The 72,089-nt window shown below is 35.7% G+C and overlaps 1 pseudogene; it reads right to left on the bottom strand.

The window, feature by feature from the left end:
- Nucleotides 1-22,117: 22,117 nt before the first annotated feature.
- LOC141504012 (estrogen receptor beta-like) lies at nt 22,118-50,398 on the bottom strand (annotated as a pseudogene).
- Between the last annotated feature and the right edge of the window lie 21,691 nt (nt 50,399-72,089).

Genomic DNA, 72,089 nt, shown 5'->3' with positions numbered 1-72,089 from the left:
ACTGACAAATTGCTTTCTGTGGGGGATGGGGGGAGGGAAGTAAGATGGGGAAAAATTGTTAAACTCAAAATAAAATCTTTAAAAAATAGATATATACCTATACATGTGTATTTATATGTAATATATTATTATATACTATTACACTTATATTAAATTTTGCAAAGAAAAAAATTTAGCTTTCCATAAGTTTTAATTTTCTATATTTCCCCTTCATTTGTTATGATTTTCCCCTTCTCCATTTTAGTTTTGTTCATTTCATTTCAAAGCTTCCCTCACTATTTTGATAAAAATTGAATGATGTTTTGTCAGTTCTTATTTTTAAAAGTTTTTTTATATTTGTGGGTGAACTATCAGGCAAAGAACTTAGAGCTAAATTGCATGTACAAGTCAAGATTAGCAATTCTAAAACCCGACTCTTGATCCTATTTACTGTACTTGTGACAAGCCTGGAGTTGTGTCTCTTACCAGGTTTCTGTCTAGAATCTAGGAGTACAAACTTTCTTCTTATAATTCACAATTCATTTAATTCATTTCTGCCTCCACCCCACTCCCACCCCCATCTCATTTCCCCTCTTTGGAGTGATCAAAATGAATTATTCATTCAAGTAGAGATTAAAGGACATTTTTCAGAAGAGAGATTGAAAATAAAATTGACAGTGTTAAAAATTATAGTGGGGGGCAACTAGGTGGCACAATGGATAAAGCATGGTCCCTGGAGTCAGGGGGATCTCAATTCAAATCCAGCATCAGACACTTAATCCCTCTGCCTTGCAAAAAAAAAAAAATTACAGTGAGACCACTGCTTTCAAGCTCTGAAATCTCTGCTCCTCCAACACTTTTTTTACATTTTGACTTTCCTGGAGGCTATTAAATAGAAGTTTTTAACCTGGTGTCATTAATTTGGTTTTTTTTTAATATTTTGATAACTTTATTTAAATATAATTGTTTTCCTTTACAATATTGTGTATTTTATTTTATGCATTTAAAAATATTGTTCTACTCTATGTCCCAAAGACAGAACTGATGGGGTCTGACTACAGATTGAAAGATCCTTTCTTTTAACTTCATTTTTCTTGAAGTTTCTATTTTTTGAGGGAAAGGGGGCTATGCTTCCTTTTACAACATGGCTATTGAGATAATTTTTTCATTACTACACGATTGTAACCTATATCAGATAACTTGCTTTCTCAATGATGGCTTGGGTGGAAGGGAGGAAGAGAAGTCAGAACTCAAGATTTGAAAAGTGAATGTTGAAACTAGTTTTTCCATGTGACTGAGGAAAAAGTAAAGAAAAGAATATACAACGAAAAAAGAATATTATTTTGAGAGGTTTCTCCTAGCTTCATCAGACTGGGTCCATGACAAAATAAAAGATAAGATCCTCCTTTCTCAGAGATAAGTTGATCCCAAAGTCATAATTTCAGAGGAGTACAAGCATTTTCAGTCTCAAAGAAAAGGAGATGGCGTGAACTTTCTTAGTTTCCACAATTAGCTGCTTAAAGACAGACTGTTTCTTGGACATGTAAACACCCTCCACAGAAAGTCCCTGCTTGAGTCCTTCTTAATTATCTTCTTTGCCCTCTATATCTCCTGGGATTGCTATTCTATTCCTTGCACTTTGGAGAGAGAGACAGAGAGACTGAGACAGAGACAGACAGAGAGACAGAGTTAGACAGAGAGACAGAAAGAGACAAAGAAAAACAAAAACAGAGACAGGGAGAGAGAGAGAGAGAGAGAGAGAGAGAGAGATAGAGAGATAGAGAGAGAGAGAGAGAGAGAGAGAGAGAGAGAGAGAGAGACCAAGAGATACAGAAAGAAACAGAGACAGAGACAGAGAGAAACAGAGACATAGAGAGAAAAAAGAGAGACAGAGAGACACAGAAAGAGAGACAGAGAAACAGGGAAAGAGACAGAAAGAGATTGAGTCACACAGAGAGAGAGAGAGAAGGGAGGGAGGGAGAAAGAAGAAGGGAGAGAGTGAGAAAGACAAGAAGAGATTATTTTAAAAAGTACTTCCAAGTTCTGGGACACTGTAACTTCTTTTACATTAATCCTGAGCCATTCTACTCCCACTTCTCCCAATTCTTTGGCATCTCAAAGTTTAGGAAATGCAGAGAAAAAACAATTAGCAACTGCAATGTGAGAGGATGATTCAGCAAGTGCTGTTAAGTGTCTATCAGTTTTTGTTTTCAATTGTGTTCCTGTCACCTTTAATTTTCAAATTTTTCTGTTTTTGTGTTTGCTTGGGAAAATGCTTTTGATTTGTTAAACCCCAAATTCTTTCACTTTTAAAAATATAAACACTCAAAGATAAAAAGCTGTCTCTGAGAATACCTCTAGTGGCAACCCATTGATTTTGATATGTCAAACTGCTATTGTCATTATGATTTGTTTTTAAATCATTATTTAATTAATCTTTATTTCAATTTCACTTAAGTATACCATACTTTTCCACAGATGTTCCTTTCAATTCTTTCCATATATCAAACCAATTTTCACCCCAATATTCTCTTCTTGCTCTTAAACTTAATTTGTATATCTGTTGGATTTGTTCAGTTCTGAGAAAAGAAAGTCATTTTTTTATAACTGTAAGGTGGGGAAGATGTGGAAAGATAGCAATTTAATAGTCTTAATGATTCATATGATACCAAAGCCAATAATGCTAATGAATTGTTAGGCAGAATTTAGAGATATATAATATACAGGACTAAGTACCTGTTAGTGTTGATGCATTCTACCCTGATTGGATCACAGGTGAAGGACGGTGTTACCCTTTAGGAAGAATGTTATAAACTAGAGTATATCCAATTGAAGGCAAAGGAAATCATGGCTTGTAAAGACTAGTTAAAAGAACAGTGGATATTTGAACTAGATAAAAGAAGACTTGGGACAATCTATGAAAATAGTTTGGAGACACCCCATTTTCCAGAGCTAAAGTCCAACAAGCAGGCTGTGCCCTAAGTTTGGCCTAACAATAATCCTTTGCACTCTGGATGATATCACCCTCTGGCAAAGGGTATAGCTTAAAGCAGCACCAGGTGTTCACTGAGGGATTAAGTGTCCCCTGTTTCCTAGCATCATCCATCACATCTTCTGGCACCTGTACCAAATGAACTTAACTACAACTTACGACAATGTTCCCACAAGACCTATGAATGCAAATGATGAGAACTGTCTTTCATGTATATAAGTGGTCTTAAACTATAGGTTAAGCATTAGGCCCTCCTTCACAGTATGGGGGAGCTTCCACCTGTGAGCATAATTTTCTTCATCCTGAAATTAATTAAACTTCTGACTCTTCTGTCTCTAGCCTGCTTTGTGTCACTTCCATTGCCCATAGGTTAGAAGCTGGTTTCATCCAGTTGACAAAACCAAGGAAATTGTCTCAAAAAAGTCACATAGATATTATTTGATCTGCGGATATTTAGTCAATAGAAGAGAATATTTGGTATGCTGTGTGCATGTGTATGCATGAGTATAGATATTTTCCGTGAAAAGCAAGAAGCAAAAATTTAATGTTTTTTTGTAAAAAAAGGCAAATGTAGATTTAATGAATATAAAATTTTTTTTAATAATTAGAGTTATCTAAATATATTGTCATGGGCTGCCTTGAAAATACATCTTTGGGGGCAGCTAGGTGGTGCAGTGGATAAGCACCAGCCCTGGAGTCAGGAGTACCTGGGTTCAAATCCGGCCTCAGACACTTAATAATTACCTAGCTGTGTGGCCTTGGGCAAGCCACTTAACCCCATCTGCCTTACCAAAAAAAAAAAAAAAAAAAAAGAAAATACATCTTCGATTTGAAGTTATTAAGCAAAGATTGAATGAGTAAGTCAACAAACATACAATAAGTGTTTACTGTGTGTGAGACATTGTGCTAAGAGTTGGAATGAGCACTTCTAGGATATATTATAGAAGAAATTCTTCTTCATATGGACCGATTATCTCTTAAGTCCTTACCTAATCTGAAATTCCATGATTCTTTTTAAGTCTTAGCTCATGTCATTTAGATTATATAGATATAGATTTTAAAATTAATAGTTATAATGAATAAAGAACTTGTTTGTAATCAGAAAGACTGTGTTCAAATCTCGCCTTAGAATTTTAACTAGCTGAGCAACTCTGAAGGTCACCTAATCTGTCAGTCTCAGTTTCTTCTCAGTTCCTTTGTGTGTAAAATGAAGTGAATAAATCCTAGCTTGTTATGTTATTGTGATGTTTAAATGAAATGATATATATATAAAACCACTTTACAAACCCTTATAATTATAAATTTAATATGTATTATATAAATATAATATATATTCTTATTTATTATTGTTATTTTGGTTGTCCTTAAAAATGAAATCATTTTCTAGTTTTACTCTGTTAATATTCTACATTTTGGCCTCTACAATTTATTCCACTCTCCTTTTCAATCCATATATATATATATATATATATTCTTTTGCTTTAGGTTTGCTTCTTTTATGCAACTTCTTATTGAATTATTTTTTAAAAATCCCTTCTTAAACTCTTCTATTTGCATGACAAGTACAATTGTTGCTGATTTTTTAAGATATTAGAAATTGAAGACAAAAGATTTCAGGCCACTGAAAAAGGCGAAGGAATTTGCAGCTATCTGGGATGTTGAAACTGTTCAGGATTCGATTATGGCAAAATACTGCTACAAAGTACAATGGCCAAAATTAGTAAGAAAAGCTGGAAGCACCCTGGTCTCTTTGTGTGTGTGTGTGTGTGTGTGTGTGTGTATATATATATATATATATATATATATATATATATATATATATATATATATAGAGAGAGAGAGAGAGAGAGAGAGAGAGAGAGAGAGAGGGAGAGCGACAAAGACCGAGACTGAGACCGAGACCGAGACCGAGACCAGAGACAGAGACAGAGACAGAGAGGAGATGAACAGACAGAGAGAGAGAGAAGGTCAGGCAGCCATGGGGCTTGGTTTTAGCAGGCCACATGGTGAGGTCCACTGTGCTTCCTAATAAATATGCTTTTGTTAGGTTGGACAGAGAGTGGGGTTCGGGGAGTGGTCTTACACCTAGGGCCAGGTATCTTCCAGTGGCAAACCATGTCCTGGTTCCCAAGGTGTGTGACCTCTAAGTTCAACATGTCATTTCCTGCCATACCAGTATCTAGGCCAAGGTTAAAGTGAAGGGGAAAATGGGGGACAAGACATAAACAACAGCATCAAAGGGAGACAGGATACAATCAACAATCAAGGTCACTTTACATCTCAGGAACAAACAGCCCTCCATAATCAACAAGATTTTCACAGCATTAAAAGTATATTCATATTTCTCTATATCATTTCTCTGCATCACAATCATTTATATATATTTTAAAGATTATCATTGTTAAATTTGTTTTCCTCACTGTTTTCAACCATACATTCCTAGAATATAATGACCATCCAAATTGATTAGATACCAGATTCATCTGAGTTTTAACTTTTACTGAGTACATAACGTTGCCTTTACACACAAACAGATTCTTCCACCTCCTCCTTTCATGTCTGAAACATGGTTTTTGATTTTACTGAAATGAGATTTCCTAAGTTTCCCTTTCCCTCTCTACCTTCAAATAATTGTACAATTTGAGGAACTTCTCAAACTCCTCCCTCACCAATAGTTTGAATTTTATCTGCAGTACTTATAATCAAGATACAGCATCCCTTTTCATTATTTTCTGATTTTCAACCAACTCCAGGGTCATCTGTTGTTTTTCTAATCTGTAAAGTACTGCAAATTCATTTCTCATTAATCAACCCGTAAGCCTTGATTAAGTGCCTGCTAGATGCTAGGAACAGAAATACAAAAAAATTTAACAGCACTCTCAAACAGTTAAGATTCGAATGAGGGACACATTCAAATGAGGCAAACAACAGAGAGAACAAATAAAAAGCAATAAATAAAAATAGTTAAATATAAGATAGTTGGGAAGACAAGGTACTAGCATTGATTTCTGTTTGAATTGATAATAATTTATAAGCCATAGTTTAAGAAAGAGTGAATACACTGAAATGGTTATAGTCAAATCAAACAGAGAAGTTTTGAATAATGTGATAAGTTCACTTAACTTAGCTGTATACTTTCCAGGAATATACACTTCAATAATGAAGTTGACATATACATTGCTCAGTGTTTGGGAGGTAGGAAGAAAAGTATGAGAGAGGAAGTATTCGACTGACTACCAAACTGGAGTTCTTTGAAACCAGTAAGCTGGTCTTATTGTTCTATGCCTGCAAAACCTGGACAGTGTACCAGCACCATGTTAGGAAACTGAATTACTTCCATTTGAATTTCCTTAGAAATATTCTGAAGATCATTTGTCATTGATAAGGTACCAGACACTGAGCTCCTTTCTCAAACTAAACTGTTAAACTTTCAAACTCTCCTGCAGAGAAGGACAATTGGCCACATTGTTCAAATCTCAAATGTATGCTTGCCCAAAAGACTATCTTATGGAGAACTCACACAGAGAAAGTGCTCTCATGGTGGTCAGAAGAAGTGATACAAGGACAGTCTCAAGTCTCTCTGAAGAACTTTTGAATTGATTGCATGACATGGGAGATACAGACACAGGAACATAAAGGACCACTCAACACGGCATGCCCTCTTCAGAGAAGTAATTGAAGTAGCTCAAAAGAAAATGGAGATGTGCAAATTTAGGAAACGTACCATAAGGGGACCCATAGAGTATTTTTGCATGACTGTGATAGACCATTTGAAGCTATATGGGTCCGATCAGTCAAAACTGGCCACACTGATGTCATTTTGGTTCTCTTGGAAATGAACCAACCAACGAACCAACAACCAAAGGCACAAAGATGGGAAATGGGATGTTAAATGTAAGGATCATCTAGGGGGCCATTTTGACTTCATTGCAGAGTATGATAAGGGGAGAAATATATAAATTATAGGTTGAGGCAAGGTTGTGAAAGTCTATAAAAGCTAGATAGAGAAGTTTGTGTTAGATTCTTTGGGTAATAAAGAGCCATTCCAGTTGAGGAAAGTGCTTTGACCTGGGTCTGCATTACTATTGTGGCTTGATTTGAACTCAGGGTCAGTGCTCTATCCAATGTAACACCCAACTGCCCCTTAATACCTTATTAGCAATAACTTAGAGATTCATTTCAATGATCTTATATATGAAAACACATAAAAGACAGAGTGAGGCAGAAAGATAAATTTTTTCGGAGATAAGCATTATTGAATACCATATTTGGGAATGTATTTTTTAAAATAACTTCCACAGGAAAAAAATCTATAATAGAACTCAAAATTAAAGGGTTCATAAACTTCCCACTATTTTATATGGATGGAGATCATCGAATTCTGCTTCCATTTGGAAACTTTTAAACATACTTTCCAACACCCTAGGTTTACAGATGAGGAAACATGGCTGACTGGTGCCTTGTCCAAAGATACTTGTGAACCCTAAAAACTGTGAACTTTAAAAATATAGGATTAAAATTACAGGAAAAAGATAGTTAGACATGAAATTTTAATCCCTGAGATTTACCATTAACTTAAAGATGGAGGCCATCTGTCTAAGATTATCATGCCGGATTGATGATGACCCAGGATTGAGAAAAACACAGGCATATTGATCCAAAAACAAAGCAAAAAGGAAATCATTAACTTCCCCCAACCCAGACAAAGAAAGTTGGACATTCTTATTCCCCAATAGCTCCTCAAATCCTTATACTGTATTATCTGATTGTTATTTCTTCCTGGGTTTCAAGCATCCTGAGGTTATAATTAACATAGGGGGAGACAATCAATGATTTCCTACCTACTGGCAAAGGTGACTGCAAAGTGAAGGCTGACAGTAGAGAAGTAGTGACAAAGAAATCAGCCTTTTTTTCCCTAAACATTATTTCCCTAAACATTATTACACTTTGACCATACACAGGTGGGAAGCAGAAGATGGACATTCCAATTCAGACCCTCTATCTCCAAATCTACCACTATTGCGAGTTGCTAGGAAGAGCTCCATTTGGAGTCCAGAAGATCTGGGGATGAATCCCGTTGCACACACTGATTAGGAGGGTTGTCCCTGAGCTGGATGAGTATTTCCTCCCTCGGTTTCCTTATTTTTCAAAGTTAAAAACGCCTTCGATGTAAATTATCTTTAGATAATCACAAGTTCCTTCCCTAAGTGGAATTCCTGAAGTGTGAGTGTGTTTTTTCTATGTCCCTGGTTGAACTTAATTGTTTTTTTTTGACAGGAAAAACCCAGCGAGGAGCCTTTATCATTGCCGCGTGGGAAGCTGAAGAGGCCTGGTGTATGCAACAAGCTCCCGCAGAGGCGAACACGTTTTCTCCGAACCAGAGGCCAAGTCCACGGGCTTTTCCTTAGAGGCTGCTCTGAAAGCCAGATCGGAGGGAGGAGGCGGAGGAGGCCAAGGTGAATGCCCCGGAGGCGCTGCCAGGCGCTCCGCAGCGGGCACGCTTAGCCCTGGTTTAGCGCTGCCTTGTGCCTCCCTGCCCCACGGGGTCCCGAGGACGCCTCGTGGGCATCTTTAGTCGGCGCTGCCCTGCAGACCTCCCCGGGCCTGGGGAGTTACCAAACCTGCCTGGTGCCGAAAGCCCCGAGTGGTGGAGCCCGAAACCCCCGGGTCTGGCCGGGAAGGGGGTGCTTTAATGCCCTGCTGCAGGTGAGAGTAGTTCGGGGAAGGAAGAGCCTCTGGGACCCTCCACCTTTTCTGCCACTTAAGAACTGATGTAATGTAAGCAGCAGAGCTATTCTTGGAGCCCTGAAGAGGTCATTGAAAGCCTAGTTCTCCCCAAACTGTCCTTTTGGGGTTTAGTGATACAGAGACAAATGGAAACCCGACAGTGTCCGCGGTAGCCAGTGAGGTGAAGAAATTCCAGTTCATTGGAGTGAACACTTGGTGGGGGAAGCAGGGCTCAGATCCTTGAGAGATACTCCAAGTAGAGGAGAGCGCAGATTCATTTTCTCCTTCCTTTTTTATACATAGTGGGCACCTAATAAAAGCTTGTTGGATTAAATTCAAGTATTTGAAAGGTTGTTAGGTTTAATGGAATAGGCTAATTCTGTTTGGCCCTAAAAAGAAGTAGCAGGAGCAATGGACAGAAGCAGGAAGCTTAAGGCAGCGCATAAATTAAAGAGTTTTCTAATGAAGGGACACTTGATTTCATGACAGAAAATTGTTAATATCAACTATAATGTGAAGTGCCGCTTCCTTTTTGATTCTACTAATGTCAAAATTTTAGTAAGTTCTTTCCATTCCTCTTATCCTATTAAGATATCTACTCATGATTAGGTTGAGATACCACTTAGACCAGAGATTTTATCTTATAAAGGAACCTAGCTTCAGATTGATTGCAACATCTGAGGTCCTTGCCCCCTTCCAGTAAAATTCATGACAAGAAGGGCAAAACAACCTTGCCCCAGATTGCTCAGTGCCACTGGAGTCTCATGATACCTTCTCCACCTTTTTTGCTAAAAGTGTAGAGAACTTGTCAAGGTTCTTTAGATGGGACATCCATCGTGCTCCGCATTTATGGAACATCCCGCAAGGTAGCAATTTCGCTACCCTGTTATCCCAATTTAAAGATGATTTATTCCTTAACTCATGGTTATGATTTACTAAGAGTTGAATTATCCATAAATAAAATGGTAAAGGGAACAAGTATTTAGTGAGCATGTGATACAAGCCTGGTACTACATTACAAATATTCTTTTAATTTTATCCTCACAATTCCTTGGAGTAGGTACTATTATTGTCTCCAATTTACAGGTGAGGAAACTGAGGCAAGCCAAATTTGGGTGTATTCTGGAGGTTTTTAAACAAAGGTTAGTTTCTTGTCTGCAGCTCTGGGTTTTGTCAGTTCCCCAACCCCCTAAGCAACATTGTCACAGTGTTTTAGGCACATTCATGGAATAACTGTTACACCTGTTTTAGTCATTCTAAGAAGAAAGAATTCTGGCTAGAAACAAAGTTAGAACTGCAAGAATACCATTTTTTAAAGTTTTTTTGTGTCAGTGCAAAGATGAGGATGACTGGTAATTTACCCTGTTGCCAAAAAGTGAAGTTTACTAACAGTTTTGAAAGCAGTATATGAGACTAACTCCTAAACTTGAGCATCCTTCTGCTTCCCAAAGAATTCTCTTTAGCTAGCTCTTATAAGACAAAAGACCTGGTCTTCCTCAAATAATATTAAGTGTTGAATTTGCTCTGGATGCAAAATATAGAATCCTTATCTTCTGCCTCCCACCTGAAAGGAAAACATCCTTTAGAAATATTCAGTCATTCTTCCTCACACTTCCATTGTTTTGGTTGAGCCTTCCATAGAATAATGCATAGAATTTCTGAGGACTTGAAAGAACACTAGTCTTAGGGTCAGAACGCCTGGATTTGTGTTCTGACTCAGCTACACACAAAAATTTCAGAATTGGAAAACACTTCTGGGGCCAAGTAAGCCAACTCCTAACTAATGAACCTTCTGACCTCTGCTTGAAGACTTCCAATGAAAAGGAAATGACAGCCTCAGTTACTTAAATTTGCCTCTTTCTCTTTCATATAACAAGTCTACAAATATTCCCTTCCATTTATTGTGGGAACTTTATGATTAGCATAAATAGAGAAAAAAAAGAGCTTGACTTTCTTGGAACTCAATCTCTAATGGAGGAAAAGTGCAAAACCTCTAAGAACAAAGAAGATTATATGAAGTGGAGTTAATCACCAGAGGCCACATGCTAGGAGGACTTGGGATAAACTTCTTGAAAAAGGATTTTATCTTGAACAAAAGTTTTAAAGAAAGCCAGAAGATTGAATTGAGAAAGAAGAGTATTCTAGGCATGGCGGACATCAATTCACCTTCCAAAATTTGTTCTAAGACTGCAAAATATGATTTATAATACTTGAACTACCTACCCCTGAGGGACCTTTGCTTTGTAAACTTTATGGGGGAGTATGAATCTTGAGGAGAAGTCTCCTGTGGGGACTAAAGAACTTTCTTTGAAATCAGGAAACCTGGGTTAAGTCCCCCCCTCCAAATCAAATACATACTTCATTGTGACTACTGAGACCTTACACTGACATCTGGCATCACCTTTTTCATAGTAGACAGGAATTATATCCCTCTTCCACTGGGTACCCACTGCTACCTGAAAACTATTGCCCTCTAAAAGTTATTCTCTTCCTATTTTCCTCCTGCCTTTTCATTAAATCAGTTATTCCAATCAATCAAGAAACTGCTTTAAAGAAGCAGCTAGGTGGCACAGTGAATGGAGCCTGGAGTCAGGAGGACCTGAGTTCAAATTTAACCTCAGACACTTAATACTTGGCTATGTAACCTAGCACAAGTGATTTAATCCAAGTTCCTTGCAAAAAGAAAAAAAAAGAAGAAAGATTTCAAGAAACTGCTTTATATATCAGCCTTTCTGCTAGGAATTCAAAGTCAAAAATTTAACAACTCCCTGCTTGTCCCTCTGTTATCTACTGAATATCTGTTATCTTTTTATCATTTAGTTCCTTAAATAATTCCCCTGCCTCCATCCTCAATTTTTATTTTGCTCTAAACACCATCCTCTCTAATGTTTCTCATTAGGCTTTTTGAAACTAATGCCAACAATGGGAATGAAAAAAGGAATGAGAAACATCATTAAATTCTTGTTAATAGAGATCAGAGACTGTTTCACTCCAGCTATCTTTCCAGTTTCATATCTTGTTAACATCTCTTCAGGATTTGTTTCCCTCATCTCAGCATGTCATTCATTTCCCCTTTCCCTTGGTTTTCATAACTGCTCCCCCTCCCCCATATACTCCTTTTTTATGCCCTAAAGGGGTCTTTGTTTTCCCTAAGGCTTAGCTTTAGCTACCTTTTCTTTAAAGCTTTCCTTTATTCTTTGCTTTCTCCTTCCTGAAATTATCATGTATTTATTTACATACAGATGAGTACATGTATAATTTTTGTCTGTGCCTTGCACTGTGCTATGAACATTGAAGGCACTTAGTAATTCTAGACTAAATAGGTGGATACTTAGTGGCTTTTAAAGCTCTAAAAAACTAGTTTGCCTTACTCATTACCACTGCATTAGATGTCTGAAGGAAGCTTTGGAACTACCTCTGTGAGCTCAGGTCTGAACCAAGGGTTTTTCAACAGAAGATGTTTGTGAATGATTTCCTATAGAAACGCCCAAGGACTTAGTCTTTTTATTCTTGTATTAAATTATTTTTAAGGAGGTAAATCCTGGAATTTTCATAAATTCAGACTGTCTCAATAAGTCTTTCAGTTATAGCTTTTTAAACATTTACACGGGTCATAAAAGCAATATTTTTTTGTTTACCTTTTATCTGCTCTTGTTTTTTTGTTTGTTTGTTTACTCATTTCATTAGTGGACAGCCTGATCTATAGTGACAATGCATTTTTAAAGAGAGCATAATATTCCTGGATGAAAAAGTTAGTCTTTGTATGGCCGCCATAATTTGTATCATTTATCTGAAATTCCATGTTAACAAAGGTAACATCTCTGTTCCATCAGTATGACTTACCTAGGAACCAACTTGGAGATGTTATATACTTATGTGCAGTTTGTTATTACTATGGTGAAAGGTGATTGTTGAGATTGAAGTACAAATACCTTTCTTTTCTGGGGAATTTTTACTGCATTAGAAATGCTTTAAGAGGTATGAGATGAGTTATTAATTGTAATGCATTTTCCTTTAGAAGCAGTATTAAAAATAATGCTTTGCCTCGCAAGCTGCTTCTGAAATTTGCTATCCAAAAAGGTAACACATTATATATCCACCAGGGAATGTAACCAACATTGATTGTGTTATTTCTTTGATAAAATGCTGTGTGTGGTGTGTGTACAGAATTGCTATTTCTTCTCCAGAATAAAGATAGTTGTTAATGACAGCTACAGTCATATAAACCTGAAAAGGATGGCTTAGTCTAATGTCTTAATTTTATTGTCAAGACAATTCAAAACCATGGAGGTAAGCTGAATTACTCAAGGTCACACAACTAATAAGTAATCAAATGGGAACTGGAATCCAAGTCTCACGTCTTCCAGTTTAGAACTTATCGTACCACAATGATGTTTGGAAACTCTTTTCATGGATTTATTTCAAAACTCTGGTGTATTTTATTATATTGGGCACCTTATCACCTCATGCTCTAACAAAGCATTGAGAACATGTGTAATGCAAGGCTGATTATTTCCTTTTCAGCAGATAGACACTCAAGTGTTTCATTTTAAAGGGTTAGAAGGTTAGAATATTTTTACTCATTTCAAGTCTTTCAAAACCAACACATTTCTGGCAAATAAATGAAAAATATTGGGGTGATAATGTACAATATCTCTAAAACGATCTTATGATGGTTTTTAACGTAAGGTTAAACACACAAAATAATTGGGAAAAGGACCTTTGCAAGACATTCCTACAGGTACTCAGAACCTGCCATTAATCAACTTATCCCTCTCCCCATTTTGGAATTATTTTCTCTTTAAACTTTGAGAATGCATATAAGGATCTTTTCCTTTTTTTCTAATTCCTCAGATAGAGTCCCAGAAGTAGTATTCTGAGTGAAAGGATATGCAGAATTTGGGGTAATATTGCTTTCTAGAACAGTAGCACAAATTCACAGCTGCACAGATAAATATGCCTGTTTTCCTGCTGCCCGTTCAACTATGGTCATTTTCTTTTTTTTTCTTATCATCAACAAAATATAAACAGAATAAAGTGAGCAGAACTAGGAGAGCAATTCATATTATAATATTAATAGGGTAAAAAACGAACAATTCCAAAAGATTCAGAGCTCTGATTAGCATGAAGATGCTAATGAAACACAAAACATTTTTGGATATAACCAATATGGGAATATGCTTTACTTGAGTACATTTGAATATTAAAAAGATTTTGTATTTCTCTTTCCCCCCACAGTGGAGGATATTGGGGGGAGGGATAAAATGCTCCACAAATAATTTTTAAAAAAGATTATATCAAGGTTCTGACACCACCAAAGAATGTAATGAGACCAATGAAATAACTGACAAGAATGCTCCCTGAGTATCTTAGAGGGGAAAATATCATAAAACTATTGATGCAAATGCACACAGCATTTAATAGGTAGTCTCACTGTAAATGTTCTCTTTTTTGTTAAGGATTGTTGTTGTTGTTGTTGTTGTTGTTGTTTTGCAAGGCAAATGGGGTTAAGTGGCTTGCCCAGTGCCACACAGGTAATTAAGTGTCTGAGGCCAGATTTGATCTCAGTTACTCCCGACTCCAAGGCCGGTGCTCTATCCACTGCACCATCCAGCCGCCCCATAAATGTTTTCTTAACTAAATAGACGTGCAAGAAGGAGGGAAGAGAGTAAGCATTTATATAATGTTCTAGATACTGTACTATGCATTTTTACATCTATCTCATCAATCCTCATAATAACCCCGAGAGACTGGTGCTACTGCTATTCCCATTTATAGTTGAAGAAACTGAGGCAGATAGTGATTAAGTGACTCACCCAGGGTCACAGGGTCTGAGGCTGGATTTGAACACAGGTCTTCCTGACTCCAGGCTCAAATACTCTATCCACTGCAGCCATAACTGCCCAGATACTACACTAGTTATTCTTTTGGAAAATACTAGTTGAAAGGAATGAAGATAATACAAAAACATATTTTTAATTCTTTATATCAAATGACCTGGTCTCAAATTTTGTTTCTGTTATTTACTACTTAGGCTCAGTATCTTGGCTAACTAGAACCCTACTTTCCTTTGATTATAAAATAAGAGTGTTGAATTGGATGACATTTAGTTCTCTTACAATTCTAAATGTTATATTCATGATTATACAATAAAAAATTTGTATAACTGGGATTCAAAAAGCCAGCATATAACAAAAAGTTTTCTGACTATAATTAAGTAGATGACAAGCACCTGAACTTTCAATGTAGATTTTCATAAAAAACATGACTCTGGACAAACTGCCTTTCCAGAAAAGAACTAAGAAGACTGGCCTATCTGACCACCCCTCAGCAGATTCAATTTTTCTTTCTTCTTTCCCCCTCAACAAACATAAGAGGAGGGCATTATAAGTCCTTATACCTCAAGAAGCTAGCCATTACCTAGAGGAGAGCACTCCTCTGCTAAGCAAAGCTGATTTAAAAATTAAGATTTAATTTAAGGATATCTATTCATTTTGCCAAGCAAATTATACTTTTCTTCTATGAAAAGTAAACTCCCTTCCTTAAAAAAAGAATTTTAGATGCATTGATTTAGATATACATTTCAAGAATGAATTTTCTGCATAATATAGGGTGGAATGGCATTACTAAATATGGAAGTAGACTTAAAGGTCAAATTACAAAAGATAATAATGCAACTGATTGAACTGCATCAAAAAGCACATGCCAGAAATTATACTAGGATATTGTCTGAATGCATACACAATTTTTAGTAATCATGGAAGGTAGCAGCATTCTCCCTCCATACTCACATAATCACAAATTTAGCATTGAAAGGGACTTTAGAGATAATATAATTCAATTCTCTCCTCTTATTCCCATTTTTTATTTAGAATTTTTGAAGGCAAATGGGGTTAAGTGGCTTGCCCAAGGCCACACAGCTAGATCATTATTAAGTGTCTGAGGCCAGATTTGAGCACAATTACTCCTGACTCCAGGGCTGGTGCTCTATCCACTGCACCACCTAGCCACCCCTTATTCCCATTTTGCAAGGGAGGAATCTGAGACTTGGCCAAAGTCCTAAGTCCCAAGTGCCTGGGGTGGTATTTGAACCAAACCAGTTTAGCATCCTTTTCCTTAAAACCCAATGCTTCTAATCTGAAGGGTATTTGAATAATCTATATTGAATATCTTGCAAAAGTAATTTGGATTTTGCCAGGCATTGTAGTACATTCTTATAATCCCGCTCCTGGAGTGGCTGAGGTTGATGGATCTCGAGCTTTGAAATTCTGAGCTTTGGTGAATCAAGTTGACCAGGTGCCCAGACTAAGTTTGACAATGATAAGGGTGGGATGCCAAATGCACCTAGGTGGGAAATTCTAGACTGGTTGAAACAGGAGGATCATTTGAAAAAAAATGTATTATGGATTTAAAATCAAGAAACATGGAAAGGGGAAGGGTCCTTAGCCATCATTTGGTTCTGCTCTTCCATTATACACATAGTTGGTACAACTGTGTGACCCTGGGTAAGTCACTTAACCTGTTTACCTCAGTTTCATTATCTGTAAAATGAGCTGGAGAAGGAAATGGCAAATCACTCCTAAATCTCTATCAAGAAAACCCCATTGATGGAAGCCCATTATGTAGATGTAAAAATGAGTTCCAGAGAGGTGAATCAAATTTAATCAAGCATCACACAACTAAATCAGGGGTAGACAGAACTAAAAGTTGAGTCTTCTGAATCCAACTAAAATGTTTTGTTCCATTACACCACACTTGTAAATAAAAATGACTTTCTGAGGTTGTTATTTCCTAGTCTGTCATGATTACAACATGTTGTGGTGGCCCTTGTGACAGGGAAAACACATTCTTAACCTGATTTATCCCGCTGAAGGAAAACAGGCAACAGGGACAAGATGACTAATTCTGCTGCACCTTTTTCTAAGGCCAGACTTTCTCCTAACCTGGACTGTAACAAAACTAGTATCTACTAGTATTTCCCTACAGCACTGAGCCAGGTTCACCCTCCTCCTTGCTTCCTGAGAGAAAGATCTCTAAGAGTAACATAGCCTCAGGATATCTGTTTCCTTGATCTAACTTTCTGGTTACTTATGATCATATAAAGTCCCAGCCACATGTGCTCAATCATCTTGATAGTAAATTTCTGAAGCTTTTGTGTCTTCCATCTTATCTATCCTGACAACCAGATGTATATTCATAAAGTGGGGGGGGGGGGCAGAGAAGTATCAGTATCCAACAAAGCTAAGTGCCACTGTCTCTTTGCTGTGCATCCTTGCTATAATTAGGGCCAAGTAAACCTCCTTTTGGTTAACTGTTCAATGACTTGTGATTTGTTGTTGTTGAGTATCTAACTCTCTGAGACACAATTTGGAGTTATCTTGGCAGAGATACTTGGAGTAGTTTGCCATTTCCTTCTCTAGTTCATTCCACAAATGGGAAAAATAACTTGCTCAGGGTCACACAGCTGGATATGAACTAGTGACCATCAACTTCTGATTCCAAATCCAGCACAGCACCTAGCTGCCCTCCACTGGTAGGTACCGGACATCAATATTTTCATTGTAGAGGTGCAATGCTGGACTGGAATAAAATATTCATAAATCATTTCATTCCAATGTAGAACCTTCACCAAGAGAAGGTGGTAATGGAGCTACCTTCAACATAGAAAAGGATCAAAGTTCAATAGGATGTATCTCATTATACTATGTCACAGGTGATGTATTAATAGGAAAAAAAGTATTGAAAAGAATGAGAGACAATTTCTAGTTAGGACCTGGGACCCCACAAATGTACCAAACCTCCAATAGAGCAATGTGATTATAGCATGGTGGGGAAGGGAAGAAAAGATTTGTCTGAGTGGGAGGCTTGGGGTAGTAGTGGGGCAGGGGGAGCATGGTATATGAGCCTTGGCTGTCCCGGGGGAGAAAAATACTAGAGAACATATTAGAGGGACAAGGGCAAGCAAGACAACCTACTTCCTTTGTAGAGTTTGCACAGATCTCTAATGGTGGTGCTTAAAAGTGTCAACAGTCACTGACATTCCTTCCACATGTTACCTAGAATATATTCTTTATACAAATTGACAGAAAGTCTATCTTAGGCAAAGAGGAGAGAAATGATAAAAGAGATGAGGAGGCAGAAGGGCAGCTACAGCCATGTACCAGTGATTTGATTTTTGCCCAATCTCTCAACTTCAAACTCTTCTGCAAAATAGGGATAAGAACATTCACTCAAGCAATGTCAGAGAATTGTTACAATTCAATGAGTTGACTCCTATGAACATGTTTTAAAATTAAAAAAGCCCATAAAACTATAAGTTACCATTATTAATGGCCAAAATACACAACTAGACAAAAGGTTTGATCTCACACCAATGAAATATGTTATATGTTTTAATCTCCATCACTCTCATTTTCCACCAACTTTAAGAGTAAAAAAGGGAAAAAAGTATTTTTTTTAAATTAAGGTTTCCTCTGTAACTTCATTTCTACAGGAATATATCAGACCTCAGCAATAACAGTCTGACAAAAGGAGAACAAAGAAAAAACCTATTCCAACAGTGTGGAGTCAAGAAAAATCATGCAAGAATGATTCAAAAATGAATATGTAGTTTCAAATGGTCAAAAAATAACAATTTAAAGAAAATATTCCCAGAGGGAGCCTGTGGAAATCTTGGAATTTTTTTTCTTTTTATCATTGACAAGTTCTATTTTTACTAAGCAGGAGGAAGAAAACAGAAAGAAATCATTTCTTTTCATGTCTAGTTAAAGTAGCCAGATGAGTTCTTACATGTTCCCTTCTCCTATTGTAGGAGACATTTTGTTGGTCCTTGTACCACTGTTAAAGATTCATCTACTTCTCTGCAAGGGGAACTGTTTTATGAATCTATTCTGCTTTTAAATCTTCCCCTTCCATTCCCAAACTTAATATTTTACTTATAATTTTTTTCTGAATTTGCATTTAGAAACTGATCATTCTGGTCTAGAATTTTCTTTTCATTTAACAAGAATAGAGAAATTTTAAAGTTTAACTATACTCCAATGAATATGTATCTTTGTTAAAGTAAGTGTCCACATTGGCACAGATCACAATCCATCCAGGCTTGCTTTGGGGACTGGCACTATTAATCCTCCATGTTCCTCCCAACATGCTAAAAGGCTTACTTCCTAAAGAATCTGGGATCTAGGGCTTTTTAACTTCCTCATTTCTGTTACCACACAATCAATTTTGAAATCAGGCTTTCCTATTCCCACTCCCACTATTGTCTTTTAGTCAACAACCATTATAATTTTTCTGAAAATCACATGATTCACCAGGAAGAAAGCTGGTTTTAAAGAGTTGTTTTTTTATAAAAGCAAACAACTTGAAATCATTAGAATTATTGTGATATTTCCTAAATATGATCAAACACAACCTTTTCTTCCTGTTCATTCATGTGTATTACGTGACTAAGATGGACCAAACTACTAAATAAGTGTAATTTACTATCTAGGATTTCTTTTTAATTGCCTGTAGCAAACCCACAAAGAATACACTTTGAATCAAGGTCTCTTTTATATGAATTTCTTTTAATCTTTTTAAAGGCTTGAATTATTTACTCGATGGTCAGGAAATATTCATCTGCCTTTTTAGGTGAAGAAAAGTTTGGGTTAAAAAAAATCAGCCATACAAAAAATAGAAAAGATTTAACAAACAAAAAAAATATCAGAGGAGTTTCAGTGACTCAGTATGAATCAGTAGCATGATATGGAAGGTGATAAAAATAGTCATGATCAAACACCATGACAGATAAAAAATGGCAAAGAGAGGTTCCATAAGAAAATGTTAGGACTTGGTCATTGTTCATTCTTTACCATGTATGAAATTGCTATCTTCATTAAAAATAAGAGACTGGAACCAGAAAATTTAACTCAATTGGAAAAGACATTGCCATGACCAAAGCCCATTGACCAGTATAGATCTCTAAAGTTTGCAAAGTGCTTTGCCTTTATGATTTCCTATGAGGTCCCAAACAGCTCTGAAATAGATACCATTAGCATTATTTCCCCCTTACAAATGGGAAAAACTCACAAGACTTGACTTCAGAAGTTAGCAAATAGGTATCTCAACCAAAAATTGAACCCACCATTTCTTGACTTTTGCTCTTTGATAGGAAATAGTCAATTTAGAAGATAACATAAGAATTTTAATTTAACACAACACTATAAATTACCAAACATTCTCATTAAGCATTAACATCAGGCAATAACAAAGTTTTTGAATACCTTAGAGGAACACTCCTCTGGAAATGATTCAGAAGAAAACAAAATTTGGGTCCATAGACCTGAGTTTCAATCCCTTTGCTTACCTCTGTGTCCTTGGGGAATTCAAGATCTCAGTTTCCTCATTTGTTACATGAAAGCATTAGACTGAACAACCTCTGATTTTAGTTTTGACTTTAAAACTATGATTCCTGTCATACACACACACACACACACACACACACACACACACACACACACACACACAAAACACAACAATAACAACAGCAACAATCAGATTCTCAGACTCTTCTGTAAAATTAATAAAGTAGCAATTACTAAACATTTTTAGATGATGGTTTATCCAGCATAGCACAAAGAATCATTTTCTTACAAATATTCTACTAAGAAAAGATTAGTCTTTCAAATTAGGTTCCTATTTATAGAAATATGTCATTCAACAACAGTGACAATAGATCATCTTTTAAGGTCTCTTGTGTGATTTTTAATACATGCATGAAAGACATTTCTTATAAGAAAACCAATATAGAAGTATATTTGTTCCATCAAATCAGATGTCTAATTATAGTCAATAGATAGTAATTACAGTTTGATCTAATATTCTCAGCACCTTTCAGTCAATTGTGTGACTAAATATGTGATCCTATTTTTAAAAGCTTGTCTATTCCCTCCATATACCTTTATCAAGGATGTCCCTGATAAATATGCAAAATTTTCACATATTTTATAGAAATGGAAAAGGAGATATATGGGATAAATAGCTCATATTTTCTTGATTGTATTTTTTCCACAGCACTAAATTTCTGTCTATAATTGTTCCATACTGTTATCATACCAGCCCTCATATTCTGTAGTGTCACTTTCTACTTCCTTATGAGTCACAGTAGGGCATTGTAGTGTTGATGTGCAAATTACAAATGTACAAATGTAGACATTTGATGGAGAAAAAGTGTGTTTACAGTTATTAGTTCCTCATATTCCACAGATGTGAAAAATTAAATTTGAGCAGTTTGAAAGCTATGATTTCCCCATCATTAAAAAAGACAAACATTGAAGGACTACTTCCTTTTTATTGCTATTGGCTATTACCAACCAACAGCCTCAGAAGAATGTCACTGAAAGACAGCCCCTCCAAGTTTTAAGACAGTCTTAATTATATAGAAATAGGGGAAAGAATTGTTTAATTTTGAATGACTTTTTGGAAAGGATGATGTAGCTGAACAAGCAGTCTTAAATCCTATAATTACATAATAACATAGTCAGGGGGTTGAAGTGTGGCATGAGGGAAGTCACCAGTGAAAGGATGCAAAACAAGGTATGTCCATGGAATCGTAGTTCTACCAGTTGTGCTGAAGAACCTGTGTTTTGTTTTTTGACATGTAAGAGGCCAAGTGGAATCCCACCCCATGGACTTGGTTGTGATTCTTTGGAACATGCCATTTGGAGAGGCACTTGAAAATTCAATCCTCAATTCTCCCCAGGCACCTGAAACATTTTTGGAATTGGGGAATAGGACTGATGTGCCAATTGCACCTCCACTTCATTTGCTGAAGACAGTCAGGAGTGTTCTATCAATTCAAAACATTTCTACTCTCACTCTCAAGCTGTGAACCTCTTAGAGGGATAGCAGTCGAGTGAGACAGAGTAAGTTGCAGGTAGAGACATGGATCATTGTAGCCATGGGTAGAAAGCAGCAAGAACCAACTAGGAAACTAAAAGGATAAAAGAACTATCCATATTCAGTCACATAGGTAGCTAGTAAGGCAGAGATCTGGAATTCAAGCCCGGTCTCCTTTTCCTAAGTCCCACTGACCTGATTCTCCCAGTGATTCATTTATACTATGAGAATTCTACATGGAAACTAATACAACGTTTTCTATTTTAAAAAGGAAGAAACAGGTTCAAAGTTAGTAAAAGGTTTGTTCATGGGTCACATACTAATTCCAGAACTGGAATCTAATCCTCCTAATGGACTCCAAGTCTGGTACTAGCACACTTCATCTCAAGAAGCCAAATATGTAAACCCACACCACTAAAGGGAATCTTCTCCCTCTCTGCAAGTTCTTTCCCTTCTCAGGACAAACATGCTCAGGTCTCTCTTATGCTAAAGAAGAAAAGCAAACCAAAACCCCTTCCTTTTACCCTGATATTTCTAGGCTATAGTTAGCTTTATCTGTTCCTATTATCCTGAATATGCATTAAAATAAATAACAGCCATTAGAATCTCTGATCTAGTCAAACAGTACATATGCTTTGTTATTATTTTTAAGTTGATCTGTTTAAAAAAATATTCAGATGAATCTGTTCTCTCAAAGAAACATTGCACAATGTAGTAATACTTTTGTTGTTATTTTTTTATTTTAACATTTAAAGATTATGTAAAAACCAGTGAAGGCAATATTTTGTATTGACTTTGATGGAGGAAATTCCCTTTATGCTCTTTCATTGAAATTCCCTTTATCCACAACAGGCCCCTGAGCTGCAATTTTTGATCTCTGAGAGCTGCATGGAGCATTGTTAGATTAAGTGACTTGCCTATGGTCACATAGCCTATGTGCTCAGAGCTGGTTTTTGAATCCATGTCTCTTGACTTTGAATGTGGCTCTCTGTTCAATGTCTGTGCCTTCCTCCTGGAGGATAAATGAGATTCAACCACCTAAGACAGAGCAATAAACAGGTCTGTGACATTTTAAGACTCCTCCTATCATGCCATACTGACCAATTTTATTACCTACTTCTGAATAACAGTGAATGAATTCATATTTGATTCAGGAAGACAAATGACTATAGAAATTGTGCTAGAATGCTGAACAAACCTCAAAATCAATGCCAAAGTAAACCCCCCCCAAAGTCCTACCGGGAATTTTCTTGGCCCATCCAATCATGTGAACCAATTAATTATCAGCAAGTTTGGTCAATGACATCATCATGTAGGCTTCGGTAAATGGTTTGTTGGGCAGACTCACAAATACATTAGGTGGCTCTGCTTCCAGGAGAGATAGCACAAACTGCTCAGAACTCAGAACATTCATCAGCAGCTCTTTCACTTGGGTTACATTTTCACTATTTGTCTTTGCTTTGCTAAGACAATTCATTTGCTCATCTGCATTCCGCTGCCTTTGGATAACTTGATACCCACAGCGTTCTCTCCGGGAACCTATAGATGGGTGGGAAAGGGAAATATTAATAAAATGCTTTGCCTCTATTTTCTCCTGCCAACACTAAGCATATCCCATTCCCCTAGGTTGGTGAACCAGTGGTTAATTATCTGCAGAATTGAATATCCATTCTTCGTGTGTGTGTGTGTGTGTGTGTGTGCGCGCGCGCGTGTGTGTGTATTATATATTATTAATACATTATATGTAAAATAAAACATATATGATGTATGCAACATCTGATATATTTTCACACATCATATATTAACATAAATATGTAATATTAATGTATAATTTAATAATATGATATTTCACTTGAAATTATATATTACATATAACTAGTGTGCCTATAATATGCATATTACATAGTTTCATATTATATAACATATGCATATGCAGAAAGAATGATTCCATCTCCCAAGTTAAAATTTATTTTGCTTATGACTACTTACTATTTTATTCTGTTATCAGTTTTTAAAAGGTAAGAAAAAGGAAGGGAAAAGAAAAATACTGGAGGAGAAATGGAGAAATAGAAGGAACTAGTTACTTTCACATAAATGGATTGCTAGCCTTATGCTTTTTGGTCTCCTGCTCCAAGTTCTTCCCCACCTTACTTCTCTTCATGGGCCTTCCTTCCTTGTTTCCCCCTTTCCATATATCTCTGTTTCTTTTCTCTACTGCCAGAACTTTTACAAATGATGAAATTGATTCAAACAGTATAAGTGACTTGCCTGGGGTCACACAGATAAGAAAGATCTAAGGCCAGATTTGCACTCAAATATTCCTGATGCCAAGCCTAGTGCTCTAGCCATTGCACCTGCCCCGAACTCTTTGTGTTTGTGTTCAACCCTCCTTCACCCAGCTCAGATAAGAATGAAGTTCATGAGATGTCTTTTATCCTTGTGCTCTCCTCCATATATTTTCATTATCTTCATTTATGCCAAAACAGTAAGTTCCTCCTGCTTCTTTCTTATTCACTCTCTGATATATTTCTTTTCCCCTCCCTTGCTTTCCCCTTTTAAAACCAAAAACAAATAACAAAAATCACATTTACTACTTTTGTGACCTTAGAAGTCCCTTGATTTCTCAGTCTTAGTTGGCTCACCTGTAAAATGAGGGGGTTGGATGTAATGATCTATACAGTCCCTTTCAGGTCCAAGTCTATCTCCTTATGATGCATCCTCCAGATTCTAGGATAAATCTAATTAATTTCAATAGAGACAAAGTTGTGAGGGGGTAGCACAGAGGGCAGCTTAACCGATCCAGGACAATAGGCTTTTGTTTAGACTATTTCCTACAATAAAAACCTCTACTACTTCACAACATTGCAGTGTTAGAAAGTAAAGGTATTGATTTTCAAATCCCCTTCTGATTCAAACATTTATTAAATGTTTATTATATACCAGGTTTATACATACAAGAGAGGAATGAAGCAGAGACTCCCAAGGCAATCATTCCAAGGGGTCAGGAGTTAAAACGCAACATAAACACAGAAATGGCTTCACACACTTACTGTGTGACCCTGGGCAAGTTGCTTAACCTCTACCTACCAGAGTTTCATAATTTGTAAAATAGGGGTTATAATTGCAACTAACTCCCAGAGTTGCCAAGATAAAAATGAGACTGTAATTGCAAAATGCATAGCATAATGCTTGTCACATAGTAAGTGCTATATAATCACTAATACTGATGATGATTGTTATTGTTATTATTATTGATGTTCTTTGTAAGCTTTAAGGCACTATATAAGAGCTCTCAATACTAATAATTTTTATTAAGTAAATAAAAGGTAGCTTTAGGCAGGAAAGATTATTCACAGCTGAACTGGAGTAGAGACAGCCTAGGCACAGGATGGCACCTGACATGATTCTTTTTTTAAGATGTTATTTATTTTCAGTTTTACAAATTTTCCCCCATTTGTGCTACCCTCCTCCCACCGCCCACAAAAGACATTCTGTTAGCACCTGACATGATTCTTGAAAGCAACTAGGAATTCCAAGAATCAGAAATGAGAGGTAGTTAATTCTGAGTACATAAGACTATATTTATGTTCAGAGTGGGAATATAATAAAAATGAAAAGAAGAATAGATAGCATTTTAAGGAAATTTACCAATGTCTTATCCTTTAAAGAACACATTTTAAAGATAAAGGAGACTGAGATAGACAGAGATTAACTATTTTGCAGAGGACTAAAAGTCCAACTCCTAAGTCTTTACATGGTCTACAGTTACCTCCATTTTTTTCTATCTCTTGCTGCTAGCTTTGTTGGTATTAATTAGATGTGTTGATGATTTGTGTGAGTTTATTTTATATCCTACAACTTTGCTAAAATTATTAAGTGATTCAAGCAGTTTTTCAGTTGATTTTCTAGGATTCTATAAATATAGCATTATTATCATCTGTGAAGAATGAGTTTTGTTTCCTCATTTCCTATTCTAATTCCTTCAATTTCTTTTTCTTCTCTTATACTCTTATCCTGAATACAGCAATGACAATGGGCACCCTTGTTTCGTCCCTGATAATATTGCAAATGCTTCTAGTTGATCCTTGTTTTATATATATAATGCCTGCTAATGGTTTGATACATTTCCTTTTAAAAAACACTGAAATACAGACCTAAAAGTGATATTTGTAGGGTGGTTTTTATATCCTTTTGGATATACTTCCAAATTGCTTTACATAATGGTTAAGTCAGTATACACCTTTACCAACAGTGCATTTGTGTCTCAATTTTCCCACATTCACTCCAACAGTTTTCACTTTCCTTCTCTTGTCATATTAGCCAATCTAATAAATGTGGGGTTATAGCTCAAGGTTTTTAAATTTTCATTTCTCTAGTCATTTTTGGTTACAAACATTTTTCATGACATTATATATAGCTTTGATCAAAAATTGCTTAGTCACATCCTTTGACTATCAATTGGAGGATAATTTGTCCTCATAAATTTGACAGAATTCTCTATATATATTTTAGATGAAATGTTTATATGTCTATAAAATTTCTCCTCAATTTTCTGCTTCCCTTCTAATATAGATTTCATTGATTTTATTCGGACAACTACTTTATAATATAACAACCAAAATTATCCATTTTATTCTTCACTATTATCTTTAACTCTTGTTTATTCATAAATTATTCTCTTTAACTCTTGTTTATTCATAAATTATATTCTTATACATGTATTCAATTCTATGTTCCTCAAATTTTCATGTGATGTCTCCCTTTTTCTCTAAGTCACATATTCATTTTGACCTAATCTTGGAAAATTGTTTAAAATACTGGTCTGTGCAAAATTTCTGTCAAACTCTTTTGCAGTTTTCCCAACAATTTTTGCCAAATGCATTCTTATCTCCAAAGATTAAATATCTTTATGTTGGTCAAATACAAGGTTACTATAATAATTTACTATTAGTTTATCTACTATGTCCCACTGATCTGCCTTTCTATTCCTTAGCCAGTACAGATGATTTTGATAATTACTACATTATAAGACAATTGAATGTCTGATACTGCCAAAACCCTTTTCTTTCTATCTTTTAAATAATCAGTTCCTTTGATATTTTTGATTTATTCTACCAAATGAATTTTATTATTTTTTCTTACTCAATAAAGAAATTTTTGGTAATAGAATGGGATGGTAGATTGGTTTAGATAGAATTGTCATGTTTATTATGTTGTCTTTGGCTAATCATAACAACTAATATTTCTCCATTTATTGAACTCTGACTTTCCTTGTATAAAAAGTTGTTTATGTTTATGTTCATGTTGTTCCTAGGTTTGTCTTGCAAGTGTAATCCTAGATATACTTATTCCCAGGGCTGGACCTAGAAGGATCCAAGTTCAAATCCAACTTTAGACACTTAACACTTACTAGATGTGTGACCTTGGACAATTCACTTAACCTTGATTGTTTAGCATCCAATCAACCTGATCCATATCTGGCCACTGGTCCCAGATCCAGATGGCTCTGGAGGAGAAGGTGATGTTGGGGACTTAGCACAGCACCCCCCCCACCACCACTTAAATCCAATTCATCTGCTTGTCATGACATCATCTACCTGGCATGGTCTACTTCAAAAACAAAGGATAAAGATCAATCATGACTGGATTAGAGGGTGACTAGGTGTCTCAGTAAATAGAGCACCTGCCCTGGAGTCAGGAGTTCAAATCCAATCTCAGACACTTAATAATTATCTAGCTGTGTGGCCTTGAGCAAGACACTTAACCTCATTGCCTTGCAAAAAAAACAAACCACAACTGGATTAGAGCTTAGAGTTTACCCAACTCCAGAGACCACTGGCATGACAAGAATTCAGGGAAGATTTAGTAGGTAAATATGACTGGAAAATAAAGTGTGTAAAAGAGAGAAATATGAAATGAGACTGAAAAAAATAGTTTGGAGTCAGAGCACTATGTGCCAAACTAAATTATATGCATTTTATCCTAGAGGGATAGATTAGGAAAGATGTGAGGAAAAGAGGAGGAAAGAAAGTAATATAGTCAAGCCTTTAGACTGCACTACTTCAGACAATCTTATTTTGACAGTTGGGTGGAGGTTAGATTGGAGAAGGGAAACTAGAAGTCAGAAAACCATTAAAAAACACATTTGGCTTTAAAGGGAAAGAAACAGTATATTAGCTTAAGGGGACAGCAGACCCCAGAGAAAATTTTCCCTGTGTTTACTCTTTTTTTAATGATAAAGGAGACCTAAGACTGTTTATAGACAGAAAAAAGAATCAGTGGAGAATCAAAAAAATTGAAGATGCATGAGGGAGGAAAGATGATTATTGTTTACAAGGCCATAAAGTAGGACTTGAAAATACATGATCAAAGGCACATCTGCAAGGGTTAGCCTTGGCAGGGAGGAAAGCTCCTTGTTCAGGGATGAGGTCAAAAAGATAACAAGAGATTGTGAAGTTGAAAGAAAGGAAACTAAGGGATTTCTTACTGGATAATCTGTGGTCATGGGAGTCAAGAAGACTTAGTTTTAAACACTACCTCTCATGCTTAACCATATAACCTTAGATCATTTCCACAAATCTCCCTATGTCTTAGTTTCCTTATCTGTAAAAGTGAAGATAATACTTGTATCTAATTCAGGCACAAATGAGATTCATTTATATAAAGGATTTTACAAAAAATGAAGGTTTAATAAAACTGTTACTGTGATTAATGATGATTAGAGCTATGTCAGGCATTAGAGATCAATGTCCAGTCGTCTCATTTTAGAATTACAACTCTGTGAACAAAACATATATGTAAAATTTTTCCATCATGGTAAAAATCAAAAAAATCTTCAGCAGGATTATCACTTAAAAGGAAATTCATCAAAATAAGGAAAGAATCTAGTTATTGGAACTTAACTTAGAAAATGGTTTTAAAAAAACACATGAGATCCTTTTTATGCATTTCTTGTACCTGTCTGACTTATATCATAGTATTCCATTTTAATTAAGCACCACAGTTTATTTATCCCATTTTGTTGGGCATCCAAGTTACTTCTAGCTTCCCCAGGAACAAGAAAAACTGGTATTAACCATCATGTTTGGCTCAGGCTTTGTTTTTGGTAACACTCTCATTGTATATTTTGAACAATACTGATGATGTCTTAACTGCTAAATGAAACAGCCTCTTCTCAGTTACTACTCCTTTTGGCCTTTTTATTCACCTTCTTTTGGTGTTGTTCAGTCTTTAAGTCATGTTCAATTCTTTGTGACCTCATTTGGAGTTTTCTTGACATAGATATTGGAGTGGTTTGCCATTTCCTCCCCCAGGATATTTTACAGATGAGGAAATTAATGCAAGCAAGATTATGAGACTTGCCCAGAGTCACACATTTAGCATATGTCTGAGTCTTCCTGACTCCAGATCTGGCATTCTTATCCTTAGTCACTTTCTACCCTGGTGACATACTTCCTGAGTTCAGATCCTCTCTTTTGAATTCTATTTGCGCATTTCATCTCCACTTGAAAATCAAACAGCACACCTAAAATCAAATTGATTTTTTTCCTCTTAAGGTATTATCATCCTTCCAGTCACTTAGCTAGGTAAGCTTAGAAAGATTACTGATTTTTGCCTATAATTCACTGCCCATATCCGGGCAATCCCCAGGTCTTATCAATTTTATCTCTAAAGAGATAGCCCTGCCTCCTTACAGAGCTCCCATCATGTATCAGGCCCTGACCCTCATTTATTTGCGAGCTCCTTAAGGACCAGTGTCATTTGCTTCTTTTTGCCCAGTGCCTCTAATAGCCTTCTCCTTGATGCTTATCACATTAAAGTTCTATCATTGTCATTGTCCCTCTTGAAATCATCCCACAGACACAAAAATAATACACTCTTTAGATTGTATTTAAAGTTGTCTGTTTTTTTGTTTTTTGTTCTTTAGCAAGGCAATGGGGTTAAGTGGCTTGCCCAAGGCCACACACCTAGGTAATTATTAAGTATCTGAGGTTGGATTTGAACTCAGATCCTCCTGACTCCAGGGTCAGTGCTCCATATACTGTGCCACCCAGCAGCTACTTAAAGTTTGTTTTTAAAGCCTACCACTAACTTATTCTGACTTCTCTTTCCATAATGGATTTTTTTTTTTGCCTTCAACATGTATTATGGGATCATAGACAATGTCTTAACATTTATCACCTCATACCTAGACTATTAGTCCTTGTTGCTGTTGTAGCCTGCTGGCTAATCCTCCCTACAATTCTTTCCCCACTCCATTCCATTCTCCACTAGCTATCAAATTCATCTTTCTAAGTTTGATCATGACAACCCCTATTTAATCAACTCCAGTGGCGCCCCATTGCTTCCGAGATCACATAAAATCTGCTGTTTGATTTATAAAGTCTTCCATAACTTGGCACCTTCCTACATTCCCTATCTGCATATACTTTACATATCCCCATGTGTTCTGGTATCCAGAGACACTAGAGTCCCTGGGGGCTCCATCTCCAGAGATTGAACATTTCTTCTCCTGGAATCTCTCCAGTTTCAAGCCAGAAATTCTCTTCTGTTCATCTTTATGTCCCAGATTCCTTGGTTTGCTTTCATTTCCAGCTGAAATGTACTTTCTTCAAGAAGTCTTCCCCAACCCTCATTAATCCTGGCATCTTCCCTTTGTGATTATCCTCAACATATCTCATCTATATCTTGTTTGAGCAGCTAAGTGGTGCAGCTGCTAGAGGGTTGAGCTTAGAGTTTAGGGAGATCATCTTACTGAATTCAAATCTGACCTCAGACACTTCCTAGCTGCGTTATTCTGGGCAAGTCACTTTAAACTGTATGCCTCATTTTTCTCACCTGTAAAATAAGTTGGAGTGGGAAACAGCAGCCCACTCCAATAAAGAAAACCCAAATGGGATCTCAAAGAGTCAGACAGAACTAAAAATGACTGAACAAAAAGATCTTGTTTGTACATAGCTATTTATATATACATGCTATTTTCCCTTTACCTGAGAGCAGGGACTGTATTTTGCTTTCCTTTGTACTCTCAGTACATGATACTTAGGGCTGGCACATAGTGTATGCTTAATAATTGCTAGATGACTAGCTGAGCCTCAGTTCACCCATTTGCAAAACTGGGATAATAATGACAATAGTACCAACCCCAGGGGGCTATTGACAGGTTCACATGGGAATGCACACTTGAAACTTCAAAGTCCCATATAAATGACAATTATAATAATTCACAAATTCTGATCCAGGCAGAAGGGACCCTTAGCTAGTCCCAGAACTAAATATCTCATCTCATCTCCAACCTCTACACATTTTGTTCAAATTGTTCCCCAGGCCTGAAATATGCCTCTGAAAATCTTTGCCTTTTTCAAGGCTCAGCTCAGGTATTGCCTATCCTGTGATCTTCCCTCTACCCACACATGTTAACAGATTGTAAGATCCCAGAGAGCCGGGATTTGGGGTTTTGACTTTAGATGCCTCATCACCTAGCCCAGTACTTTGCAGTTAATAAGTAATTGATTGAATATGCATGACTAAACCAGTCTTAGACATTTCCTGGCTGTGTGACCATGGGCAAATCACTTGAATTCTGATCACCTTAATCTACTGAAGAAGGAAATAGCAAATCATTCCAATAGCTTTTCCAAAAAAATTCATGGGCAATAGGATTCATAAGATGACAAGAGAGATGGACATAACTAAACCACAACATGTAGAGGGATATGTGGGATAGGGGGGAATGAGAAGGAAAATAAAGGAAAATTATTCTCAAGGAGGAACTCCACGCCATTGGTTGATAGTCAAAGCAAAGAGTATCTCCTTTCATCATGGAATCACATTGAAAGATTTTGAATAACTTCACAGAAATCATCCACAATTCTCCCTGCCTCTACTTTCTTAGATTTGACCAAAATCCTGTGAAATCAGTGATGAACCAAAATATTTTTGGACTCATGACAATTAATGTACCCTAGCTACCATTTCTCCTCTTTCCATCAACACTGGGTCCATTTGCACTGAATTTGCTATTTGATAAACTTTTGATTTCATTAAATTTGAATTCAGTTACCTGTAGTATAAAAAAATTAGTTAATGATATGGCTATACAATTATATATTTGTATATAATACATAATTATATTAGGCAAGATAATTATATGCTCACCCAGGAATATATAATTATATTGTTAATGTTAATATAATTATGTTCTCATATAATATACAATTAATACAAGTATAATCATATATTCATATAATTTAAAATATTTTAGATAATATGTTATACATGATTTGGGATAAAATAATATAGTTAATAAATATGTCTTGGATGAATAGAATGCAATAAACATGGAAGTAGGTTCACCACATTTCATCATTCCAACTTCATGACATTTCCAAAGTCTAAAAGCCTGGCAACTTTTGCACCGATTCTTATCAATTGTGCATTGATCTGTGGCTCGACAAATATAATTATTATGTCCTATTACAAAATAGAAAAAAGGAAGTTTATGGTTGCAATTGTTTGTTTATGTGCCTTCTGGTGAATATCACTGGTAACATAGCACAGCTGAAACTCTTTGCTCTCTCTTCCTGCCAGATAAAAGACCAAAAACCTTCTGGTAATGAAGGATTACCCTTGAGGTATCATTGGAATCAAAGGAAAACATTTAGATTCAAAGATCAAGGCCATTTTGTGTATCTCACTATTCTTGACTGTTAATAAGCTAACCTAGATTACCCATTCCCTGCCGCTACATTCCTTTTTTATTCTGAAAAATTGGTGCAATTAGAAATTTCTCTTGAATTTATTCAGACATGAAACTAAACTGAGATAGCCATGCAACAGCTTGTGCTTTTGTTTATCTAGCTTTCCCTGCTTTCTTCTTTATAGAATTAAAAGTGCGCCTTTGTATGTGTGTCAGAAAGCCCACAGCATTCAGATAAGGGGCAAACAAAAAAGGATATATAATTTTTGCACTCTTAAATAAAAATTAAGACTGGATGCCTTAAATGGACAATTTGATGTGTTGTAGATAAACTGCCTCTTTGAAAGAGTGCCCAGCTTTATGATCCTTGCTTTGAACTGCATAGTAACAATATCACTAATGATAATTAGGTTTCCAGGCCAACCCAAAGAAGCCTAGCAAAGCCCACATGTCCATTAAATGAAATATTAATGGGATGATTTCAACTATACCTAACTACTATTTATAAAATTGTTTCTATGAGCGAGTCAATTAACATTTATTCAGCACTTGAAATATGTTGGGGCACTGTGCTAAGAATTGGGGGTGCAAAGAAAGTCAAAAGAGTTTATTGATTTTCCTTGTACCCCCAACACTTAGCGCACTTCCCTGACCTCTAAGTATTTTAATGAGGGGGACAACACACAAATACTACGTACAAACAAATTAGAATGTGATAAATTGGAAATATTCAGCTAAGTGGGCATTAGAATTAATGGAGATAGGAAAGACTTCCTGGAGAAAGTAGGATTTTAACTGAGACTTGAAAGAAGCCAGGAGGAGAAGACCAGGAGGGATAGAAGCAGTAAACTGGTTTAAGACAACTAGAAATAAGGTTTAAGACAACTAGAAATGAAGGGACAAGTCAGGCCATGAAGGGCTGTGAATAACCAACAGCGGGGTTTATATTTGATCCTGGAGACAACAGGGAACCAACCACTGGAGCTTACTGAATAGAGGGGTGGCATGGTCAGACCTGCACTGTTGGAAGGTCACTTTGGTAGCTCAGTGGAGGATGAACTGAGATGGGGAGAGACCCATGGCAGGGGGTTACTGCAATAGTCCAGTCATGAGATGATGAGAACCTGCCAGGATGGTGGCAGGTCAGAAGACAGGAGCATCATATGTGAGAAGTGCTACAAAGAGTAAATCAATAGCCATTTGCAAGACTGGATATGGGGAATGAGAGAGGCTGCAGTGTGGTGGGTGGCAACAAAATAACTGGGGAGCTGCTGGTACCCTCACCAGAAAAAGGAAAGTTATTGGGGGAAAGATATGAATTCAGTTTTGGATACACTAACTTATTCGGTTTGAAATAGGTCAAGATGCGGTTCTAACAGGAGCACTTAAATAGACTTCTTCTTCCCCATTAGATAATGAGCCTCTTGAAGGTTGGGGTTGTTTTAAAGCCTTTTTTACCCACAGGACTTAATCAGTGATTGGCATATAGCAGGTATTTAATAAATGTTGGTACCGTGATTTCTCTGAATAAAAGGCAGCAGCTGTCTAGATCAGTCATTCCCTTGGTTACCATTTCCCTAGTTGTGATCCCAGTCACTTAAAAAGAGGTTCTTTGGGAAAATTTTGGATTGCAGCTATTTTTCCTTTAAAATATTAAATATTATTCTCTAAGAAACATTTCATGTGCCAACTTTTCCCATAAATTACTCACCCCAGACATAGAAAGTGTTGGAGTTGGAAGAGATAGAGAAGATCCTCTAGTCCAATACCCTCATTTTACAGATGAGGAAACTGAGGTAAAGAAGGGCAAAATTACTAGTCAGTGGAAGGGAGAGGCAGGATACAAATCTAAGCCTTCTGATCTGAGGACCAGTGCTCTTTCTACTACTTTGCCTTGTTTTCCTATGAAGTTGATTCAAAAAATTCTATTAAATACCACTAAAGACTTTGAGATTATTATGGCATAAGACCCAAATTTAAAGATGCTCTCAGACATGCGCCAATTGTGTCCCTAGACAAGTTACACCCTCTCTCAGTTTTCTCATCTTTAAAATAGCATCTATTGCCCACTGTTATTATGAGGAGAAGCAAGAAAATATTTTTAGGGGCAGCCAGGTGGTACAGTGGATAGACCCTGGAGTCAGGAGGACTTGAGTTCAAATCCACCCTCAGATACTTAAAAATTGCCTAGCTGTGTGATGCTTGACAAGTCACTTAATCTCATTGCCTTAAGTGAAAATTAAAAAAGAAATCAAAAGAAATCATTTTTAAAGTACTTTGTGAACCTTAAATTGTTTGGTAAATCTTGGCTATTACAATCTCAAAGTATTCAATTCCTACTTTGGGAAATGCTACCTTAGAAGTTGAATTTTGGAACAAAAGCCACCCAAAGAAATTTCAGGCAGCTTGCTGGCCTAGACTTTTATAGTTAGGTTTCTGGACATGTAGCCCTAATTCTGTGAATGGATATTTCTAAATTGGTGGCTATAAACAAAACAGCTGCTTCATTTGGGTAGCCAATAGCAATTTCTGAAGACAGAGGAAAGATACTCAAAAGATTTTCAAGGACAAATTACCGTGGTCTCACCATTTCTAGAGAAAAAATGATTTAATTAACAACTGAATTATATTAATTTAATTTTATTTTATTAACTTAATTATATTAATTTAATTTTAGTAACCACTGATTCATGAAAGTGATTTGTGATTAATTTTCATCACAAGCTCAAAAATATGCAAAATTTAGATAATGCATCTAATAGATCATTGTTATCACTGAATGATTGTTTTTTAATCTAATTTTTTCTTCCAAAGCAAAGGAGAAAATATACTTCAGCATAGTTTCTTTTCTAAAGAAAACAGAAAAAATTCACTTTTTTAAGTAGAAGAAATTTCACCAGGGTTACCACCCTAGTTCTCTTCATGCACAAGGCTTAACAAATATATGGTGAATACTTCCTCAAATGTCTCCTTACCCTCTTCGCTCCTTAACTTTTCTTGTACTTTTCTGAGTATATATAAATGATAAAATTTAAACTCAGATGGTGAGGGATAGGCCTAGGATGAGGCCTTGTACAAAGTATGCACTAATTAAATGATTAAAATGAAATAGTCTTCAAAAGTTCTCTGAAATAAATCAAAATCAATTTAGATATAGAGGGTCTTTATTGTCTTTCCCTGATTCTACCACGTAAAGAATTGGTGTTTTGGAGTCATTAGGAAAAAAACAAAAATAAAAACACCAGAAAAGTTAATTACTCTGCTACAGGTTTAGTCACTACAGTATTTTAGCTAGTATTTAATCTTTACCACAGAAAATGCTACACCAATGGCCTGACTACCTTGTTTGAATGTCAAAAGTACATTTTTCTAAAAGATCATTTTTCAGAAAGTTCATACAAGACAGGCACTCACATGGCAGTCAGAAGAAGGACACCATCAAGGTCTCTCTGAAGAACTGAGAAATTGTTGTGAAACATGGGAGACACTGGTGCAGGATCACCTAGCATGGTTTGCTCACATCAAAGATAGGCCTGTGCTCTATGAGCTCAGCAGAATTATAGTAGCTTAAAAGAAATACGAGGAGTGCACATTTAGAGACTTCTCCACTTCAGATATTCAAACATATTATTTGTTCCTGATCTGTTGTAAAGAGTCTGAGTTTGTATTGATGTGATCAGCCGCAGTTGGACATACTATACCTTGACCCCAATGAAGTTTGAGACAACTACTATACATTTAGCTGACAAACATGATTATAATTGAAAATTCTGCAACTTCCCTTTGAAATATAAACATAATTCTACTTCCTTCTCTAGAAAAATTGTGAAGCTTTTAAATCTCTCCCAGAATTCTGAAAACCATTCATGATAACCCTCACTAGTTTTTTAAAAAATATTCTACAATGATAACCCCTCCCAAATAATTCATTTAAAAATTATTAGAAAGAAAAATAACATGGAGAGTTCAGAGGAATAGAGTTTACAAAGCAGCTCACACAATAAAGTTCATGACATTACTTCTGGAAGAAAGTCAAATACATGAAAGAACATCTGACAAAATCACATTTGCTAGAATTACATTGAGAAAGGTTTAACAAAAGAAAATGCACATTTTGGGGGGAAAGGTTCATTTAAAAAATAAGGTGAAGAATGTATTAAGTTCATTAACTATTTTATTAACTATAATTTCTTTTTATGTCAAGTTTTTCTTATAATAATTGTCTATTTTCTGATTATCATTCTTCTGAGTCTTCATTCTCAAACTTTCCAGAAAAGTCAGAGAAAGAAGGGTGTGAAAAAAAGGAATGAATTAGTCCTATAACTTCATCTTTAGCATCTCTCCCTTCTTCATTCTACTTCTGTCGCTCCTATATACCTCAATTTTCCCATGTTCAACTAGTTGCTGATTAATCTTTAAATTAAAACGTTAATTTGGTAGTAGTAAACCCTTCTATTGTCTGGACACCATCTCTTGGTTCCAGTACAGGCAGTGTAGGGGCACAAGAATTAGCAGAGATGAGCTGTTAACAGTCTTGGCATTCTAGTCGCTGGGTAATAGCAAAATAAGAGTGAGAACTTCATTTTTATGTGTTAATGATATTTCTCTACATAACTCTCAATTCCCAAGGACTCCTAAACACACTAAAAAGCATTCTCTTTTGTAAATAAGAGGAGTTAAGCAAGTTAAAATACAAAACTGAAAACATATGCCTCATTCCACATGTCTGGTCAGCCACATTTCTGTTAAGAGGCGTGCTTGGAGTGGAATTTTACAAAAAATTCTGTAGGAACAGAGGGAGACTGACAAAAGTAGATGGAAAGCAGAATGATTGCTGTAGTTATAACTGAAGGCAAAGATGGAGAAGAATAAAAGGGAGATAGAAGTGGCTTAATGCATAGGCAGATTAGATCTGGTCACCTACATAATATGATGTTGAATATCAAGAACTCAATGTCAGGAATAGTTTATGCAGCAGGTTTTATTTTCTTAGGTAAAATGCATTCTCTTTAAATCTGTAGATTTGATGCCTTATCACCAATTATGTAAACCTCAGAGCAGGACTTAATTTCAAATTCATTTGCTTCTTGACAGCTAGCTGACAAAGAAGTACTGAAATTAATATTAAAAATTTTCAGGGAAAATATGAAGGGTAATTTTTGAGTAGCTAAGTAGAAGCTAGCCTAAAGTAAGAATAAGAGGTTAGTGAGAGAATAACAAAATGAGAAGACACTGAAGAAAATCCACTTTACACTTTACCCTCCTTATCTGAAGCAACACAAGGAAAATTAAAAAAGTTTTATAATAGAATAGATCAAAAGACCTGAATTCTAGTCCATTTACTATTAATTTATCTCTTAAAGGTTTAGTTTCCTCATCTACACTTTGGGGAAATACTAGTATTATCTATCTTATAGAACTAAGGACTTACAAAAAGAGTTTGCTAAAATTTTTAATGCAGTTTTAAGTTATTTAAAGCAGCCCTACAACATTTGGGATGCCCCATAGAAATGTGAGTTATCACTTAGTGTAAGAAAGGGAGAAAAAGGAATAGATTAGATAAGAGATGATTGGTTTAAAGCAACTATACATCATTTAAATTTTAAATAAAAAGATAGAGGGGATATCTCTGGATTTTGAGAAAAAGAAAAAATGTTATTTCAACAAGCAGAAAGGTGAGATGGAAGTAAACAGTAAAGGAAGAAATAGTAAAGGATAGTCTACAAAATGGGATAAAAAAATGACTAGTCCATTGCTAAAAATGTTTCATGGCTAAATAATTTGCTTCAAAGGCACTGAATGCTACATAGATTATTGGAAAAACTGACTTTTTCTCCAGAAAATGGGCATTTCCCATAACCATTCCATTGAGATCTAATCTATGATTCTTATTCTTGTTAATGATTATAAAATAAAAATGTCTCAAGGAGAATCATGCCATATTATTAAGTCTTCCCAGCCTTGTTCTTGATCTTCTGGACTTCAGAATCATAGTTCTGCTGTTTCACTCTAGAGCTTTACTTAGTGACTGGAGCCTCTTCACTCTGGAAGCCTATCACCTCTATATCCTGCTGACCATGGAATAGCCTCTACAAGGCTCACCCCATTCTTCCATTTCCAATTCCCTCAGAAGCCTCCACTTTGTGAAGGAATCAACCATGCCTTCCTGGCCCTATTACTAATGTATGTTCCCATGTGTTGAAAAAAAAAGTTATATTCTCTTTCTCTGACTATCCCTTGTTTTCCTACATTAGAATGTAATGGGGGGTAGCTAGGTGGCTCAGTGGATAAAGCACAAGCCCTGAAGTCAGTAGTACCTGAGTTCAAATCCAGCTTCATACACTGAATAATTACCTAGCTGTGTGGCCTTGGGCAAGCCTTGCAAAAAGAAAAAAAGAAACTTAAAAAAAAAGTATGTAATGGCATGGACTATCTTTTCTGTAAGCTTCTATTTGTATGCCCAATGCTTAACACAGTTATCTGGCACATAAGAAAGTCTTGATTTGTTTTTTGCTCCCTTAAATCAATGTTTCCCAAAAGAAAAATGAATTTGAGGTTGTCTGAGAGTTGAAACAAATCTTTCTTTTCATAGATTGTCTTTAGGTTTTCCTAAGGAACAATAATCTCTATTAATATCATATCTCAGGAAGACAAAAATTGGAAATACTTGTCATCTTTCATATTAAATATGTCTCCTTACATAATTTAAATTTCACCAGCCCAAGGAGACTCCATCTCTTGAATTTCTGTGCCATAAAGACTTAGTTGAAAGATTTTATGAAACCACCTCTGCAAAATTATTTATAACAAATTCTGGAAAAACCAAACCAAAACAACAAAAATATAGCTACTGATGTTTTCCTACCTTGAATGCTACTTTTAAAGAATGCTTTACATCCTTCACATGACCACACACCACAGTGGTAACCAGAAGCATAATCACTGCAGACAGCACAGAAGTGGGCATCCCTCTTTGAGCCTGGGCTATTGATAATGGGGCTGATTCCATTGACTTTTCTTTTCACTGACTCTCTAGTGGCAAAGAAATATTCATTAGAAAAAAAAATCAAAGAAACAATATTTTTAATATCAGTAAGAAAAATATCACAAAAATTCACTGTCATTTTCCTTGCTTCTTTTTCTTTATTCTATGAATTTCATTGTCAGCATTTTTCAGTGATGATTGTGGCAAAAGTTTCAGTCAATCTGAGATATATGTGAACACAAAGAATGGATGAACTCTTGGAACAGTCATAAAGTCAGTGGGTTTGTGCCAACTGATTCATATTGTGTAAATACATCATTAATAGTCGTTATAATTATGGCTTTCCTTATGTCGTTTCATAAGGCAGTTGATGAAATACACAAAGACTAGACAAGTATCTTCTGTACAATAGTTGCAGAATTGGTCTTATTCAAAATAGAGTAAGAGGTTATTTTGCTTCAATTGCTACAATAATTCCAAGGGGAGCAAAAAGAGACTTTTCTACACTCTGCAATTCACCTCATTAAAACTTTTTTAATACTTAGCATTCTTTTAGTAGAGATAAAGTCTTTTAATTAATAACTACAGAGAAAGCTTAAAATAACAATAACCTCAGGAGAGGTAACCTACAAATGTAAATTATGGAAAACATGATATATTGAAAAAGAGACCAAAATTTGTAATCAGATACCTGGCTTCAAATTCTAGTTCTGATACTTCCTAGCTATATGAACAAACTAATCTCTTTAAGCCTCAGGTCACTCATCTGAATGAGGATAATAGTCAGGGATACGTTGGAGGCAGCTCAAACAGGTTCATGATAAAACCAACCTTTAAGTTTTAAGTGTGAGCATTTACATCTGAAAAATGAACAGATGCTACAAATTAGGACTTGACTTGTTGTTGTTGTTGTTGTTGGCTATCTAGACTTAAGAAAGTGATGAAAAATATAATAATGCAAATTAAACTTAAAAGTGTAATAAGTTTTTGTGGGATTTTTTTTTAATTTGGAGAGTTAGTTAAATATTTATCAGCCCACTGTTGATAATAATACTTTCACTGATAATGTCATAGAATTATTGTGTGGAAAGAATTCGACAAACCTCAAAAAGCTACATAAATTTATTTTTATGTATGCAAAATATACGTTTCATAAAAAACAGGCAGGGGTTTTTTGTTTTTGTTTTTGTTTTGATCTTTGTTATCCCCTGTAAAATGCCTCACATGTAACTGGCACTTAGTAATTTGAAAAAGTAGAAGTCAGAGGTGTTTAATGAAAAAGATACAAAGAAACAAGCTCAAGATTCCCTCTAATTCTCTAAATCTCAGTATAGTTATTCCAATGAATCTGAACTTGAAGCATTATCCTTACAATGTTATATTTTTTCAGCTATAGCATAGAATAAATGCATCTGTAAATGTTCAAAGAAAAAATCACCAAAATTCAATTGACTCTCCCTGTTTTAATATAGAAATGAGGAACTATGGATATGGTTTCCTGCATATGGCATCAGTTCTTTCTTATATATTGTTTAGTTTTGTAGAATTTATTTCCCTTTTTTAAAAAAATTATTCCCTTATATAAGGGATGGTTCTCCAAAAAGGAATGAGATGGAATATAAATGATATGAAAAGATAAGGGTGAAAATGTATTTTTTAAAAAAGAAATGTGAAATCCTAAAATGAAGAATGAAAAGGCTGTTTTAAATCTCTCATATTTGAATATGATAAATTTCAAAACCCAAAAGATCAAAATGTCAGAATTTTTCCTCTATTCATGCTACAAAGGATGACTTTAGACTGTTGACAGCAGCAACCAAAACAAAACAAAATACTTCAGTGAATAATGATCTCGTTGGTTACTTCCTCCACTATAGCTGAAGGGACACAAACTTCCATTCTTATCCTAAATTTTCCAAAGTGAATTTAGCTAAGATAGCTGAGAATTTTCCTTTTTTTGTTTTAATAATTTTTATTGAGGACTTTTGGTTTTATATCATCTCCATTTCTGTATATGCTATTCTTCTCTGCTTTCCTCAGCAAACTAAATTTATATTTATAAATATATAAGTATATATACAGATATGTATATAGATATATTTCTATAGCTAAATATCTCTAGATAATGATGGGATATAGCTCTATATCTTACATACATACAAACCCATATATATATATATATATATATATATATTTATAAATACATACACATATTAAAGAGAAGGAGAAAATAGCTGTTCAACACAATTAAGTAACACATTAACACAGGTCTGGTAAGATATGCAAAATGCCATACCTATAGAGCAAATTTTCAATGAAAGTAGAAGTGTATTTTTTAAATTTATTTTTAGGAACAAGTTTGATCATTATAATGACAATGATACATTTCTTTTTTGTTGTCATACTTTCTACAATGGTTCATCATTTTCTCAGCTCTTCTGCCGTATTCTGGATATTCTGACTTCAAACTAGAATGAAAAGAAGTAACTAAGACTTTTTTTTTGCCTTTCTTTTTTTTAATTTATTTATTTATTCTCATTTTGTACAAATGTTTTTTACATTAATAAAATATTCTTGTTTACAAGTAAACAAAATACCACCCCATGAATATAGATAGACTTGCTTGGGTGAAAAAAGTAAAGGGGAGAGAAAAAAATTAACATTAAAAAAATAATAGTAATAATTGTAGGTATGGCCAGGTTGTGCAATGGAAGAAGCACTAGCCCTGGAGCCACGAGCACCCGAGCCCATATCCAGCCTCGTAGACCCAACAATCACCCAGCTGTGTGACGTGCAAGCCACCCGATCCCCACTGCCTTGCAAAAACCAAAAAGAAGAGGGAAAAAAAAAAGAAAAAGAAAAAGAAAAAGAGAAAAGAAAAACAAAGGACCCAAAATAAAATAACATAATAATAATAATAGGGGTCGCTGGGTGGCACACAGAGCATTGGTCCTTGAGCCAGGAGCACCTGGGTCCAAATGTGGACCCAGGCACCCAAAGATCACGCTGTTGCCCCAGGCAGGCCACCCAGCCCCACTCGCCCTGCACCCTCCCCCAAATAATAATAACAAAAAATGTGCTTCAGTCTTTGTTCCAACACCAACCACTTTGTCACGCGTGGATCACATTCTTTATGATAAGTCCATCACAAAACTTACTTCCATATTTTTCCAACGTTGCCATTGCTGATTGCAACTCCCTTCTTTCTTATTTCTCCACTACCATTTACTATATTTTCTCTCTCCTTTCACTCTGACTCTGCTGTAGGGTCGCTAAGTGGCACAGCAGACAGATCCCTGGTCCTGGGGCCAAGAAGCCCTGAGCCCCCATACCACCCCTTAGGCCCAGAATCCACCTGGCCCAATGGTCCTGGGGAGGCCTTCCAATCCCAGCCGCTTGCAAGAAGTAAAAAAGAAAATGTGTTATATCTGACCACTCTCCCCCCATGGTCCATCCTCTCCTCCTTTATTCACATCCCCACCCCTTCCCCCTGCTACCCCCTCCTTCTTACTCCAGATGTCTATTCTCCATTGAGTATATATCCTGTTTCCTCTCCTAGCCATCTCTGATGAGAGCAAAGGTTCCCTCATTCCCCCTTGCCTCCCCCCTTCCATATCATTGCAATAGTTCATTGTAATAAAAAAAAAATCTTATTGTGTGAAATATCTTGGCCTACTGTTATACCATATTCTATCTTTGAATTCAGCTTTCTCCTGTGCTTGAACTATAAAAGCTCCCTCTACCTGCTCTATTAACTTAGATGGTTCATATGAATATTATCAGTATCATTTTTCTATACATGCAGTTCATCCTCATTAAGTCCCTCATATTTCGCTCCTCTCCTCCAATCTCCATGCTTCACCTGAGTCCTGTATCTGAAGATCAAGCCTTCTGTTCAGCTCTGGCCATTCCAAAAGGAACCTTTGAAATTCCCCTGGTTCATTGAAAGTCCATCATTTTCCCTGGAAGAGGACATTCAGCCTTGCTCGGTAGTTCATTCTTGGCTGCATTCTAAGCTCTTTTGCCTTCCGGTATATTATATTACAAGCCCTATGAGCTTCCAAAGTAGTTGCTGCTAAGTGCTTTGTGATCCTGACTGCAGCTCCATGATATTTGAACTGTGCCCTTCTGACTGCTTGTAATATTTTTTCTTTGACTTCGGAGTTCTGGAACTTGGCTATAATATTCCTAGGGGTTGGTATTTTGGGATCTCTTTCTTTGGGGGATCAGTGGATTCTCTCCATTTCTATTTTGCCCTCTGCTTCTAGAATATCAGGGCAATTTTCCTGTAGTAATGTCAAGGCTCTTTTCCTGATCATGACTTTCAGGTATTCCATATCAGTTGTTTTTTCAATGAGATATTTCACATTTTCTTCTAATTATTCATTTTTTTGGTTTTGAAGTATTGATTCCTGATTTCTGGTAAATTCATCAATCTCCCTGAATTCTATTCTTTGTCTGAAGGATTTGTTCTCCTCAGAGAGTTTTCTTATCTCTTTTTCCATCTGGCCAATTTTGCTTTTTAAAGCATTCTTCTCCTCAATAACTTATTGAACTGTTTTATCCATTTGACCTAAGCTGGTTTTTAGCATGCTATTTTCTTCAGCATTTTTTTGGATTTCCTTGACTAAGCTGCTGACTACCTTTTTATGTTTTTCCTGCATCTTTCTCCTTTCTTTTCGCAGTTTTTCTTCCAACTCCCTCATTTGATTTTCAAAGTCTTTTTTGAGCTCTGGCATAGCCTGAGCCCAATTTCTGTTTTTCGTGGAGTCTTTAGATGCAGGAGCTTGTGCTTCCTCATCTTCAGACTGAGTATTTTGATCCTTCTTGGGCTCATTTTCAACATATTTCTCAATAGTCTTCCTTTTGTTTCTCTGCTTGCTAATTTTCCCAGCCTGGGCCTGGTTTTGGGGTGCTTCTTGAGCTTTTGGGACATTCCCACAAGGGTCTCAGTGTGAGGCTCTGTCCTCCCTCATGGTCTGTGAATGAACATAAGCACCCCACTATGCCACGGGCCTGAGGTGGGGGGGCCCTGCTGTTCTATGGGGGGGTCATAGACTACGATCAGGATCTGAATGTAGTCAGAGCCCCAGAGTCCTGTTCCAGGGGCAGAGGACAGAGCTAGGCAGTCTCTCTTTACTCCCCTCCCTCAGCTCAATGGGCTCATCAGAACTAAGATTTTCATCCTAATTTTGGCTTTTTGGGACAGGACACAAATAAATTCCAGGAGGCTATGGGAGGGGGGGCAAGAATATACTCATCATGAATGACTTGAAGGTTTGTGATTTTAGTACTCTTGCGCCACAAGTAAATTAAATATTTCTCTTTCCATCCAATTTTCTTCCTTAATTTTATTTCAAAAATCTATTTTTATATTGTGGGGGAAAATATTTGTAGCATTGTACATATTGTTTTTCTGCTTCTTATCTCACTTTGTATCAGTTCATCTAAATTTTCCTAATTTCTCTGGATTCATGGTCATCTTCTCTTATGGTATAATAAAATTCCATCACACTATTACATCATAATTCATTTAGCCATTCTTTAATCAACAGACACCTAATTTGTTCCCAGTTCTTTGCTACTTTAAAAAGTGTTGCTTTGAATATTTTTGGGATCTAAGGAATTCTTTGACTCCTTAGGTCATAGACATTTCTATTTGTATGTATGTATGGAATAATATGTTACAGATTTACAGGAAGAATATTTTATAACTATTGTCCTTACCATGCCAAAAAAAAAGAATTATTTTTTACTGTGAGCTAATTGTGTTTACTAGCTAGCTTTTAATAAGAAGGACACTGGTGGGGGCTCATATTCTAAGAGTTTTGAAGTATAATAGGATTACTCCTAGAACAGAAATTCAACATTCTAATGTAAATTGGGGGAGGATTCCAGAAGGGATGCTCTACCAACTACACAGAAAACCAGCACAAATAAATAAGAAAAGAAGCCATTCCCAAAATTTAAGTGGTCAAAATCTATGAAGAAGTATTTCTCAAAAGAAGTTATTGATGTTCAGTCCTTTCTTTAGTCATGTTTGACTCTGTGATACCATTTGGGGTTTTCTTGGCAAACATACAGTTTCTTCGCCAACTCATTTTACAGATGAGGAAAACTAAGGCCAACAGGGTTAATTGATTTGCCATGGGTCATATAGTTAGTAATTTTCTGAAGCTACATTTGAAATTTGGAAGAAGAAGAATCTTCCTGATTTCAAGTCAAGCACTCTTATTTATTCTGCCACCAAGTAATCATATTCAAAAGAAGAAATACATGCTATTAATGTCCACAGAAAATACAAATATCTATTTTATTTTTTGTCTTTTGGAAGCCTTCATTCTAAAAAAAAGTTCAAACTATGTTCAACTTCGTTAGATAAAATCTACAGAAATGTCACTTCAACAAGGTAGACAACCATAATAACAAAATTGTGACAGAAATGGAATACAGTAAATTCCTTTTTACTTCAGGAAATTTTAGAAAAGTTTCAAAATTTATCTAAATAACCAGATCTCCATCTGTTTTCATAAATAATATATAATTATTTTAGTTCATATGTTTGTGGGGGGGAAGCTAAAACATTTCCTTCTCTGTCTTCAAGCCTAATATTTCATTGAAGTCATAATTTTACTATAATTTTTGCCATGGAAATAAAGGTTCATGAATAACATGTTGTAATTTCTTTACAAGTAAAAGTCAAAGAACCCCAACTGAGAGAAAAATAGTTCTGTTGCAAACCTAAATATCTTCCTCATGAGAAAAAGTCTCATGTCTAATCCTTACTCTCCAAAACTGATAATCATAATAAAGACCTCAGATTTGGTCTAGATTGCTAATTTCAATTAATCAGTTAATTAATTAAATCATCGTGAGCATGTTTTATTTAACAATTTTCCTTGAAAAGATTTCTAAAACAAACAAAACCTGAAGGTTTAAATGTAATTAAACCAATTCAACATATACGTTATGTCTACTCAGCTCTAAGGTTGAATATGTGGGCCCATAAAGTGAATCAAATTTACTAAACTGTCTGGATTAGAGATACAAACATATCATTTTATCTCTTAGTAGTAGTTTTGATTGAAATTTTCATAGACATTTACTTCATTTATTTTGCTTTTTCTGTATACAACTACACAACTATGATGAAGTAGAATTTCAACCCAATGTAAAACCAAATTAGATCATTTAGGCTAAAAAAAGATTCTAATCATTCCAGAATCTGAATTATTAACTGAAATAACTATTTGGCGTTGATCAAGTACATAGACTTATAGCTGAAAGGAACCTCACAGATCATCTATATTAATCCCTATATTAGACAGATAGCAAACTGATCAAAGTCAAACTGACAGTCCTGGAATTTGATCTAGATCCTTTAACTCAAAATCTAGATTTCTTTCTACTGCACTATGCTGCCTCCAGGCAATGGATTATTTTTGTTATTTTACTTTGTTCTTTAGTAAAATATATTTATTTCTGATGTAGGACAGTTTGTCCATAATCTATCCATTATTTTAAGTCTTAGAGAAGTATCTATGTCACACAATTGTAGCGTGTGAAGGAAGGACTTGAATCTAGATCTTCTTTATTCCAAATTACTCTTTTTTTTACTTTTTCTTGGGGACTGTGTTTAAATAAAAATTAGAAAGGAAAATAAAGTCTATTTTTTTTAACCTTTTCCACTAGAATTAAGAATGGAATTCATACATCATTGTCATTTTCACTGGAAATAAAATTCCAAAATGAGGAAGCCTTCAAAAGATAATTGGCCTAAACCAATTAATATAGGAATACCAGTGATACACAGATTTCAATGAGAGAGTTTAAGAGATAAAATAAAATCATTACTCATAATACTCTTTTAACAAGGCTTCAACAGAAATGAATGCTTTTGGGAGTGGAGAAATGATCAAATAGACATAATTACTTCTAAAAAAATGTTTCTCAAATGGAGGACAGAAGGTCAGAAATCTCAAGGGTATTCCAAGATCAGGGAAACTAGAATTGAAGGAATTGAAATATGTTTTTGGAATTGAAATATGTTTTTGGTGGTGGTAACTGTCATCCAAATCATATGAACCACTCCTCCCCTCACTAGATCCTTACCTAGCTTTCATTTCTAGTCTTTACCTGCTTTTTAAAAAAGTTTTTATTTATTTTGCTAAGATAATTGAGCTTATCATAGCAAAATAATGTTCCATCTCAATCATATACAACAGCTTGTTCAGTCATTCTCCAATTGATAGCCTTTTCTGCATTTTCCAGTTCTTAACCACAACAAAGAGAGCTACTATAAACATTTCAGGACTTATAGGTTCTTTCCCTTTTTCCTTGAACAATCTTGTTAATAGACCTAGTGGTATTGCTGGGTCAAAGGGTATAGGCAGTTTAATAACTCTTTTGGCATAATTCTAAATTGTTCTCCAAAATTGATGGATTAGTTCACAATTGTATCAACAATGAATTAGTGTTGTGATTTACCTAATCTAGACTTTACTTTCTAATGCAAAGCTAAAAAGGATGATAATGCTATAAATCTCCAAGAAACTCTTTGTAAATGGTAGTAGTGATATTCATAAAACAAACCACAGTATTCTAATTACAAGTTGGATCTGGTGAAGGTCTCATGAGATAAATTTTCCACAAAGGTCTGACAGCCAACCAGATGTCTAAAATTTAGTGGTATCAAACTCTAATAGAAACAGATCCCTTTGGCTCACAAGTTTGTTTGTTTTTTTTAAAGTTTTTCAAGATAAATGAGGTTAAGTGGCTTGCCCAGGGCCACACATCTGGGTAATGATTAAGTGTCCGAGGTCACATTTTAACACCTAGCTGCCCCTTGGGCTCACAATTTAACCACAAATTAACATTATCTGTGTTTTACTATGGCCAGTAGGTGGTACAGTGGATACTGGGTCAGGAGTAAAGAAGACTCCTCCTTCTGAGATCTATTCTGACCTCAGATACCTACTAACTAGCTAACCCTGGACAAGTCCCTCAATTCTGTTTGCCTCAGTTTCTGTATCTGTAAAACATCCTAGAAAAGGAAATGGCAAATTACTCCAATATCTCTGCCCATAAAATTCCAAGAGTCAGATATGACTGAAACAATTAAACAACAATAAATGTAATACTGTCTTTTATTCATTTTGTTAAGCATTTTATGGACCCCCACAACAGCCCTGTCATGGAGAGCTTGATACTTCTGATAAATGATAAACTTTGAATTAAACATGAAATCCTGGATAATAAGACTTAAAGAAGCAAGAATTTTCTACCCTTAAGAATATAAAGAGGTTGGGGCAGCTAGGTGGTGCAGTGGATAGAGCATCAACCCTGGAGTCAGGAGGACCTGAGTTCAAATGTGACCTCAGACGATTAATAATTACCTAGCTGTGTGACCCTGGGCAAGTCACCTAAACCCAATGCTTTAATAAGGAAAAAAAAAAGAATAGCTAGAGGTTGTTCAGTTAATGGCAAACTCCAATGGTTAATAGCATATTCCAGATCAAAAGAAGTCTGGCATAATTTTGCAAAGTGCATATCTTTTAGATAACTGTCAAAGAAAAAAAAAATAGGGAGAACTGGGAAGAAAAGTACTGAAGCCATTCAAAACTTGTATCACCAGGAAGATGGTATTATTCTTACTTTACAAATGAAGAAATTAAAGTTCTGAATAGTCAATACAAAGTAAAATGTTAATTGTACTGTATTGTGTAAATAAAAAGACTATGTTATGGTCATATAGCTTTTTCTTATAGTGTTTTGCTCTGTTACATAAATATATACTATATATAATATATATTATATGTTAAATGTGCAATATATATATATACATATATATATATATATATATATATATATATATATATATACATATATAGGATATACACTATATATCTAGGGGCAGCCATATGGTACAGGGGATAGAGTGCCAGCCCTGAAGTCAGGAGGACCTGAGTTCAAATCCAACCCCAGACACTTAATTACTACCTAGATGTATGATCTTGGACAAATCACTTAACTCCATTGTCTTTCAAAAACAAAAACAAAACAAACTCTACATGCAAAATAATTATTATATAACATATTTGAGGTGCCCCAAAAGCCTTGACAGTAAGTCTGTTGGGAATATATGTCTGTGTTTGTCTGTGTGTGTGTGTGTGTGTGTGTGTGTGTGTGTGTGTGTGTATAGCGAGAGTTCATTTTTTAGTGACAATTCACTCCTAGCAATTTAATGTTATATTTAAATTAGTCAAAAGAGCATTTATTGGCCTCCTGTTCTGTGTTCAGTATTCTACTAGGGATATGGAATGAGATGAGTAAACTATGGTCTTGCCCTTAAACATTTATAGTCCAACTGAAAGGACAAAGCTAATACACGAAACAGTAATACTAATACACAAAACAACACATATTTGAGTGCTAAATAGTATAGCAGTAACTGCAAAAACCTTGGTAGGTTAAAGGAAAAGGAAATCAGTGAGATTTAATGAGCAAAAGAGTAGAACTAGTTCTGAAAGGATGCAAACAGGCAAAAAACCCAGAACATTCTATGCATTGTTGAAATTTTAAAAATATAAAATTAGTCATATTCACTAAAACAAAGTCTTAGAAAATAACAGCAAGGACTGCAAGTCAGAAGCAAGGGCAAATGTACCTGTTCACAGGCAATACATGTTCCACCAACCGAGCTTCACACCAGGGGGCTTTTTGGGGTTCTCCATACAAGAGTGACGACTGGTAATACAGTGTTAAAGGTGAGAGGTGTCCAGGAGTTGGCCACAATATATTGGGGGCTGGTTGTCTGTCTGCCGGCACCACCTTCCGAGTCATTAGTATTGCCAGGAATGCTGTAGTTCATCACAATGGGACTATAGAAAGCCATGGCTGAATACTCATGGCAGCCTTCAACATAAGATGAAGGAATATAAAGGGGACTGTGTTCCAGGGGCAGAACAGCTTGGCTGCAGTTGTAGGGAGCAGAAGAACTAAGGCCAGATGGTGAGCTTTTGAATTCAGCTTTGCTACATCCAATATCTTGAATGGGGAGCAGCTGGGAAAACTTATGAGAAGATGCACAAAGAGACATTCTGATGCCAAATGTCTCTTACTCAGTTATCAGCAGGTATTTTAGCTAGAAAAACAAATACAACATGATACTTTAGAGCTATATTTCTAATTTTGGCATTATTGTTAAGGAGGTGAGAAATGAGACATTTGATGAAATATTACAATAACTAGAATTTAATCAGAAGACAAAGCTGACCACTTACCATTTTTACTATTGAAATAGAACAAGAGGAAATAGGTTCCAAATGAAAATAAGAGTTGTCATCCAGTAAACATAAATGCCTACTGTATATACTAGCTCTTTAGTACATAAAAATATTAAAAAATATATGCTGTAAACTAAGATTTTACAATCCACCTGAAGGAGACAGACCCCTTCCCCATTCCATTCCTACTCTTTTCTTTTTCTTTACTGTTTTACTCCTGCTAGTTACAAATCCCAAAATCTCCAATAGTTTTAGAAAGCTTTTTATCAGCTCAGATATATATATATATATATATATATATATATATATATATATATATATATATATATATATATTTATAGATCTATAGATGGCTATCATATATATAGATAGAGAGAGAGAGAGAGAGAGAGAGAGAGAGGCAAGTGCAACTAATGAATTTGGATAGAGCACTGACCTTGGTGTCAGAACCTGAATTCAAAGGTGGCCTTAGACACTTACTAGCCCTGTGACCCTGGGCAAGTCATTTACCAAAAAAGATAGATTTAGATTAGCAAGTATAAATATTCAGTCTAATTTGGGAAACTCAAAAACCCATGTTTGAGGTGGAAACTAAAACATGCTTTCAAGGCACCTAAAATAAGACCTGAATGATCCAAACAGTGGGATCTAAGCATCCCCTTACAGCCACTAGGCTTTCCTGGAACATCTCCGAGGTCACTCACCTTCACCTCCAAAATAAGCTTTTGGGTGGGACAATTGTTCTAGCCACCAAAATTAAATTGAAGTAATATAATAATTTGTGAGGCTTTCAGAATATAATAGTTATTTTCCTATACTCCCTCAAACTATTGTCATGTAGCCCTCATTCGGTACACTGCCAAATACCTAGAAAGAATAACCTCTTCTTGCTGCTTCCATTACAATACCTATTCACTCCTCAAATCCCTGCAATCTCATGCTCTTCACTGTTAATACCCTAAAATAACTCTCTTCAACACCACCCATTATCTGTAAGGCCACTGGCCTTTTCTCAGTATTCACCCTCTTTGAATTTTCTGTGGCATCCATTGCTGAAGGTCCCTTTCACCTTATTACCCTGAGTTCATGACATTGCTCCTTCCTAATTCTTCTGTCAACACATTCTAAAGTACAGGGGTTCCTTCAAGGTTCTGTCCTATTCTTTCCAGTCATTATCTTCCTTGGTTATCTCTTCTACTCTTATGATTCTGAGTATTGCTTCTTATGAAGATGAAAATCTATTATTTAAATCTAAATTCTATTATCTCCATCCACAATAACTCTCCAGAACTCTAATTTTGAATTTTCAACTACTTGCTAGGCATTTCCACCATACTATTTTGCCAGTCACAAGTTCAACATGTCTATATCGTTAGCTTCACATTTTGAAAAAAAGCAAACAAAGCAAATAAAAACCCATATAACTCCTAATTTCTAGATTTCTTCTGATCATACTACCATTTTCTAAGTCAACAAACCTAGGAATTTCAGAATCATCTTGAACTTCAATCCACACCATATTATTTGCAAGTCTTGTTGATTCTACCTCCAAAATGTATTTCTTGAATCCACTCTCTCAATTGGACTACTGTAGTCATCTAAATGGTCTGCTTGTATTCACTTCATTCTTTCACATTACTATTGGAAAATTCTTACTAGTGACCACAGATATGATATAAATCTGTGTGTGTGTGTGTGTGTATGTGTGTGTAGAAAACTTGCTCACTCAAAACCCTTCAGTAGCTTCATAGCAGTTCTCCAGGAGAGTTGAACACAAGAAACATGAACAAGAATGAAAAAGACCTAAAAGTGTAATTTATGTAATATACAGAGAATTAAAGGGATTTTGCAGTAACCTGTACCAAATATCTGCAAAGTTATCTTAATGTCTTTTGAGGAAAATCTGGTCTAATCTGAATGGAAACAGGGGCTAGGATTTTGTTTCTTCTATGGATATCACTTCTGAGAGGGGAAATATATCTTCACTTTTTTCTTTCTTTTATCTATTGATTTTTAGGTTGGAAATTTTACAGGACTAGGGAAAGAAAAAAATTATTAAAACTTTGGGAAAGTTTGGAAGTATGAAAACTGTTTTTTTTTAAATTTGATTATGTACTGTGCCACAAGGACTTTTTATTTTCTTTTAGGTTTTTTTTTCTGTAAGGCAATGGGGTTGTGACTTGCCCAAGTCACATGGCTAGGCAATTGTTAAGTGTCTGAGGTCGGATTTGAACTCTTACTCCTGGGCTGGTGCTCTATGTGTGACACCAAGCTGCATGGACATGGACTTTTTCCTGAGACTATTTAGTATAAAACACTCAGGAAGGCATTTAGAAAGGCGAATCCTGGACCTCTTCAAGTTACTAGAGAGATATTCAATATTTGGAGTTATGGCTATTACTAAATGTACTTAAATAGATTTTCTGAAGCAGCAAATTATTATACTAGTGGTTGTAGTGGCAGTGGTGAAGGTGAGGAACACAAAGGTGGGGAATGATTGAATCAATAACTCCATCTCACCTTTTAGGTGGGAATATCTGAACTGAATCCATCATCAACAAAAGTGCTAAACTAGATAAAAACTCTTAATAAATTGTAAAGAATGAGAATCATTGAATAAAATGAAATGATGGTCCATAGAAAGTGTTTTGATATTGGTTGAGAAAACTGAGTCACATTCTCTGAGACTTGAATAAAATGTCAAAGCATTTAATAATCCAGCATTCTAAAGTGGGGTCAGTCCAGTGATAGAACTACTTTAACCAATCCTGGAAAGGAATTGCCTGTTGGTTAGGAAAGACTCCATTATTTTTCTCCCTTTTCACCAGGGGATTTTGTTTATTTCAAAAAATAAATCAGCAGATTCTGTAGAGATGTGCTGGTATGGTTCGAAGAACAGGCACGGCTGATTGTAATATCTTCATTCAGTGCAAAGAACAAGCTAGACCACTGAGGAAAGGCAGTTTCAGGATTCTGTAAAATCCCAGAAGAATGCTACCTATGAGCAACTTAATGATGACTCCATAAAGGAGAGGAAATGATTTTGATCACCTAGTACCTTCATCCCTTTGAAACATGTGCTCTTTAAGCTTGAGTTAATTTTCCTCTGGCTTTTGTATGTTCTTGTTAGAGTGTACTTCTCACTTTGGAAGATATATATAAAAAGTTGTCTATCACTTTAGTAAATAATTCCAAGAATTGATTAGATCTGGTTAGCCATTTGATATTAATTGAAAAGCAATGGTGGAAGAACAATGGTGGGGGTCTTCATGAGCTATAGTACTAAAAAAGAAAAAAAAAAGTAAAAGAAACCCACTGCCTAACCCCTGAAGGTTACACTTAGAATCCCTGAGAAGATTAGTAATTCTGGGGACCCAGCTTGTCAGTGGAATTGAAGGTTGGAGAGAAAAGCTACATTAATTTGAGTTTTTATTGCACAGGACAATGGCAATGAAGTGGAACAGAAAGATGGTCAAGCTATATTTAGAACTAAAAAAAACTACTCCAAGAATTTTTTTTTTCTTTATTGAATCTCTTATGTCATGGGCCTGGACTGACTTAGGTTAGTGTGCTAGTTATTTTGGTCTGATATTGAAACAAAATGAGACACTTGTAGGTTATTAAACAGTTGGAAAAGGTTTACTTAGCCAGGGCATAGAAAGAATACTCAAGAAAGCAAAGACATTTGACATAGGTAGATGCAGGTTGCTCCACTTCCATATGGAAACTGGTCAGATTTGGCAGGGCAAAGTGTAGTGACGTGAGCTATTTTAGAATATCTAACAAACCTGAAATATCCTGCTATATAACACTTAGTAATATGTATATTCCTTTCTATTCTTATTCAGCAGTCTGAAGAGATCCAGCCTACCTAACGTTTATAATGTTCTGTTCAGACATTGCTTATCTTTTCTCATTCTGAAAAGTATACACTGAGGTTCCAACTATTTTAAATTCGCTGTCTACTTCCATTTAACTATTAACTTTAAATAGCTAACTCCTATTCACACATAAGTATGTATACGCATATATGGATTAAATATTGATTTTATTTCATTATCTCTTATACTTTTTGCAGCTTAAAAAAGAAAAGTGTATAATCAATTTCTCAAAGCCTCCAATTAGGAAAATTCTTAATAGTTAGGTAAAAATTTGACTATCAGAGATCATCTAAATATAACTCCAGCTAAACCCCTGGGATCTTTGTGACTGAAGCAAAATTCTGATAAAAAAAAATTTTGCAGAGTACTTTACAATATCATTTAATGGAGAGGCACCAAGAATCTAAGTTGGAGAAAGAGAAGACCTTTTTTTTTAGACCATCTGTCTTTGAATATTAAGATCAATAATCAAATGAAAATTAAATTACTGAATGATTATAAAATTAAAGACAGGAAGATCACCTGGTGAATTTTGGACATAAAAATTCAAATTCAAAAAAAATTCTCAATCAATGGAAAAGTTATCAGAGCACACAATTCTATACATGCTTGGTTAACTGTGGTTTTATGGTATGCACTTGATGTTTCAGTTCAGTAGCTCCCAAAGGAAATTTAAGAAGCCACTAAAATGAAGGGGGAGATGATATATATTTTTAACCATGCTAGAATAATATAATAGCAAAGATTCAAAATTATTAAAGATTTCCTCATATTAGCAAGAAATCTTTTTAAATATAAAGTTTTCAGCTAAGGATGAGAACTCACAATTTATATATTACTTTCAGCTTTTAGAGAGGTTTTTCCACACAACTGTCCTTTGAGGGGGTAAGTACAAGTAATGATACAGAGGATAGTGAAAAGCAGCATGTAAATTCATGAACTGGAAATGACACTTCTCATTACCTCATTGAAGAGTGAACACAAAATTTAAGATGGTATATTCATCTCTCTGGGGGACAGAATCAATCATATCACTCATTTCCACCTAGAGGTGAAGTTTTCATTCTCAGCACAGAAATACAGAAATGACCCAACTTGAAGACAGAGTTCCAAATGGAGAGTGACATGATTAAGAGAGTTAATAAACTAAAGTTGCCACACCAATTTGTTTGATGAAATATTGATTTTTACATCCATACAGTTTAGTATAGGATTTGGAGTCAGAAAATTTGGATTTGAATTTTATTGTTTTTCACCACTTGTGCAATATTGGAGAAGTTATTTTGTTTCTCTGAGGCTCAATTTCCTTATGTAAAAATGAAGGAGTTGGAGAAGATGGTTAAAGAATTATCAATTTAGAGTTAAGAGTTTACCTCGTCCAACCTTTTCATTTTATACATGAGGAAACTGACCACTGTAACCAAGATCAAAAGAAATGTAGTAAATTGGGAAACAATCTTTACAACTAATGATTCCGACGAAGGACTCATTTCTGAAATGTACAGAGAACTGAGTCATACTTTTAAAACAAAAAGCCATTCCCCAATTGACAAATGGGCAAAGGATATGCAAACACAATGTACAGATGAGGAGATCAAAGCAATTCATAGCCATATGAAAAATTGCTTCAAATCATTAATTATTAGAGAAATGCAAATTAAAGCTTCTCTGAGGTATCACCTCACACATCTCAGATTGGCCAATATGACCAGAAAGGATAATGATCATTGTTGGAAGGGTTGTGGGAAATCTGGGACATTATTACACTGTTGGTGGAGCTGTGAACTCATCCAACCCTTCTGGAGAGCTATTTGAAACTATGCCAAAGGGCAACAAAAATGTGCATACCCTTTGACCCAACAATACCACTACTGGGTCTATATCCTGAAGAGATGATGAAAAAGGGTAAAAGCATTACTTGTACAAAAATATTTATAGCAGCCCTGTTTGTGGTGGCAAAGAACTGGAAATCAAGTAAATGTCCTTCACTTGGGGAATGGCTTAGCAAACTGTGGTATATGTATGTCATGGAAAACTATTGTTCTATTAGAAACCAGAAGGGATGGGAATTCAGGGAAGCCTGGAGGGATTTGCATGGACTGATGCTGAGTGAGATGAGCAGAACCAGAAAAACACTGTACACCCTAACAGCAACATGGGAGTGATGTTCAACCTTGAAGGACTCACTCATTCCATCAGTGCAACAATCAGGAGCAATTTTGGGCTGTCTGCAAAGGAGAATGCCATCTGTATCCAGATAAGGAGCTGTGGAGTTTGAACAAAGTTCAAGGACTATCCCATGCAATTTAGAAAAATACAGGTATCTTATTGTCTGATCCCTAAGGATATGATTTCTCTCTCACCACACCCAATTTGGATCAAGGTACAACATGAAAACAAGGAAAAAAATGAGGAAACTGAGGCCTAAAGAGAAAAAGTAACTTGTCCAGAGTCATATAAGCAGGATTTAACTTCTGGTCCTCTGACACCAAATTTGGGATGCTTTCCCCTGGCATACGCTGCCTCTTATCCAGTATTGTCATAAAGGCACAAACTTGATGCCTATTCCTCTCAAGACTGCAATTAAGACTTCCTCTCTCACATCTCAGATCTTCTGAAGCCTCATCCAATCCCTGAAATTCATACATAGAAGTACCATTCTCTCTTGCAAGTTGCATCGTTTCCTTCTACCTGGTTCCCTCAGAACTTCCACTGAAGGACGGCACCCAACCCACTGATGTCTCATTCCTCTATAGCTTGCAACCCAGAGTCTCAATTTTCTCAATTATACTCACATGCCTGGGACCTTTATTCCCCACACAGCTTTTTTAGGTTGTCTTCCTCCATTCAAGAATAATCTCTTCAAGGATAGGGTCTGTCGTTCCTTCTACTTGTATTTTTATTCCAAATGTTAGTATGGTGTCTGGTACAATAGTAAACAGAGAATAAATGTCTGTTGACTCACTGACCAGAACTGCAATTCACCAAAGCATCATAAGATGATTGCTTATTAATCATTAATAAAAGCTTTGTTGGTGAGTGGTTTGAAGAGTTTGGGATGGGCTCTATAGTACCCAAAATATACTAAAGATGTCGTGAGTAGCTTTCCAGGCAATGAAATCGTAAATGGCCTTTGCTTCCTTTTTCAAGGACAAAATGAAAGATAACTACAGGATAAATGTAGGCAAGATACAAAGAACTTCTTGATAGTGAGCATACAAAAAAGAGAATAAGATGCCAAGGGAGAATTTCAGTCCATGAATTTTCTGAATTTGGAAGAAACAGAATGAGTTCATACTGAGAAGTATTCTTAGTGAGAATTAAAGTGCTATCCCAGATAAACCTATCCTGCCTATGCTTCTGAGCCACAAAGAATGTGATTGTAATTCATACATGTGGATTTCATTAAATGTTAAAATGTTAAATGTCAGAATAGGATTCTGAACAATTCTCAATGAGCTAGAATGATGGATAGAAGCTAATGATATGAAAATGAATAGGAACAAACATGAAGTTCAGCACTGAAGATTTAAAAACTCAAGCACCCAATTATAAGATACACGAAATATAGTTAAGTAACATTTTCTGCTTTAAAAAAAGGGATTGTGGGTTTTAGTGTATGGCAAGTTCAGTAAAAGTCACCAATGGGTTACAATAGAGAAAGAGGTGTTATTTGAAGTTAAAGAAAGTACCGTGTCGCAATTGACAATGGATTCAAAATAATGTATCCAAAACTGGGTGCCATATTTTATAACTGTTGTCAAATTAAAAGTATAGAGAAGAGAGCCAGCAGCATGATGAGTAGGGTAGAAACTATAACCCAGAAGGATCATTTTCTGAAGTGGACGTTTAGTTTGAAGATCAGATGTAGGTGATGGAAAAGACATAACTCCTATTTTCAAAAATCCATGAGGTTAACTTGTAAAAAAAACCCAGACATCTTCTGCTTTTTGTTTATGTGTATAGAGAGTATAGAATCAGAATCATTCAGGGGAAAGTATAAGAAGGCACAATGTGTCACATTATAAGAGAAAAAACCTCAAATTATCACAAAAAGGATGATTCCTACACTTCCTACCTCTCATCCCTTTGGAAAAAATAAATTCAAGCAAAACAAATCAACACATCAGCCATATCTGAAAAGGCATACAACATTCACCACCCACAGTGTTTCCAAAGGGAGACTGGAAGCATGCTTCATCATTGGTCTTATGTAATCTTGATTGGTCAATAAAATAATAGTCAGAGTTCTTAATTTTTTCAATATTGTTTTCCTATTACTTACAATGATCATCATGTAATTTATTCTCTACTTTTAATCTTTTGCTTTGAATCAGGTGACACAAGTCCCATAAAATTTCCATGACTTCTGCACACCCTTCTTTTTTTAGTTCAATAGTCCATTATAGTCATATTGATCATCTTCCAATTAGCTTCTGATTTTTTTTCTTCCAGTTCTTTGCTACTACAAAAATGATGGCTATATGTTTTGTATACATAGAGGACCTTTCCCTCTGTTTTTGAAATCCATTGGTATATGTCCAGTAAGAATATTCCTGGACCAGATTTAGTCTAGTGAGTTTTCAGCACAACCTCTAATTGTTTTCTAGAACAGTTGGACCCAAACACAACTCTACCAAAGATACATTAGTAGTCTGTTTGCACATACCTCTTCAAATACTGATCATTTTTGCTTTTGTCAGTCTGATGGATAAGAAGTGAAACCAAAGGGTTATTTTGATCTTCATGTCTTTATTAGTGACTTGGAACATTTTGTGGTTGATGATGCTTGTATTTTGACTTCAGAAAAGTACCTGCTTTTAGCAATTAATCACATCAGTTGGGAAATGTCTTCTTTTATATATTTTTATCCTTTACTCAGTTATCCTTTGAAAACAGTGATACTTTCAGAAAAGATTTCCCCAATTGTTTTCTTTCTAATTTCTACATTGAATTTGTTTGTGTTAAACTTTTCAATTTTATATCATCAAAATTGTCCATTTTTCTCTTGTATGATGAGGATTTCCTATCAATGGAAGAGTTCAAATAAAAGCTGAATTTGTTAAGGATGTATGGATTCATGCTTTGGGTTGAACTTTTGGGTTGAACTCGGTGACCTCAAGTTCTTTACAACTTGTGGATCATTTTATTGACCAATCAAGATTACATAAGACTAATGATGAAGCATGCCTCCAATCTCCCTATGGTAAGATGGTAGACTATAGGTGCTGAATGGAGTATACAATTTCAGATATGACTGATATGTTGATTTGCTTTGCTTAAGTTTATTTTTTTCCAAAGGGACAAGGGGTGGGAAGCGTGTTCCTTTTGTGATAATTTGAGGGCTTTTTTCCTTATATTGTCAAAAGAAGCAAAAAAATATTCTTTTTGTTCAAATAACTAAGATGAAATCAGTAATAGTTTACAGATACCTGTCCCCTGCACACAAAGAGGGTTAACTGCTATTATCTTTTATTTTTGCACTTATGAGGGCCTGGCCCATACACAGAGCATTTCTAATACTACTGGTCATATAAAAGAGGCTTAGGAACCTGCTATTGAAATAGCCATGATGATATATAATGAAAGTACCTTGGAAAAAATTTGAGCACAAAGCATATATAGACATTCTATTACTTATTTCTATCTTACTATGTGGATAGGAGAAGCCTTCCCAAATGACTCCCTAGCCAGAAATGGGAGTAACCTCACAAGGCGTTAGCTAGCAAAACCTCAGCCATTTGTCCTTGCCTGCTCTCTCTTGATTTGACAGACAATGAAAGACAATAGTAGGACAGGAATGGTCCTGGATTCTCTCCTTTGACAAGGACAAATGGCCTAAGAAATAGACATTTGCTTATTTCCATTTAAGAGAAAGAACTGGAAATTCTGCCCTTGTCAATTTTGAGAAGTCCTGAGAGTGCCCCTCTGGGCCGTCTGGTGTGGTCAAAGCCCAGAGTCTAGCTTTTACAGTCTTGAAACCAAGAAGTAAGGAGTGAACTTCAGAACCCAGTTCTAAGGTAGTTGCAACAGGGATTCATCTAGCAATCACACCACATTTGAATGTGGACTTGGTGGGACCAATGCCATATTGCAACTTGACTGAGTATGAACATAGTCTCCAGAAACCAAGGTGATATAGTGAAGCATGTGATCCCAAAGTATTGGAGGAAAAATATTTGTACTTTTGTTATTTATCTTAAAGTAAATATACCTTTGTAAAAGCTAATTGATATTAAGTAGTTAAATGCACTTAGCAATAGGGGGCAAAGGAGGAAACACAATCAATGGGGCTTCAAATCAATAGCATTAAAGAACAGTTACTGTCAAATCCCTAGAGCTCTAAGAGGATGATGTGACTAGCTTCACTCTGAAAGAATGAGCTAGAACGTATTTACTAAATCTAGATAAGGATGAGGGAAAGCTATATGTATTAGAGAAAGACCTGGCCTTGGAGACAGGAAGAATTTGGATTGATTTCTGTTTCTGACAAGTTCTATTGTATTAAAGCAAATCATTTAATTTTTCAGGGTCTGAAGCAGCTTTTTAAGAATATAGATTGTGGGGCAGCTAGGTGGCAGAGTGGATAAAGCACCAGTCCTGGAGTCAGGAGTACCTGGGATCAAATCTGGTCTCAGACACTTAATAATTACCTAGCTGTGTGGCCTTGGGCAAACCACTTAACCCCATTTGCCTTGCAAAACCCTAAAAAACAAAGAATATAGATTGTATAGTAGACATAGTAGACATTCTGTATACAGAGGAAACTTCTTACGTTGATAAAAAAAATTAACATTTGGATCCACAAGGGAAAAAAAAAAGAATAGTTAACTATTCTTGATTTTTTTCCATGTATACCAATTTATCTGAGGATTTTTATGCAAATTCATAAAAATACCAGAACCCAACCATAGCATCATTCACAGATTCTGGATAGGGTATTCCAGATTTACTTAATACTTAATAAGGCAACAAAATCTTCTTGAGTACTTACTATATGGCAACCACTGTGCTAAGCCACTGAAAACTATTGACTCTAGAAGGAAGGATATCTCCTCTGGCCAGCAATGGGGCATGTACCTGGACATTCTCATTTTTGAGAATTAATTATTGCTTTCCACATGTACCATTCTTCTATCAAATCAGGATGGCTTAAATCCTTTGACCCTCATTCTTTTTTGCTAACAACCCTTTCTTTCTGTCTGAAGACATTTCTATTTGACTCCCCAGATACACACACACCTGTGTTTGCCTTCTATGGGGCATGATGGGGACATTCAATGGGAAAGCTTTCTGTACACAGGAGATTATAGAAGGTGTTCCAATGTCTTGGCTGGTATTCCAGTGAGAAATGAAAGTCTTAGTACCTGAACAGTAAGTCAACATAGAAATTATTGTCGAAAAGTAAGTACACAGTTGTTCCCAGAGAGATCTGAATCTTTCCTCTGTCATTTTTCTAGTTGTATATTTCCTTTAAGAACTGGATCTGGAAAACCCAGGTTCAAATCTAGCCCCAGACAATAGTTGTGGGACCCTGTACAAGTCACTTAATGATGTTTGCCTCAATTTCCTCATCTATAAAATGAGCTGAAGAAGGAAATGACAAACTACTCCTCTATCTTTGCCAAGAGAAACCCAAAAGGGGTAACAAAGAGACCAGCACAAATGCAACAACTGAAGAATACTTACTTTAGCATACTTATCCTTTCCTTGTCCCCGCTACCCAACCCCTGCCTCACAACTTACCTGTAAAGGATATATACTACAAAATCAAATTGGGAAAATATTTACATACTTTAAAATAATACAAGGGAAATATTTATTTTGAAGTCCTTGATCATAGCTAAATTAAAAAAAAACTTGTCAGTAATTCAGAATTCTAATCTGAACACTAACATTTTAACATTCTTTAACATTTAACATTCTTTTCATAGGCCTAACTGCACTCTAACAGGAATCTAAGTCAAAATTCAGGGAGGAACTCTGTTCTCCAAAAAATCAACTTTAAGTCAGTCACTAAGAATTAAAGCAATACACCCTTTGTTAATTCAATTAACAGGTATACACCTCCATTTCTCTGTATCTTGTCTGGATTAAGGAAATGATTTTGCAGGATGAAGAAATCATGTTAAAATAAAGTGAAATTCTGCTTAAAGTATGAAAAGTATTACCTGGACTTCTGTCTTATTTAATCTCAATTATGAAAAGCCTTTGCTCTCAATCCCTATAAATTATAGCTTGAAAATGATTGATTAGAGACATTTTAAAAGATATGATAAATTTTTTTCTCTCTCAACAAAGATGCCTAGAATCAGAATTATTTAATTAACAAATTTATCTGTGACTGTACCAAAAATGCAGAGGATAGAATTTTCCTACTTTGATAAGTATATTGGTTCTCTTAATAAGAAGGCAGTACTTAAATAGACATTGGGATAAGGCACAAAGAGCTCAGGGAATAAAAGTCATAACTCATTCTTTGGTTTGTAGGAAAGTTTCTATCTAAACTAAGTTTTTTATTAGGATTTTGCAAGGCAAATGGGGTTAAGTGGCTTGCCCAAGGCCACACAGCTAGGTAATTATTAAGTGTCTGAGATCAGTTTTGAACGCAGGTACTCCCGACTCCAAGGCTGGTGCTTTATCCACTACACCACCTAGCCGCCCCATAAACTAAGTTTTAAAGGAGAGTTTTCTCTACTCTAAAGTAGTAGTTTAAAAATTATGTTTTGAAACATTATCTAGAAAGTTCCTATATATATTCTAATATTTCTACATTTATATACATTATACATAATATAATTATACATCTAAATAATATACAATAATATTGTGTGTTTTATATAAGAATATTTGTTCTCAGATAATTTTCCCTTTAAAATATCATCATATTCTCATTTGGAATTTTCATCATTACTAATGCCTTTATTCAAACATATCAAACCATGAACTGTCAATCTCAACTGTTATAAAGGATATTTCCTTAGTGGAAGTTTTCAACACCCATCGTATCAAACTCAAATAGAAACAGAGATCACTAAACTGTTCTTAAGGAGGTCTATGTGCTACATGTTGACTTAGTAAACCAAGTGTTAATAATATCTATGCTTTGCTATATTTTTATTTGTATTGCTAAATATTTCTCAATTATATTTTAATCTGTTGTAGGCTATACTTGAGAGTGTCCCATGGTGATATAAAGCCTACATGCTTGACACTGATGTTCCTTATCAATGAAATCCCTAGTCCAGATTTTACAAGAAAATTCTTTTTAAATGACCTATCAAATCCAAATGGTTTATGCGAGAAGAGCAAGGCAAGGAAAAATGGAGAAACCAATAGATACTTATATTGAATCATTGTCTTAAAACCACAAAAATAATTACCTGTTAAATGGAGTTGATAGTGGATTTGGGGAAAAGTACTGAGTTCAAATTTTAGCTTTTTTCTTTTTTTTTTTGCAAAGCAATCAGTTACTTGTCCAGTAGTAGTAAGTTACTACCCAAGTAGTAAGTATCAAGTGTCTGAGGCCAAATTTGAACTCAGATCTCCTGACTCCAGGGCTAGTGGTCTATCCACTGCACCACCTAGCACTCCCTAACTATCTTTCTTGAAACCTATATAACCACAGGTGCTCAATTTCCTTATTTGGAGAGTTGGACTAAATGATCTCTAGCTTCTTTCAAACTCTGCAAATTACTATCTATAAGTTTCTTTTCTCCCAAGTAATCACCATTTTGGGAACCATTGCCTATTATATAATCAGACTGACAGAAAAAGCTGCCGGAATTTAGGAAGCTCAACCACTTACATTCTTCAGCAAAAACTTAAATATCACCATAAATCAAACAGTGATCAAAAAATATAATAACAGTATGCCCGGAATGCAATATAAATACAATTGACCATAGTAATTAAAAGAACAACAGAAATCATCTAATTGATCAATAGAAATAGAAAAGGATTTTTTGAAAAAACAACATCAATTTCTTATGAAAAATGAAAGACAGAGATAGAGTCAGAGAGAGAGAGAGAGAGAGAGAGAGAGAGAGAGAGAGAGAATATAAGGGGAACTTTGGCATGATATGTAGTCAAGTAGTTGTAGTATCAGAGGTATGTAAATCTTATGGGATAGTTAATAGTGGGAGACTCAATCAGGTATAACAAGAAATAAATACATTAAGAATATTTCTACTATGATAATATATAAAATGAATAAATATATATGGTGATACCCTTATTTTAGCAATTCATATTATTTTTAATTTTTTATATCTGAGAAATGAGCAATAGTTTTCCTTATATAGGATTATTGTAATATTTTATTTTTAATGTTTTATTGTTCCTATTATATATATAATATATTATATAGAGCTATTTTATGTATGATATAATAATTCCCATTATAAATAGACTATATATTATATAAGGCTATATATAGAACATATATACTTACATGAACTTGAAATTTGTATTACCAGTGATGTTTTTATTATTGCTATTTATTCAAAAAGGAAGTTCTGAAGTGAGTAATTATGTTGTAATATTTTATGCCTATAATCCAAAATGGGTGAGAAGATGGCTCAGTGGAAAGTGCAATAGGGGAGGCAGGGCCAAGATGGCGGAGAGAAGACAGGCACAGTTCTAAAGTCTCCTGATCTCTTCTCCATCTATCACATGAAACAAACCTCTTAAAAGAAATCCGAACCAGGAAACCCAGGAAAGAAAAGCCAGGAGAGGAAAATATACCTCAGGATTTGTCTCCTGCAGCAGCCTTGGCTAAGTACCAGCAGGTGAGTCTGAGCTCCCAGGGAAGATCAGCCAGACCAACAGCTGAATCGGAACCGGGAGTCTGAGGGCCCAAGAGCCAGACCCGCTAGATCAGTGGTGGGGCTGGACAAAGGGGGCTTGGGTCCGTGGGGAAGCAGAGGCACTGGTGTTGGTGCTGTCCCCCTGGAGCTTGGGGAAGGGGCTGAGGGGGAAGGTCTGGTGCAGGACAGCTGCAAACACCATCCCTGGGCTCCTCAGGTCTGAGAAACTCTGAGCCCAAGCCTACATTGCACTGAGGTCTCCTCCCAAACAAATGCAAATTATTTCTGCCTCAGGCCCAGGTGTGTGAGCAAAAGAAGCAGCCCACCTGAGGAATCACCTCAGGCCAGGGTAAAGCCCAACATTGATTGAAGACAAAAGAATTCAATAGCTCCAATTCCCTCCCTCAAGCAAAAGGAGAAGGCCTCACAATCAAGGTCACAGACACCCCAGAGAGGGCAACCAGCTCCTCCTACTGGCCAGCCAGACAAACTGCACTCAGTAAAGCCTTTAGAGATCCCAAGCCCAGGTGAACCAGCCCCACCCAACTCAAGGTCTTAGCATAATGAAGAAGGGTCAGCGGGAAGGTGGATCCATAGAAAAATTCCTGGAAGAGAAAGACCCCAACCCAGAGAGACCTGGAACCTCTGAGGAAAATACAATCTGGTCTCCAGCACAGAAAGACTTCCTTGAAGAAATAAGGAAAGAGTTTAAAAATCAACTGGAAAATTTGGGGGAGACAATTAATACCTTGCAAAATGAGAATAATTCTCTCAGATCCTCAAATGAGCAAATAAGAGAAGAAATTAATTCCCTCAAAACCTCAATTGGTCAAATGGAAAGCTCTTTCAAAAGGAGAATCGACCAATTGGAAAAGGTTAATGAAGAAAACTCCTCCCCCCCCAAAAAAATGGAGTCTACAGAAACTAATGACTCCACGAGACAGCAAGAGTCAGTTAAAAAAAATCAAAAAATAGAAAAAATAGGAGCAAATGTGAAATACCTCATCAACAAAACCACTGACCTCGAGAATAGATCGAGGAGGGGAAACCTGAAAATTATAGGACTTCCTGAAAACATTGAGGAGAAAAAAAACCTGGACTTAATATTACAGGATCTAGTGATAGAAAACTGCCCTGACATCATGGAATCGGAGGGCAAAGTAGTTATTGAAAGAGTACATCGATCCCCACCAGAAAAAGATCCTAAAAGGAAAACACAAAGGAATGTTGTGGCCAAACTCCAGAACTATCAGATAAAAGAGAAAATCCTGCAAGCACCCAGAAAGAAACAATTTAAATATCAAGGAGTCATAGTAAGGATCACGCAGGACCTGGCTGCATCAACTTTAAGGGATCGAAGGGCCTAGAACGAGATATTTCAAAGAGCATGGGAGCTTGGAATGCAGCCAAGAATCTACTTTCCTGCAAAGCTGAGCCTTCTCTTCCAGGGAAAAAGATGGACATTTAACGAAATGGAAGAATTCCAAAAATTTCTTATAAAAAGACCAGAGCTAAACAGAAAATTTGGATATCAAACAGGAGGTTCAATAGACACATGAAAAGGTAAAAGAAAGTGGGGGGGACAGTAAAAGGAAAAAAAATGCAATCCAGCAAGTTGAAACTGGCTATAACCCAGCATGGGGTGGGGGTAGAGACTCTCATAAATCCTGAGAATCCTGAGAAATGTAACTCTAACAGAGAGAATATACTTAGCCAGAAATGCTGGACATCCATGACCTATCCATGTGACTGCTATCTAATGGGATGTAACTGGCCTGGCTTTAACCCCACTTGGAAGAAAGACTCTAATAACTCTCAGGAATTTGGACTCTATTTAACAGAATATACTGTGCTAGAAGGGTCAGACACTCAGAATTTTCTATGACTTAGATAGAATGATCTAAAAAAATACACTACCTCCCTAAAAAGGGGGACAGGAAAGAGATGGGAGGAGGGAGGGGATTGAATGTGACAAATCTCATTACACTAAGAGGTACAAAAAACCTATGGTAATAGAGGGGAAGAAGGGAGTAGAGGAGAAACACCTGAATCTTCTTCTCCTCAGACTTGGCTTAAAGTCAACCTACACATACTCAGTTAACTTATAAAACATCTAACCTTTCAAGAAGTAAAAGGGGAAAAGGGGAGGGGGGACAGAGAAAGGGAAGGGGAGTGGAGGAAATAAGGGGAAATAACAAAAGGAAGGGAAGAGAACAGGGAAAGGGGAAAGAACGGGGAGGGAGTGATATAGGAGGGCAAACACACTGAAGGGGGTGGTATTCAAAAACAAAATACTGAGGAATATGGATAAAAGTGGGGTAAAGGGGGAAAAATACAAACAGAGGGAAGATAGCACAGAGGGCAATAAAGAATTAGTAATCATAACCTTGAATGTGAATGGGATGAAGTCTCCCTTAAAATGTGAGCAAATAGAGTGGATTAAAAACCAGAATCCTATAATTTGTTGCTTACAAGAAATTCATTTAAAGCAGAGAGATACATATAGAGTAAAGGTAAAAGGTTGGAGCAAAATATATTTTGCTTCAGTTGAAGTAAAAAAAGCAGGGGTAGCAATCCTTATCTCAGTCAAAGCAGCAGCAAAAAAAGATAGCGTTAAAAGAGATAAGGAAGGAAATTTTATCCTCCTAAAAGGTACCATAGACAATAAAGTCATTTCAATATTGAATATATATGCACCCAGTGGGACAGCACCCAAATTCTTAGAGGAGAAGCTGAAAGAATTACAGGAAGACATAGACAGCAAAACTCTACTAGTAGGAGACCTCAACCTCCTGCTATCAGATCTAGATAAATCAAATCATAAAATAAACAAGAAAGAAATTAGGGAGGTAAATAGATTGTTAGAAAAATTAGATATGGTAGACTTATGGAGGAAATTGAATGGGGATAGGAAGTAATATCCCTTTTCCTCTGCAGTACATGGAACTTATACAAAAATTGACCATGTACTAGAACATAAAAACCTAATGATCAACTGCAGAAAGGCAGAAATAGTGAATACATCTTTCTCAGATCACAATGCAATAAAAGTCATATGCAATACTGGGCCAAGGAGATATAGACCCAGAGCAAATTGGAAACTGAATAACCTCATCTTAAAAAATGAGTGGACCAAAAAACAAATTATAAAAAGAATTAACCATTTTATCCTAGATAATGATAATAATGAAACAACATACCAAAACCTATGGGATTCATTCAAAGCAACTCTCAGGGGATATATTATAGCTCTAAATGCTTATATGAATAAATTGGAGAAAGAGGAAATCAATGAACTAAACATGCAACTAAAAACATTAGAGAAAGAACAAATCAAAAATCCTCAAATACCAAATTAGAAATTTTAAAAATCAAAGGAGAAATTAATAAAATTGAAAGCAAAAAAACTATTGAATTAATAAATAAAACCAAAAGTTGGTATTATGAAAAAAACCAATAAAATTGATAAACCTCTGGTCAATTTGATTAAAAAAAGAAAGAAGAAAACCAAATTGCTAGTATTATAAATGAAAAAGGTGAACTCACCACCAATGAGGAGGAAATTAAAGTAAAAATTCGAAATTATTTTGCCCAACTTTATGCCAATAAATTTGATAATCTAAGTGAAATGGATGAATATTTACAAAAATATAAGTTGCCCAGGTTAAATGAAGAAGAGATTTTATACCTGAACAAGTCTATCTCAGAAAAAGAAACTGAACAAGCCATTAGAGAACTCCCTAAAAAAAATCTCCAGGGGCTGATGGATTCACAAGTGAATTCTACCAAACATTTAAGGAACAATTGGTTCCAATCCTATATAAAATCTTTGGAAAAATAGGGAAAGATGGAACTCTGCCTAACTCTTTCTATGAAACCAATATGGTACTGCTACCTAAACCAGGAAGCATTAAACCAGAAAGAAAATTATAGACCTATTTCCCTCATGAATATAGATGCAAAAATCCTAAATAAAATCTTAGCAAAATGACTACAACAAGTCATCACTAGGATAATACATTTTGATCAAGTAGGATTTATTCCAGGAATGCAGGGTTGGTTCAATATTAGGAAAACTGTTAGTATACTCAATTATATCAATAACAAACCTATGAGAAACCATATGATCATATCAATAGATGCTGAAAAAGCCTTTGACAAAATACAACATCCATTCCTATTAAAAACACTAGAGAGTGTAGGAATAAATGGACTGTTCCTTAAAATAATTAGCAGTATCTATCTGAAACCATCAACAAGCATTATACTCAATGGGGAGAGGCTAGAGGCATTCCCAATAAGATCAGGGGTTAAAGAAAGGTGCCCATTATTACCACTACTATTCAATATTGTATTAGAAATGTTAGCATCAGCAATTAGAGAAGAAAAAGAAATTAAAGGAATTAGAATTGGGAAGGAAGAGACAAAACTCTCACTATTCGCAGATGACATGATGGTCTACCTGGAGAATCCCAAGAAATCATCTAAAAACTACTGGAAACAATTAGCAATTTTAGCAAAGCTGCAGGTTATAAAACAAACCCCCATAAATCCTCAACTTTCCCATATATGACTAGCAAGAAACAGCAGGAAGAGCTAGAAAGAGAAATTCCATTCAAAGTAACCTCAGACAGTGTAAAATACTTGGGAGTCTATTTGCCAAGACATACTCAGAATCTTTTTGAAAATAATTATAAAACACTTCTCACACAAATTAAATTAGATTTAAATAACTGGGCAAATATCAACTGCTCATGGATAGGTAGAGCTAATATAATAAAAATGACAATTCTACCAAAACTAAACTATGTATTCAGTGCCCTACCAATCAAAATTCCAAAAAATTACTTTAATGAACTAGAAAAAATTGTAAGTAAATTCATATGGAGAAATAAAAAGTCAAGAATTGGTGGCTTAGCACTACCCTATCTAAAGTTATATTATAAAGCATCAGTCATCAAAACTGTTTGGTATTGGCTAAGAAATAGAGTGGAGGACCAGTGGAATAGACTAGTTGTAAAAGCAGGAGAGGATTATAGTAATCTGCTGTTTGATAAACCCAAAGAGTCAGGCCGCCAGGATAAAAACTCGCTCTTTGATAAAACCTGCTGGGATAATTGGAAGTTAGTATGGAAGAAACTTAGATTAGACCAACACCTCACACCCTTTACCAAGATAAGACCCAAATGGTTACAGGATATAGACATAACAAACAATACTATAAGCAAATTAGAAGATCAAGGACTAGTCTACCTGTCAGATCTATGGAAAGGGGAACAGTTTATGACTAAGGAAGAGTTGGAGAACATCACTAAAAACCAATTAGATGATTTCGATTACATTAAATTAAAAAGTTTTTGTACAGGTAAAACCATTGTATTCCAAACCAAAAAAAAGTAGTAAATTGGGAAACAATCTTTACAACTAATGATTCTGACAAAAATATACAGAGAACTGAGTCATATTTTTAAAACAAAAAGCCATTCCCCAATTGAGAAATGGTCAAAGGATATGCAAAGGCAATTTACAGATGAAGGGATCAAAGCAATCCATAGCCATATGAAAAAATGCTCTAAATCATTAATTATTAGAGAAATGCAAATTAAAGCTTCATTGAGGTACCACCTCACACCTCTCAGATTGGCCAGTATGACCAGGAAGGATAATGATCATTGTTGGAAGGGAAGTGGGAAATCTGTGACACTATTACGCTGTTGGTGTAGCTGTGAACTCATCCAACCCTTCTGGAGAGCTATTTGGAACTATGCCCAAAGGGCAATAAAAATGTGCATACCCTTTGACTCAGCAATAACACTACTGGGTCTATACCCTGAAGAGATGAGGAAAAAAGGGTAAAAACATTACTTGTACAAAAATATTTATAGCAGCCCTGTTTGTGGTGGCAAAGAATTGGAAATCCAGTAAATGTCCTTCAATTGGGGAATGGTTTAGCAAACTGTGGTATATGTATGTCATGGAATACTATTGTTCTATTAGAAATCAGGAGGGACGGGATTTCAGGGAAACCTGGAGGGATTTGCCTGAACTGATGCTGAATGAGATGAGCAGAACCAGAAAAATACTGTACACCCTAACAGCAACATGGAGTGATGTTCAACCTTGAAGGACTTGCTCATTCCATCAGCGCAACAATTGGGAACAATTTTTGGCTGTCTGCAAAGGAGAGTACCATCTGTATCCAGATAAGGAGCTGTGAAGTTTGAACAAAGTACAAGGACTATTCCCTTTAATTCAGAAGAAAAAACCCAGATGTCTTATGGTTTGATCTGGTTACCTCTGAGAATTCTGTTCTCTTTAAGGATATGATTTCTCTCTCATCACACCCAATTTGGATCAAGGTACAACATGGAAACAAAGTAAAGACTGACAGAGTGCTATCTGTGGGGTGGGGGTGGGGGGAGGGAAGCAAGATTGGGGGAAAACTGTAAAACTCAAATAATATCGTTAATAAAAATTAAAAAAAGAAGAAAGTGCAATAGGCCTGGATTCAGGAGGACCCCAGTTTAATGTACTCTCAGACAGTTATTAGTTGTGTGATCATGGTCAAGTCATTTAACCCTGTTTTTCTCTTCTGTAAAATGAGCTGAACAAGGAAATGGCAAACCCACTTCAATATCTTTTCCAAGAAACCCCACACCAAAACAAAAATTACGACATGACTAAACAGCTGTCAGTTCTAATTACTCATTTTATCTATCACTTTGGTTTTGTCATTTTTTTTTGCCTTTCTTTTCATCCCCAACACTTAGTATATGGCCTGGCATATAATAGGATCTTAATAAATGCAAAATGACTAACAAGTGTGTTAAAATTTTTTTTATCAACAAGTGGGC

This window comes from Macrotis lagotis, unplaced genomic scaffold, assembly GCF_037893015.1.
Source record: "Macrotis lagotis isolate mMagLag1 unplaced genomic scaffold, bilby.v1.9.chrom.fasta BILBYCTG019, whole genome shotgun sequence".
Lineage (NCBI taxonomy): Eukaryota > Metazoa > Chordata > Mammalia > Peramelemorphia > Peramelidae > Macrotis > Macrotis lagotis.
Note: the sequence above shows the minus strand (reverse complement) of the source record. Positions and strands in the feature narration are given on the sequence as shown.